Source organism: Chlorocebus sabaeus, chromosome 4 (assembly GCF_047675955.1).
Source record: "Chlorocebus sabaeus isolate Y175 chromosome 4, mChlSab1.0.hap1, whole genome shotgun sequence".
Taxonomy (NCBI): Eukaryota; Metazoa; Chordata; class Mammalia; order Primates; family Cercopithecidae; genus Chlorocebus; species Chlorocebus sabaeus.
In genome coordinates this window covers 92,592,415-92,653,362 of record NC_132907.1, presented here as the reverse complement: position 1 = coordinate 92,653,362, position 60,948 = coordinate 92,592,415, and the positions used below count along the sequence as shown (strand labels likewise).

Genomic DNA, 60,948 nt, shown 5'->3' with positions numbered 1-60,948 from the left:
CGCAGGCATGGGGAAGCTCAGGTGCCGTCTGGATGGGCGCACATGCAGTGTGCAGAGATGGTGCATTCCTGAGAGCTGGGGTCCAGGAGGAACCGGACAGCTGTACTGGGGTCTTCTGGAGTATTCTAAGAACTGCCCAGGAGAGCAGAGGTTGCCCTGGGATGAATCAAGGATCAGAGAGAGGCAGCCGCTCCACTAGAAAGGGCTCCTGAGGGATGGACACTCCTGCTATCTCCACTCACCTTCCTTGCCAACCACAGCAGGGTCTGGCTTCTCCACAGAAACCAAGAGAGAACCACAAGGCCTAACTGCCCGTAACAAGCTGAAGCATCGTGGTGCACAGACATTTCATGCCTCAGTTACATTAGGTGCTAGACATACCTGGGCATCCGCCTGAAAACCTAAGTAGATGCTGTGCTTGGCCCCAGGCCATGGAGTCATTTGTCACCAAATCCCAACCCTTCCCCTGAAGCCCTGCCAAGGTGAGTTTCTGGCGAAAGCAAGCATGAAAGACTGCATGGGGGTCCCTGAGACCACCCTCCAACTTGAAAGGGTACAGACTAAACCAGCCAAGGGAAAGGGCTGCTGGGGAAGCCAGGCGCTTCCAGAGCCCTCCCAGCGGAGTCACACAGGGTGCACCGGATTCCTCCAGCAAGGAGCTGGGACAGCTAGTGCTGTGGTGCGGACCAGGGAGGCTCTCCTGAACCTGGGGGTCAGTCAGGGAAGTTCTAGCCACCCACAGGGAAAGCAGGTGTTTGCCATCCATCACCTTGTTGGTCAACTACCCAGGCAAAGTAGTGCAACATGGCTCAAGTCTCTCTCATCAGTCAGAACACTGCAAAAGCTCAGTTCCCAGGAGCCAGCCAAGGGCCCTTCCTGGGAATGTGCAGGGTCTGATCAATCCAGGCCTGTTGAGTTAACCCCTTCCCACACAGGCAGATCAAATCTGCTCCATCACTGGGGCAACAAATACCATCACCCACATTCCTGGGCCCACGTGAGGGAAGGACAGTGATGGGACTGGACATGTGCTTCACAGGGCACTGTCCTGCCTCTGAGGTCTGATTTGTCTCAGTTCTTTTTAATGTGGGATCTCCAATAGAGCCTCAACTGTATTTGATTAAAACAAACTAACAAAAAAAAACCGGCCAGGTGTGGTGGCTCACACCTGTAATCCCAGCACTTTGGGAGGCCAAGGCAGATGAATCATGAGGTCAGGAGTTCGAGACTAGCCTGACCAACATGGTGAAACCCCGTCTCTACTAAAAATACAAAAATTAGCTGGGCATGGTGGCGCGCACTTGTAATTCCCAGCTACTCAGGAGGCTGAGGCAGGAGAATCGCTTGAACCTGGGAGGTGGAGGTTGCAGGGAGCCAAGATCGCGCCATTGCACTCCAGCCTGGGAGACAGAGTGAGACTCTGTCTTAAAGAAAAAAAAAAAACTTCAAAAGAATGTAAGAAATATTTCTTAAAGTACAGCTTTAAATATGCCCCTTAAAAATACATCAATGTTATATTAAGGCAAACCTACTTCAGAAGCACAGAGACTTGAAAAAAGTTAATTTCTTGTAATTTCAGGATGTTTTGGGAATGAGGAACAAGCACAGAAAATGGGCTAGGAGGACAGTGGATGACACCGATGGGCTGATCACGGTTCCAGGATGGTCTCGCCATGGAGGTGACAGGGTGAATGCTGCAGTGCAGGACTGGGGGCGCCACAGGAACGGGTGCTCCAGGTAGGGTGTCGTCCTGGAAGGATGAGAGTCCTGAGAACAGCTGGGTGGGAGCAGGGTCCGCCGGCTGCGGGGGTGGGGAGGGTGCCATGAGGGCCTGAGAGCAGTGAGGCAGGGGAGGAACCCTAATCCCTCATCTGCACGAGACGTCAGGCCTGCCAGAGCCCCATGGAGCTCGGAACAGAGCTGGGGAGGAGCATTTACCAGGCCTCCCGTCCCCTCCCTCTGCCCACTGGGATTGCTCCTGAAGGAAGAAGAACCCATCAAGTCCTTGTAAAAGTGCTGGGAGAGAACCCCTGACAGTGCCTGGTGCTCACTCCTGGGGAGCCACTGTCGCAGGTGAAGTTTCTGGGCTCAGGCCCATGGCACCTGGAAAATGTCGCATTTCAGTGAAATGATCTTCAAAGCCCAAGAGGAAATGTTCCAGGCACCCCTCAGAGACCCTGTGAGGCAGGAAGGACAGTGGGGCCACAAGGGTCCCCAGCTTCTCCAGCTCGACCTGTGCCTGGAAATTACTCCCTGAAATCGTGAGCAGAGCTGGATGCTGGGTCAGTTCTGTGATCTGTGGGACTCTACCCTTAATGGCTTCATTTATTTACAGGGATCGAACCTTATATTTATCTATTTAAAGAAAGAAATTGGTCATTTCTTAGATTCACCTGTGCTTGAAATACCTTTTTAAGAACATTTTCTAGCCATTAAAGAACATAAGTCAATTTTCTTTTTTCATTTCCCTGTTGCTATGTGACAAAGGTAATATTCTATACTTTTTGTATTAAAGGACTTCAAATTATTGATACTTTAGATGACTTCTAAAGTCCTTGCCATATTCTGAATGAAGAATGTGAGCCCCAGGTTAGAAACATCAACGTGATGTGGACTATTCTGAGCTCAACAGAACTGACTGAACTAGCAGTGTGTGTTTTTGCTGCTTCGTCCACTCACTCACTGTCTGAGACCCATTCATGTCTCTGGAGGTCCCTCACTCGCCTTGCGCTGGCTGACTCCCCTGACGGACTTGCTGGGACGTCCTCACCCATCTGCCGTGAACGAGCATTTGGATCTCTTCCCACTCCGGTTTGTGTGAACAGTGACACCAGGTGCATCTGAAATATGCGACATGCCCAGGTGCACGCGGGGTGTGTGCAGCTCCCTGACCCCTCTGCGGCGGGACAGCAATGAGGCCCAGGGCGTAGCGGGGAGGTCTGGGTGTGGGACCAGGCTGGGGTTGGAGAGAGGACACTGGATTCTGGACTTTATCTGAGGGCCGAGCAGCAGGCGTCATGGCAGATCGGGTCTGGTGTTGAACTGACCTGATTGTCGCAGAGAACTGATGTTCATGGTTTCTCTGAATAACATAGAAATGGATCCTTGTGGTCTTGAAACTTGAGAATGTGACATGTGTCTTATTTGAGTTCCTTTCTCAGGAAACTGACCATCAGGCCTCCCGGGTAGTGTGAAGGAACAGAGACTCAGCAGATCACGGCATCTGGTCAGTGAGACACCAAACCCTTCACCCATCATGAGTGCCTGATCAGCCACCTGCCTCCTCCTGACCAACTCCTCTTCCTCTCTCCCCCTAATTCCTGTTTTCCTTACACATAGTCACATTTCTTCCCTGCTATACAGTCAGTCAGGAAAATGCATTTGAGGCTGACCTCCCATCTCCTAGCCTGCAGCTCCTGATGCACGCCTTCTTCACTGGCAGTAACCATCGTCTCAGTGACTGGCTTTCTGTGTGCTGAGCAGTAGGATCTGGAACAAACCCCTGCATTTTGGAAACATGGAGAGCAGCCTCAGCAGGCCCCCGGCCCCGAGTGCAGTCATGACTACCAAGGACCCACACCAACCCCCAAAGGTGAGTGTGGACAAGAAGAAAAGGCTCCTGAGGACCCAACCAGGAGAATTCCTGCAATGTCACGGAGAATCACGGCCACCCGGCCCATGCCCCCATTGCAGGGCAGCTGCAAGATTCAGCTCATTTGTCTTCTTTCCTGGACATGTTCAAATCTCTTTCAACACAACCTTGTGATCCTGAGATTCCATCAAGATGTGCATTGTTTTACAATATTGCTTTAATTTACTCTGCCAGCTATCTGGGGAAATGCAACCTCATCAGCAGAAATTATTTCCTCCCTGCCGCTTTTGAAATCTGTTATTTCCTATAGCCAGGTACTGAGCCCTTCAATTGAGGTCTAAACCCTCCACCCTCTCCCTCCGGGGTCGCCAAGCTGGTGGTTTGTTCCACGCTCCCAGGCAGATTGTGTCAACTCAAAGTCCAACGTGCTTAAGAAATACTTTTTGTGTTTTTTTCTTAATTTTAGGTTTGTTTTTTTTTTAATGTTTTTGTTTCATGGAGGTGACACCCTCTGTCTTTGACTTGTGGGCGCCTTCCTCCTTCAGTCTGCATGTACTGAAGCCAGTGTCTGCTGTACAGCCTCTCAGCCGCAGCCCACGGTGAGGTGCAGGTGCTCAGCCTTCACCCCAGAGAGCACCTCCATTTGCCCCTCCACCCGTAGCCCCTCGAAACCACTGCCCTGCTTCCCAACACGGTAGCACTGTTTTCTCCAAAGTGTCATGTGGCGGCATCCTTCGGCCTGTGCCCACCAAAACTAGCTTTCTTCACCAGGCATGTGGCCTGGGAGACCTGGGGCATTTTGGGTGCATGTTTCCACTGCTGGTTGGTGCCCCCTGTGTGGAAGCATCCGTGTTGGTTCACGCCTTCTCCTGCCAATGGACAATTTGTTTTCTTCCAGTTATTGGCAATGAGCAATGAGGCCTAAACACTTGAGTGCAGGTTTGTGTGTGCACGTTTAAGTTTTCCCTTGCGGGAAATTTCAGGAGTGGGGTTGCTGGATGACGTGGTAAGGATGTGCTTAACTCAATAAAACTTCCGGACCACGTTCCAGCATGGCGGGATCCCTCCCATTCCCACTGCCGCTTATGAGGGTCCCGGTTCCTCTGCATCGTCACTAGAAGCTGGGTTGGCCCGTGGTTTTTGTCTGTTTTTAGCCATTTTAATAGATTTGCAGAGGTACTGTTGACTGGCATTTCTCCAGCATCTCTATGATGTTGAGCCTCTTTCTCGGGCAATATGCCCTCCTTATACCTTCCTTGATGAGGGCTCCATTAAAATATTTGCCTTCTCTTTAATACTGGGGTTTTTACTTTCTTATGGTTAAGTTTTGACGGTTCTTCGTATATTCTGCGTGCCAGTACATTGTGAGATGTGTGATTAACCAATATTTTTTTCTAGCCCATAGTTTGCATTTCATTCTTTTAAGATTTTTATATTGCTTTATAGAATTATAATTTTAAATTATGACTAAATTTAATTTGTCAATCTTCTATGAATCATGCCTTTGGTGTCATGTCTAAGAACTTTTCACCTAACCCCAGGCCATACAAATTTTCCCCTGTGTTTTTATCTAATGGTTTTATAGTGTTATGTTCTCCATTTAGGCCTGTGATAAATGTTGAGTAACATTTTGTGTCAGCCACGGCCATACCTTTTTCCGTCTCTGACAGTATCTTGGGTGTTTGCAGCTCTCAGTGCCCCGTGCAGTTCCCGTCTTCTTGGTCCGCTCTTTCTGTGAGTTTCAGGGCGTGTCTTAGTGCTGACGCTGTCCTGGTCCATCAGGGGGTCCCATGGGCTTGTCCGTGTGGGAAAGTCGGGACTGTGATGTTGACGGGATGCTGTGAGTCGGGGAGGTTCTGAGCTTGTCCGTGCGGGAAAGTCGGGACTGTGATGTTGACGGGATGCTGTGAGTCGGGGAGGTTCTGACGGGGTTTCCATGTAGGAGAGAGAGGTGTTTGGTTTTCTGGATGGGGCAGACTTGAGAGGGGACAAACTTGAGAAATGCCACCAAGGGGAAGCCCAGGCAGAGCAGGTCTTGGGGCCACCCAGTCGTGTGGGCACCAAACGTGGATGTGTCAGTGGCCATGCCAGGAGGTAAACCCTCACCCAAGGGCCTCTGGGTGTCCAAGGCCAAGTCTTGTTCAAGAGTTGTGTTCAGCTGAGCCAACAATGGCAGACATGCACAGGGGAAATCCCATGGTTCCTCTGTTTAAATCCCCTGCTAATCCCACCCGACTCAGAGAAGCAGCCAAGTCCTCACAGCAGCCTGCAACACCCACCTGACTCAGCCTCCTCTTGGCTCTGATTCTCCCTCCCCTCCTATCCCTTTCTGTCTCTTCTGCCACCAGAGAGGAGATCCTCCATGTTCATCCTGGTGGATTCAAACCCATGTTTGCCACACAGATAGTCACCGGAATGAATAGGTATAATCTATAAAGAGTCCTTTTGAAAAAGAAAAAGGCAGGCTGGACATGGTGGCTCACGCTTGTAATCCCAGCACTTTGGGAGGCTGAGGCAGGAGAATCACCTGAGGTCAGGAGTTTCAGACCAGCCTGGACAACATGGTGGAACCCCATCTCTAGTAAAAATACAAAAATTAGCTGGGTGTTGTGGCGTGTGCCTGTAATCCCAGCTACTCAGGAGGCTGAGGCAGGAGAATCACTTGAACCCAGAAGGTGGAGGTTGCAGTGAGCTGAGATCACGCCACTGCACTCCAGTCTGGGTGACAGAGTGAGACTCTGTCTCAAAAACATAATAATTGGAATAATAAAAGAAAAGTGCAAAAATTCAAACAACTTAACAGAAACTGGGCAAAAGAGCTGAACCGGCCCTCCACAGAAGAGGAGATGTGGAGGAACGGCTAATGAAAACACGAAGAAGGGGCTCAGCCCAACAGGGGGAGATATCATGTGACACCCACCAGACTGGCAGAAATCCCACAACCCAATCAATGCCAGTGTTGGGGAGAACAGAGAGTAGCAGGAACACCAGGCACGGCTAAGAATGGTTATGAAATATATTTTTGTTACGCTTGTATATGAAAGGGGGTGTGTTGTGGGTTATGAGGAAAATTACATTTCTTACCTGGGATGAAATTTTAAAACTTGAAAGCTACTGACCCGAAGAAACTTGTACGTGTGTAAAAAGAAATGCCCAAGAACGTTCCTAGCAAAACACAGTCCTAAGGGCCCCAACCTGGCCAAACACTCACCCACAGGGAAATGAAGACATTTCCCGTGCTCCCCTCAGACGACGGGAGATCACGCAGCAATGACAATGAATCATATCAGTGTGGGTGGGTCTCAGGGGGAGAATGGAGATGGGAGATCACGCAGCAATGAAAATGAACCACGTCAGTGTGGGTGGGTCTCAGGGAGAATGGAGATGGGAGATCATGCAGCAATGAAAATGAATCACGTCAGTGTGGGTGGGTCTCAGGGAGAGAATGGAGATGGGAGATCACGCAGCAATGAAAATGAACCACGTCAGTGTGGGTGGGCCTCAGGGAGAACGGAGATGGGAGATCACACAATGAAAATGAACCACATCAGTGTGGGTAGGTCTCAGGGGGAGAATGGAAGACAAAAACAGACATTGAGCAGATGCTTAGAGCCATGCAGTGCAGGAGCAGCCACACAGGAGAATTTCCTCACATCAAAGTTCAAAACTACAGCCGAGGCAACAGAGCAAGACCCTGCCTCAAAAAGAAAATAGTTCAAAAACTAAATGGCATATTTTTTGGGATGTACACATACGCGGTGAAAGAAACATACTGTGAAGAAAAGTACGGGAACAATAAAGATTAAAGCAGGAAGTGATTCCCTCTGTAGGAGAAGGGAAGGGACTGGGACTCAGGCAGGGCCTCCAGGGAATATCTGAAGTTATGTCTCTTCAGATTCTATTCCCTAAACTTGGTGGAGGTCCTCTGTGTCCAATGTGTCGATATTCTTTATATTTTACCCATATTGTACCAATGCTTTATTTCTATTCAATATTTAGAAGACAGTTATAAACAAGATGCATTAAATGGCAAGATGGCCGATGAACATCAGGAAGGAACATCCATGAGGTTCCATCCACAGAACCTCACCATGGATACGCTTGTGATCAAAGGCCTGGTCTCCCCTCACAACACAGAGCAGAGGCCGCACCATCATAGTGGAGCAGGAGCAGCTGGGACAGGGCCCTTCTGTGAACCTGCTGCATCGCCAGGCTGTGCAAACGGACTCAGCGGCCAGAACTCACAGAGTATCAGTATCAGCACCGAAACCTCACAGGAAAAATGGTAAGTTCTAAGTTTCTCCATTAATAGTAACTCTCAGATTAATGTCTGTCATCCATCGCTTCTCCAAGAAATAACTTTTTATAGCTTTGCATGAGTCTATTTTTCAATTTATATTTTATTTTACTAACTAATTGAAAAGATATATATTGTGTGTGGTGTCTGATTTTGTCTGTCAGGATAATCATAGTTTAATTTCTATTATTATGATTATAGCAAAATCACTTAGTTTTTTTTAAGCTTTTCAATTCCTGAGGGTATTAATCAGGGTCTTCCTGTCTCATGAGACAGAAAACAAATCCAAACTGTGTAAAAGAAAAAGGAATGTAATGATCACGAGGACTGAGAAGCTCCCAGGCTTAACTTGCTTGGGATTCAGCTACATGTACAGTTTCAAGTGGGGTACTGTAACTCTCTCTCTCTCTCTCTCTCTCTCTACTTCCCCAACATCAGCTGCATGTTTAGCCCCACGAACTTCAGACTTAAACAGCATCACTGGCTCCTGACCAGGATTCCAGCTCCACGAACCTCAAACTACAACACCAGCCTTCCTTCTCCTTAGGTCTCTAACTCCAAAACCTAAGACATCAGTGGCAGTACCTACTCTTCCTGGAGGCTCCAGCTCTGACAGCCTCAGACTTGAACTGCAGCACCAGCTCTTCCCCGGATCTCCAGCTCCACCACCCTCAGATTTAAACAGCAGCAGCACCAGCTCATCCGTGGGTCTCTAGCCACGACACTCAAACTATGACAACATCAGCTCATCCCCAGGTTGCCAACTGCATGACAATCCAACTAGAAACACACCAACTCCTCCCTGGGTCTCCAGCTCCACAAACCTCACACTACAAAAGCAACACCAGCTCCTCCTCAGGTCTCCAGCTTTACAACCTAAGACAGTGGCAGCTCCAGCTCCTCCTAAGGGCTCAAGCTCCAAGCCTCTCAGACTTGAACCTCAGCACTAGCTCTTCCCTGGATCTCCAGCTCGACGACCTTCAGATTTACACAACAGAAGAACCAGCTCCTCCCTCGGTGTCCGGCTACACGACCCTCAACTAGAACATCAGCTCTTCCCAAGGTCTCCAGCTCCAGGGCCCACAAACTAGAATAACAACGCTTCCCTCTGTATCTCCAGATCAACAAACCTCAATTAGGAATGCCAACACCGCTCCTCCGCGGGACTCCAGCTTCACAACCCAAAACTAGAAACACCAACACAAGCTCCTCCGCGGGTCTCCAACTCCACGACCCACAAACTAGAACAACGCTCCACCCGTATATCCAGCTCCAAAACCCTCAGCTAGAAACACCAACTCCGGCTCCTCCGTGGGACTCCAGCTGCATGACCCTCAATGAGAAACACAAACACTGTCTCCTCCGTGGGTCTCCAGCTCCACGACCCTGAACCAGAAACACCAACAACAGCTCCTCCACAGGTCTCCAGCTCCGCGAACCACGAACTAGAAAACAATGCTCCAGCTTGTATCTCTAGCTTCACAACCCTCAACAAGAAACACCATTGCTGGCTCCTCCACGGGTCTCCAGCTCCACGACCCACAAACTAGAAAACAATGCTCCACCCTAGATCTCCAGCTCCATAACCCTCAACGAGAAACACCAACAATGGCTCATCGCGGGTCTCCAGCTCCACAACCCTTAACTAGAAACAAGAACTCCGGCTCCTCCATGGGTCTCCAGCTCCAAAAACCACAAACTAGAAAACAATGCTGCACCCTGTATCTCCAGCTCCACAACCCTCAACGAGAAACACCAACAATGGCTCCTCCGTGGGTCTCCAGCTCCATGACCCACAAACTAGAAAACAACGCTCCACCCTGTATCTCCAGCTCCACAACCCTCAACGAGAAACACCACCACCGGCTCCTCCACGGGTCTCCAGCTCCACGACCCACAAACTAGAAAACAATGCTCCACCCTGTATCTCCACCTCCACAAGCCTCAACTAGAAACACCAACACCAGCTGCTCCGCAACTCTTCAGCTGCACGACCTTGAACTAGAAACACCAACAGAAGATCCTCTGCAGGTCTCCAGCACCACGACCCTCAACTAGAAACACCAACACTGGCTCCTCTGCGGGTCTGCAGCTCCATGACCATCAACTAGACACACCAACAGCGGCTCCTCCGAAGGTCTCCAGCACCACAATCTAACAAGAAACACCAACACTGGCTCCACTGCAGGTCTCCTCCTCTACGACCTTCAGCTACAAACACCAACACTGGCTCCTCCACGAGTCGCCAGGTCCACAACCTACAAACTAGAAAACAATGCTCCACCCTGTATCTCCAGCTCCACAACACTCAACGAGAAACACCAACAATGGCTCCTCTGCAGGTCCTAGTTCCACAACCCACAACTAGAAACACCAACACTGGCTCCTTGGCAGGTCTCCAACTCCACGACACTCAACTAGAAACATCAACGCCGACTCCTCCATGGGTTTCCAACTCCACGACCCTCAACTAGAAACAAAAACTCCAGCTCCTCCACGGGTCTCCAGCTCCGCAACCCACAAACAAGAAAACAACGCTCCACCCTGTATCTCTAGTTCCACAACCCTCAACAAGAAACACCACCACCGACTCCTCCACGGGTGTCCAGCTCCACAACCCACAAACTAGAAAACAATGCTCCACCCTGTATCTCCAGCTCCACAACCCTCAACAAGAAACACCACCACCGGCTCCTCTGCGGATCTCCAGCTCCGCGACCCACAAACTAGAAAACAATGCTCTACACCGTATCTCCACCTCCACAATCCTCAATGAGAAACACCAACAACGGCTCCTCCGAGGGTCTCCAGCTCCACGATCCTCAACTAGAAACACGAACACCGGCTCCTCTGCGGGTCTCTAGCTCCACGATCATCAACTAGAAACACCAACAATGGCTCCTCCACGTGTCTCCAACTCCACGACCCTCAACCAAAAACACCAACGAAAGCTCCTCCACGGGTCTTCAGCTCCACGACCCACAAACTAGAAAACAATGCTCCACCCTGTATCTCCAGCTCCACAAACATCAACTAGAAACACCAACTGCAGTTTCTCCGCGAGTCTCCAGCTCCAAAATCCTCAACTACAAACACCAAGACAGGCTCCTCCGCAGGTCTCCAGCTCCATGATCCTCAATTAGAAACAACAAAACCGGTGCCTCCGAGGGTCTCCAGCTCCACAAAGCACAAACTAGAAAACAATGCATCACTCTATATCTACAGTTCAACAACAGTCAACGAAAAACACCAACAATGGCTTCTCCATGGGTCTCCAATGCCCCAAACCTCAACTAGAAACATCAACACTGGCTCCTCCGCGGGACTCCAGCAACAAGACCCTCAACTACAAACACCAACACCAGCTCCTGACGGGTCTCCAGCTCCAAGACATTTAACTAGAAACACCAACAGCTTCTTCTCCACAAGTCTCCAGCACCATGACCCTCAGCAAGAAACAACAACACCGGATCCTCTGCGGGACTCCAGCTCCACGATCCTGAACTAGAAACATCAACAATGGCTCCTCCGCGTGTCTCCAACTCCAAACCCTCACCCAGAAACACCAACGACAGCTCCTCCACGGTTCTGCAGCTCCACGACCCACAACCTAAAAAACAACCATCCACCCTGTATGTACAGCTCCACGACCCTAAAACAAAGACACCAACAGCGGCTACTCCGCCATCGCCACCTCGATGACCCTCAACTAGAAACACCAACTATGGCTCCTCCATGGGTCTCCAGTTCCACGACTCTCAACTAGAAACACCAACTCCAGCTCCTCCACAGGTCTCCAGCTCCATGACCCACAAACTAGAAAACAACGCTCCACCCTGTATCTCCAGCTCCACAAACATCAACTAGAAACACCAACTGCAGTTCCTCCGCGAGTCTCCAGCTCCAAAACCCTCAATTACAAACACCAACATGGGCTCCTCCGCAGGTCTTCAGCTCCACGATCCTCAATTAGAAACAACAAAACCGGCTCCTCTGTGGGTCTCCAGCTCCGCAAACCACAAACTAGAAAACAACGCATCACCCTATATCTCCAGCTCCACAACAGTCACCGAGAAACACCAACAATGGCTCCTCCACGGGTCTCCAACTCCCCAAACCTCAACTAGAAACACCAACACCGGCTCCTACCCGGGTCTCCATCAACACGACCCTCAACTACAAACACCAACACTGGCTCCTGGCGGGTCTCCAGCTCCATGACATTCAACTAGAAACACCAACAGCTTCTCCTCCGCAGGCCTCCAGCACATGACCCTCAGCAAGAAACACTAACACCAGATCCTCCACGGGACTCCAGCTCCACGATCCTCAACTAGAAACTCCAACACTGGCTCCTCCACGGGTCTCCAGCTCCACGATCCTCAATGAGAAACACCAACAATGGCTCCTCCGTGTGTCTCCAACTCCAAACCCGTAACCAGAAACACCAACGACAGCTCCTCCATGGGTCTCCAGCTCCACGACCCTCAAACTAGAAAACAACGCTCCACCGTGTATCTCCAGCTCCACGACGCTCAAACAAAGACCCCCATAGCGGCTATTCCGCCATCGGTACCTCGATGACCCTCAACTAGAAACAACAACTCCGGCTCCTCCATGGGTCTCCAGCTCCACGACCCTCAACTAGAAACACCAACTCCAGCTCCTCTAAAGGTCTCCAGCTCCACGACCCACAAATCAGAAAACAACGCTCCACCCTGTATGTCTAGCTCCACAATCCTCAACGAGAAACACCACCACCGGCTCCTACACGGGTCTCCATCTCCACGACCCACAAACTAGGAAACAACGCTCCACCCTGTATCTCCAGCTCCACAATCCTCAAAGAGAAACACCACCACCGGCTCCTCTGCAGGTCTCCAGCTCGACCACCCACAAACTAGAAAACAACGCTCCACCCTGTATCTTCAGCTCCACAACCCTCAACGAGAAACACCAACAACGGCTCCTCTGCGGGTATCCAGCTCCACGATCATCAACTAGAAACACCAACAATGGCTCCTCCGCATGTCTCCAACTCCACGACTCTCAGTCAGAAACACCATCGACACCTCCTCCACGGGTCTCCAGGTCCATGACCCACAAACTAGAAAACAATGCTCCACCATGTATCTCCAGCTCCACGACCCTCAAAGAAAACACCAAGAGCGGCTGCTCTGCCGTCTCCACCTCGATGACCTTCAGTTAGAAACAACAACTCCAGCTCCTCCATGGGTCTCCAGCTTCACGACCCTCAACTAGAAACACCAACTCCAGCTCCTCCACGGGTCTCCAGCTCCAGGACCCACAAACTAGAAAACAACGCTCCACCCGGTATCTCCAGCTCCACAAACATCAACTAGAAACACCAACTGCAGTTCCTCCGCGACTCTCCAGCTCAAAAACCTTCAACTACAAACACCAACATGGGCTCTTCCACAGGTCTCCAGCTCCACGATCCTCAATTAGAAACAACAAAACCGGCTCCTCCGAGGGTCTCCAGCTCTGCAAACCACAAACTAGAAAACAACGCATGACCCTGTATCTCCAGCTCCATAACCCTCAACTAAAAACAACAACTCCAGCTCCTCCACAGGTCTCCAGCTCCATGACCACAAACTAGAAAACAATGCTCCACCCTGTATCTCCGGCTCCACAACCCTCTATGAGAAACACCAACGACGGCTCCTCCGCGGGCCTCCAGCTCCACGATCCTCAACTGGAAACACCAACAATGGCTCCTGCGTGTGTCTCCAAATCCAAGCCCTCAACCAGAAACACCAACGAGAGCTCCTCCAGGGGTCTCCAGCTGCACGACCCACAAACTAGAAAACAACGCTCCACCCTGTATCTCCTGCTCCACGACCCTCAAACAAAGACACCAGGAGCGGCCATTCCGACATCGTCACCTCGATGACCCTCAACTAGAAACACCAACTCCGGCTCCTCCATGGGTCTCCAGCTCCACGACCCTCAACTAGAAACACCAACTTCAGCTCCTCCACAGGTCTCCAGCTCCACGACCCACAAATCAGAAAACAACGCTCCACCCTGTATCTCTAGCTCCACAATCCTCAACGAGAAAGAGCACCATCGGCTCCTAAACGGGTCTCCATCTCCACGACTCACAAACTAGAAAATAACGCTCCACCCTGTATCTCCAGCTCCACAATCCTCAACGAGAAACACCACCACCGGCTCCTCTGTGAGTCTCCAGCTCGAACACCCACAAACTAGAAAACAACACTCCACCCTGTATCGTCAGCTCCACAACCCTCAACGAGAAACACCAACAACGGCTCCTCCGCGGGTATCCAGCTCCACGATAATCAACTAGAAACACCAACAATGGCTCCTCCGCATGTATCCATCTCCACGACCTTCAACCAGAAACACCATCTACAGCTCCTCCACAGGTCTCCAGGTCCGTGACCCACAAACTAGAAAACAACGCTCCACCCTGTATCTCCAGCTCCACGACCCTCAAAGAAAAACACCAACAGCGGTAGCTCAGCCGTCTCCACCTCAATGACCCTCTAGAAACACCAACTAGAGCTCCTCCACGGGTCTCCAGCTCCAGGGCCCTCAACTAGAAACACCAACTCCAGCTCCTCCACGGGTCTCCAGCTCCATGACCCACAAACTAGAAAACAGTGCTCCAACCTGTATCTCCAGCTCCACAAACATCAACTAGAAACACCAACTGCAGTTCCTCCGTGAGTCTCCAGCTCCAAAACCCTCAACTACAAACACCAACATGGGCTCCTCCGCAGGTCTCCAGCTCCACAATCCTCAATTACAAACAACAAAACCGGCTCCTCCGCGGGTCTCCAGCTCCGCAAACCACAAAGGAGAAAACAACGCATCACCCTATATCTCCAGCTCCACGACCCTCAACTAAAAACACAAACTCCAGCTCCTCCACAGGTCTCCAGCTCCACGACCCACAAACCAGAAAACAGCGCTCCACCCTGTATCTCTAGCTCCACCGCCCTCAATGAGAAACACCACCACCGGATCCTACACGGCTCTCCAGCTCCATGACCCACAAACTAGAAAACAATGCTCCACCCTGTATCTCCAGCTCCACAACCCTCAACGAGAACACCAACAATGGCTCCTCCTCGGGTCTCCAGCTCCACGACCCACAAACTAGAAAATAACGCTCCACCCTGTATCTCCTGCTCCACAACCCTCAACGAGAAACACCAACAATGGCTCCTCCGCGGGTCTCCAGCTCCACGATCCACAACTAGAAACGCCAACAATCGCTCCTCTGCGTGTCTCCAACTCTAAACCCTCAACCAGAAACACCAACGACAGCTCCTCCACGGGTCTCCAGCTCCATGACCCACAAACTAGAAAACAACGCTCCACCCTGTATCTCCAGCTCCACAAACATCAACTAGAAACACCAACTGCAGTTCCTCCGCGAGTCTCCAGCTCCAAAACCCTCAACTACAAACATCAACATGGGCTCCTCCGCAGGTCTCCAGCTCCACGATCCTCAATTAGAAACAACAAAACCGGCTCCTCTGTGGGTCTCCAGCTCCGCAAACCACAAACTAGAAAACAACGCATCACCCTATATCTCCAGCTCCACAACAGTCACCGAGAAACACCAACAATGGCTCCTCCACGGGTCTCCAACTCCCCAAACCTCAACTAGAAACACCAACACCGGCTCCTACCCGGGTCTCCATCAACACGACCCTCAACTACAAACACCAACACTGGCTCCTGGCGGGTCTCCAGCTCCATGACATTCAACTAGAAACACCAACAGCTTCTCCTCCGCAGGCCTCCAGCACATGACCCTCAGCAAGAAACACTAACACCAGATCCTCCACGGGACTCCAGCTCCACGATCCTCAACTAGAAACTCCAACACTGGCTCCTCCACGGGTCTCCAGCTCCACGATCCTCAATGAGAAACACCAACAATGGCTCCTCCGCATGTCTCCAACTCCAAACCCGTAACCAGAAACACCAACGACAGCTCCTCCATGGGTCTCCAGCTCCACGACCCTCAAACTAGAAAACAACGCTCCACCGTGTATCTCCAGCTCCATGACGCTCAAACAAAGACCCCCATAGTGGCTATTCCGCCATCGGCACCTCGATGACCCTCAACTAGAAACAACAACTCCGGCTCCTCCATGGGTCTCCAGCTCCACGACCCTCAACTAGAAACACCAACTCCAGCTCCTCTAAAGGTCTCCAGCTCCACGACCCACAAATCAAAAAACAACGCTCCACCCTGTATGTCTAGCTCCGCAATCCTCAATGAGAAACACCACCACCGGCTCCTACACGGCTCTCCAGCTCCATGACCCACAAACTAGGAAACAACGCTCCACCCTGTATCTCTAGCTCCACAATCCTCAAAGAGAAACACCACCACCGGCTCCTCTGCAGGTCTCCAGCTCGAACACCCACAAACTAGAAAACAACGCTCCACCCTGTATCTTCAGCTCCACAACCCTCAACGAGAAACACCAACAACGGCTCCTCTGCGGGTATCCAGCTCCACGATCATCAACTAGAAACACCAACAATGGCTCCTCCGCATGTCTCCAACTCCACGACTCTCAGTCAGAAACACCATCGACACCTCCTCCACGGGTCTCCAGGTCCAGGACCCACAAACTAGAAAACAATGCTCCACCATGTATCTCCAGCTCCACGACCCTCAAAGAAAAACACCAAGAGCGGCTGCTCTGCCGTCTCCACCTCGATGACCCTCAATTAGAAACAACAACTCCAGCTCCTCCATGGGTCTCCAGCTTCACGACCTTCAACTAGAAATACCAACTCCAGCCCCTCCACGGGTCTCCAGCTCCATGACCCACAAACTAGAAAACAATGCTCCACCCGGTATCTCCAGCTCCACAAACATCAACTAGAAACACCAACTGCAGTTCCTCCGCGAGTCTCCAGCTCCAAAACCCACAACTACAAACACCAACATGGGCTCTTCTGCAGGTCTCCAGCTCCACGATCCTCAATTAGAAACAACAAAACCGGCTCCTCCGCAGGTCTCCAGCTCTGCAAACCACAAACTAGAAAACAACGCATGACCCTATATCTCCAGCTCCATAACCCTCAACTAAAAACAACAACTCCAGCTCCTCCACAGGTCTCCAGCTCCATGACCCACAAACTAGAAAACAATGCTCCACCCTGTATCTCCGGCTCCACAACCCTCTATGAGAAACACCAACGACAGCTCCTCCGCGGGCCTCCAGCTCCACGATACTCAACTGGAAACACCAACAATGGCTCCTCCATGTGTCTCCAACTCCAAACCCTCAACCAGAAACACCAACGAGAGCTCCTCCACGGGTCTCCAGCACTACGACCCACAAACTAGAAAACAACGCTCCACCCTGTATCTCCAGCTCCACGACCCTCAAACAAAAACACCAGGAGCGGCCATTCTGCCATCGCCACCTCAATGACCTCAACTAGAAACATCAACTCCGGCTCCTTCATGGGTCTCCAGCTCCACGACCCGCAACTAGAAACACCAACTCCAGCTCCTCCACAGGTCTCTAGCTCCACGACCCACAAACCAGAAAACAATGCTCCACCCTGTATCTCCAGCTCCACACCCTCAATGAGAAACACCACCACCGGCTCCTCTGCAGGTCTCCAGCTCCACGACCCACAAACTAGAAAACAACGCTCCACCCTGTATCTCCAGCTCCAAAACCCTCAGCTAGAAACACCAACTCCAGCTCCTCCATGGGTCTCCAGCTCCACTACCCTCAATTAGAAACACCAACTCCAGCTCCTCCACGGGTCTCCAGCTCCATGACCCACAAACTAGAAAACAACGCTCCACCCTGTATCTCCAGCTCCACAAACATCAACTGGAAACACCAACTACAGTTCCTCCGCGAGTCTCCAGCTCCAAAACTCTCAACTACAAACACCAACAAGGGCTCCTCCGCAGGTCTCCAGCTCCATGATCCTCAATTAGAAGCAACAAAACCAGCTCCTCTGCGGGACTTCTGCTCCACAATTCACAAATTAGAAAACAACACATCACCCTATATCTCCAGCTCCACAACAGTCACCAAGAAACACCAACAATGGCTCCTCCACGGGTCTCCAACTCCCCAAACCTCTACTAGAAACACCAACACCGGCTCCTCCGCGGGTCTCCAGCAACACGACCCTCAACTACAAACACCAACACTGACTCCTGGCAGGTCTCCACCTCCAAGACATTCAACTAGAAACACGAACAGCTTCTCCTCCGCAGGTCTCCAGCACCATGACCCTCAGCAAGAAACACTAACACCGGATCCTCCACAGGACTCTAGATCCACGATCCTCAACTAGAAACACCAACACTGGCTCCTCCGCGGGTCTCCAGCACCACCACCCACACACTAGAAAACAATGCTCCGCCCTGTATCTCCAGCTCCACAATCCTCAACGAGAAACACCACCACCGGCTCCTCTGCGGGTCTCCAGCTCGAACACCCACAAACTAGAAAAAAACACACCACGCTGTATCGTCAGCTCCACAACCCTCAACGAGAAACACCAACAACGGCTCCTCCGCGGTTATCCAGCTCCACGATAATCAACTAGAAACACCAACAATGGCTCCTCCGCATGTATCCATCTCCACGACCTTCAACCAGAAACACCATCTACAGCTCCTCCACGGTTCTCCAGGTCCGTGACCCACAAACTAGAAAACAACACTCCACCCTGTATCTCCAGCTCCACGACCCTCAAAGAAAAACACCAACAGCGGCTGCTCCGCCGTCTCCACCTCGATGACCCTCAACTAGAAACACCAACTCCAGCTCCTCCACGGGTCTCCAGCTCCAGGACCCACAAACTAGAAAACAACGCTCCACCCGGTATCTCCCGCTCCACAAACATCAACTAGAAACACCAACTGCAGTTCCTCCGCGACCGTCCAGCTCGAAAACCTTCAACTACAGACACCAACATGGGCTCTTCCACAGGTCTCCACCTCCACGATCCTCAATTAGAAACAACAAAACCGGCTCCTCCGAGGGTCTCCAGCTCTGCAAACCACAAACTAGAAAACAACGCATGACCCTATATCTCCAGCTCCATAACCCTCAACTAAAAACAACAACTCCAGCTCCTCCACAGGTCTCCAGCTCCATGACCCACAAACTAGAAAACAATGCTCCACCCTGTATCTCCGGCTCCACAACCCTCTATGAGAAACACCACCGACGGCTCCTCCGCGGACCTCCAGCTCCACGATCCTCAACTGGAAACACCAACAATGGCTCCTCCGTGTGTCTCCAACTCCAAACCCTCAACCAGAAACACCAACGAGAGCTCCTCCACGGGTCTCCAGCTCCACGACCCACAAACTAGAAAACAACGCTCCACCCTGTATCTCCTGCTCCACGACCCTCAAACAAAGACACCAGGAGCGGCCATTCCGCCATCGTCACCTCGATGACCCTCAACTAGAAACACCAACTCCGGCTCCTCCATGGGTCTCCAGCTCCACGACCCTCAACTAGAAACACCAACTTCAGCTCCTCCACAGGTCTCCAGCTCCACGACCCACAAATCAGAAAACAACGCTCCACCCTGTATCTCTAGCTACACAGTCCTCAACGAGAAAGAGCACCATCGGCTCCTAAACGGGTCTCCATCTCCACGACCCACAAACTAGAAAATAACGCTCCACCCTGTATCTCCAGCTCCACAATCCTCAACGAGAAACACCACCACCGGCTCCTCTGTGAGTCTCCAGCTCGAACACCCACAAACTAGAAAACAACACTCCACCCTGTATCGTCAGCTCCACAACCCTCAACGAGAAACACCAACAACGGCTCCTCCGCGGGTATCCAGCTCCACGATAATCAACTAGAAACACCAACAATGGCTCCTCCGCATGTATCCATCTCCACGACCTTCAACCAGAAACACATCTACAGCTCCTCCACGGGTCTCCAGGTTCGTGACCCACCAACTAGAAAACAACGCCCCACCCTGTATCTCCAGCTCCACGACCCTCAAAGAAAAACACCAACAGCGGTAGCTCAGCCGTCTCCACCTCAATGACCCTCTAGAAACACCAACTAGAGCTCCTCCACGGGTCTCCAGCTCCACGGCCCTCAACTAGAAACACCAACTACAGCTCCTCCACGGGTCTCCAGCTCCATGACCCACAAACTAGAAAACAATGCTCCAACCTGTATCTCCAGCTCCACAAACATCAACTAGAAACACCAACTGTAGTTCCTCCGTGACTCTCCAGCTCCAAAACCCTCAACTACAAACACCAACATGGGCTCCTCCGCAGGTCTCCAGCTCCACAATCCTCAATTACAAACAACAAAACCGGCTCCTCTGCGGGTCTCCAGCTCCGCAAACCACAAAGTAGAAAACGACGCAGCACCCTATATCTCCAGCTCCACGACCCTCAACTAAAAACACAAACTCCAGCTCCTCCACAGGTCTCCAGCTCCACGACCCACAAACCAGAAAACAGCACTCCACCCTGTATCTCTAGCTCCACAGCCCTCAATGAGAAACACCACCACCGGATCCTACACGGCTCTCCAGCTCCATGACCCACAAACTAGAAAACAACGCTCCACCCTGTATCTCCAGCTCCACAAATATGAAGTAGAAACACCCACTGCAGTTCCTCCGCGAGTCTCCAGCTCCAAAACCCACAACTACAAACACCAACATGGGCTCTTCCACAGGTCTCCAGCTCCACGATCCTCAATTAGAAACAACAAAACCGGCTCCTCCGCGGGTCTCCAGCTCCGCAAACCACAAACTAGAAAACAACGCATGACCCTATATCTCCAGCTCCACGACCCTCAACTAAAAACAACAACTCCAGCTCCTCCACAGGTCTCCAGCTCCATGACCCACAAACTAGAAAACAATGCTCCACCCTGTATCTCCGGCTCCACAACCCTCTACGAGAAACACCAACAACGGCTCCTCCGCGGGTCTCCAGCTCCATGATCCTCAACTAGAAACACCAACAATGGCTCCTCCGTGTGTCTCCAACTCCAAACCCTCAACCAGAAACACCAATGACAGCTACTCCACGGGTCTCCAGCTCCACGACCCACAAACTAGAAAACAACGCTCCACCCTGTATCTCCAGCTCCACAACCCTCAGCTAGAAACACCAACTTTAGCTCCTCCATGGGTCTCCAGCTGCACTACCCTCAATTAGAAACACCAACTCCAGCTCCTCCATGAGTCTCCAGCTCCATGACCCACAAACTAGAAAACAACGCTCCACCCTGTATCTCCAGCTCTACAAACATCAACTAGAAACACCAACTGCAGTTCCTCCGTGAGTCTCCACCTGGAAAACCCTCAACTACAAACACCAACATGGGCTCCTCCGCAGGTCTCCAGCTCCACGATCCTCAATTAGAAACAACAAAACCGGCTCCTCCGCGGGACTCCAGCTCCGCAATCCACAAACTAGAAAACAACACATCACACTATATCTCCAGCTCCACAACAGTCACTGAGAAACACCAACAATGGCTCCTCCACGGGTCTCCAACTCCCCACACCTCAACTAGAAACACGAACACCGGCTCCTCCACGGGTCTCCAGCAACATGACCCTCAACTACAAACACCAACACTGGCTCCTGGCGGGTCTCCAGCTCCACGACATTCAACTAGAAACACCAACAGCTTCTCTTCCGCAGGTCTCTAGCACCATGACCATCAGCAAGAAACACTAACACCGCATCCTCCACGGGACTCCAGCTCCACAATCCTCAACTAGAGACACCAACACCGGCTCCTCCACGGGTCTGCAGCTCCACGATCCTCAACTAGAAACACCAACAGTGGCTCCTCCGTGTGTCTCCAACTCCAAACCCTCAACCAGAAACACCAACGACAGGTCCTCCACAGGTCTCCAGCTCCACGACCCACAAACTAGAAAACAACGCTCCACCCTGTATCTGTAGCTCCACAACCCTCAATGAGAAACGCCACCACCAGCTCCTACACGGGTCTCCAGCTCCAAGACCCACACACTAGAAAACAATGCTCCACCCTGTATCTCCAGCTCCACAATCCTCAACGAGAAACACCACCACCGGCTCCTCTGCAGGTCTCCAGCTCCACGACCCACAAACTAGAAAACAACGCTGCACCCTGTATCTCCAGCTCCACAACCCTCAACAAGAAACACCAACAATGGCTCCTCCGCGGGTCTCTAGCTCCACGATCCTCAACTAGAAACACTAACAATGGCTCCTCTGCTGTCTCCAACTCCAAACCCTCAACCAGAAACACCAACGACAGCTCCTCCACAGCTCTTCAGCTCCACGACCCACAAACTAGAAAACAACGCTCCACCCTGTATCTCCAGCTCCACGACCCTCAAACAAGGACGCCCACAGCGGCTATTCCGCCATCAACACCTCGATGACCCTCAACTAGAACACCAACTCCGGCTCCTCCATGGGTCTCCAGCTCCACGACCCTCAACTAGAAACACCAACTCCAGCTCCTCCACAGGTCTCCAGCTCCACGACCCACAAATCAGAAAACAACGCTCCACCCTGTATCTCTAGCTCCACAATCCTCAAGAAACAACACCACCGGCTCCTACATGGGTCTCCATCTCCATGACCCACCAACTACAAAACAATGCTCCACCCTGTATCTCCAGCTCCACAACCCTCAATGAGAAACACCACCACCGGCTCCTCTATGGGTCTCCAGCTCGACTACCCACAAACTAGAAAACAACGCTCCACCCTGTATCTCCAGCTCCACAACCCTCAACGAGAAACACCAACAACGGCTCCTCTGCGGGTATCTAGCTCCACGATAATCAACTAGAAACACCAACAATGGCTCCTCCGCATGTATCCAACTCCACGACCCTCAACCAGAAACACCATCGACAGCTCCTCCACGGGTCTCCAGGTCCGTGACCCACAAACTAGAAAACAACACTCCACCTGTATCTCCAGCTCCACGACCCTCACGGAAAAACACCAAGAGTGGCTATTCCGCCATCTCCACCTCGATGACCCTCAATTAGAAACACCAACTCCAGCTCCTCCATGGATCTCCAGCTCCACGACTCTCAGCTAGAAACACCAAGTCCATCTCCTCCACGGGTCTCCAGCTCCACAACCCACAAACCAGAAAACAACGCTCCACCCTATATCTCTAGCTCCACAACCCTCAATGCGAAACACCACCACCGGCTCCTCCACGGGTCTCCAGCTCCACGACCCACAAACTAGAAAACAATGTTCCACCCTGTATATCCAGCTCCACAACCCTCAACGAGAAACACCACCACTGGCTCCTCTGCGGGTCTCTAGCTCCACGACCCACAAACTAGAAAACAACGCTCCACCCTGTATGTCCAGCTCCACAACCCTCAATGAGAAACACCAACAACGGCTCCTCCCCAGGTCTCCAGCTCCACAGCCTAAGTCATGAGAGGCAGTACTGGCTCTTCCTGTAGATTCCAGATCGAAGACCCTCAGATTCGAATCGCAGGACCTTTTCCCCACTAGATCTCCAGCTGCACAATACTCAAACTGCAACAACATCAGCTCCTCCTAGGGTGTCCAGGTGCAAGACCCTCAAACTAGAACGGCTCCTCCCAGGGTCTTCAGCTCCACGGCCCTCAAACTATAAAGACAACAGCTCCTCCCTGCATCCCCAGCTCTACAACCATCAAACTAGAACACCAGTTCCTCTCCAGGTGTCCAGCTCCACGGCTCTCAAATGAAAACAACATCAGCTCCTCCCTAGTTCTCCAGCTGCACGACCCTCAAATTGGAACATGAGCTCCCCGCCGTGTCTCCAGCTGCATGGCCCTTAAACTGGAACATCAGCTTCTGGGCCCTCAAACTGGAACATCAGCTCCCACTGGGTCTCCAGCTGCATCGCCCTCAAAGTGGAACATCGGCGCCACCCTGAATCTCCAGTTGCATGGCCCTCAAACTGGAACATCAACTCCCCCACGGTTCTCCAGCTGCACAGCCCTCAAACGGAACATCAGCTCCCACCGGGTCTCCAGCTGCATTGCCCTCAAAGTGGAACATCGGCGCCACCCTGAATCTCCAGTTGCACGGCCCTCAAACTGGAATATAGACTCCCCTCTGGGTCTCCAGCTGCACGGCCCTCAAACTGGAACATCAGCTCCCCTCCTAGTCTCCAGCTGCACGGCCCTCAAACTGGAACATCAGCTCCCCTCCTGGTCTCCAGCTGCACGGTTCTCAAACTAGAACATCAGCTCTCTTGCCATGTGTCCAGCTGCATGGCCCTCAAACTGCAACATCAGCTCCCCGCTGAGTCTCCAGCTGCATGGTGCTCAAACTGGAACATCAGCTCTCTGCCCTGTGTCCACCTGCACGGCCCTCAAACTGGAACATCAGCTCCCCACTGGGTCTACAGCAGCACTGCCCTCAAACTGGAGCATTAGCTTACCCCTGTGTGTCCAGCTCCCCGGCCCTCCAATTGGAACATCAGCTTCCTGATGAGTCTCCAGATGCACAGCCCTGAAACTGGAACACCAGCTCCCCCCCGGGTCTCCAGCTGCATGGCTCTCAAACTGGAACATCAGCTCCCCCCAGATCTACAGCTGCACGGCCCTCAAACTGGAACATCAGCTCCCTGCTGGGTCTCCAGCTACACAGCCCTCAAACTGGAACGTCAGCTCAGTCCTGGACTCCAGCTGCACGGCCCTCAAACTGGAATAGGAGCTGCCCCACCGAGTTCAAACTGTTCCAGTTTGAGGTCCGTACAGCTGGAGACCCGGCAGGCAGCTGACGTTCCAGTTTGAGCGCCATGCAGCTGGAGACCCGGGGGTAGCTGATGTTGCAGTTTGAGGGCCGTGCAGCTGGACACATGGCAAGAGAGCTGCTGATGTTCTAGTTTGAGAACCGTGCAGCTGGAGACCAGGAGGGGAGCTGATGTTCCAGTTTGAGGGCCGCACAGCTGGAGACCAGGCGGGGAGCCAGTGTTCCAGCTGGAGACCCTACAGGGAGCTGATGTTCCAGTTTGAGGGCCGTGCAGCTGGAGACCAGGAGGGGAGCTGATGTTCCAGTTTGATGTTGCCCCCCAGGTCTCCAGGTGCAGGGCCCTCATACTGGAACATCAGTTCCCCGCCCAGGCTCCAGTTACACGGCCCTGAAACTAAAACATCATTTCTCCCCCGGGTCTCCAGCCGCACCGCCCTCAAACTGGAACATCTGCTCCCCGTCAGGTCTCGAGCTGCACGGCCCTCCAACTGGAATATCAGCTCCCCGCCAGGTCTCCAGCTGCATGGCCCTCAAACTGGAACATCGGCTCCCCACGGATCTACAGCAGCACGGCCTCAAAATGGAACATCAGCTCCCCGCCGGGTCTCCAGCTGCACGGCCCTCAAACTGGAACATGAGCTCCTCTCCAGTTGCAGAACACTAATACTAGAAAAATGCCAGCTCCTCCTGGGTTCTACAGCTGCGCAACCCTCAAACTAAAGAAACGCCAGCTCCTCTCTGGGTCTGCAGCTGCATGAACCTCAAACTAGATCACCTCTCCCCCTGGATCTCCAGCTCCACGACCCTCACAGAGGAACAGCCACACCAGCTCCTTCACTGTCTTCAGCTCCACAACCTAAGACATCAGTGGCAGCACCAGCTCCTCCGTGGACCTCCAGCTCAACGACTCTCAGGCAGACTTAAAGGCAGCGTCGGCTCCTCCCCAAGGCTCCAGCTCCACCACCCTCAGATTTGAATAGCGGTAGCACCAGCTCCTGTCCGGGTCTTCAGCCCCACAACCCTCCCTGAACAATCCCTTCTCACAAAATTCAGCAGTCAAGAAAACTGCAGCAGAAGTAAATGAATAAATGTTTTGTTTTCAAATCGATGTATCTTTTATGTTCATGAGTTAACTTTTCTACTTTCCATTAACCTTGTAATCTACTTATGTCCAATGTGAGACAAACACACCAGTTGAAATGACGTTTAAAAACTTAGAAATATTTTTAATATAATCAACACACAGCCGTAGACGCGATCTTATTTCTCTCTGCCTGTACAGAAGTCTTGTGAAAATTCAAACTATGAATTTACTTTGTTGAGATTCCCAGAATACACATTAATCCCAAATGTTACTCCCCTCCTTAAAATCTTTTAACATGTTCCCATCACCCGAGCATAAATGCCAGCTCCCATTCACAGCCCAAGGTGTCCAGGATGGCCCTGCCCTCTGCCCTGGTCTGTGGACTCCCCTCTTACGTGCCAGCACCCATCCACAGCCCACAGTGCCCGGCACGGCCCTGCCCTCTACCCTGGCCTATGGTCTTCACTCTGGTGCCCAGCCCGGCCCTTCACCCCTCTGTCCTGGCTTATGGTCTCCCCTCTTAAATGCCAGCACCCATCCAGAGCCCACAGTGCCCGGCACAGCCCTGCCCTCTACCCTGGCCTATGGTCTTCACTCTGGTGCCCAGCCCGGCCCTTCACCCCTCTGTCCTGGCTTATGGTCTCCCCTCTTAAATGCCAGCACCCATCCAGAGCCCACAGTGCCCGGCACGGCCCTGCCGTCTACTCTGGCCTAAGGTCTCTCCCCTCTGCCATTCCCTTCCTCCTGGACAGGCCTCTGCCAGTTCCCCAAACCACAGAGGCTCAGGCCTGACTCCGGACCTTTCCCCTGCTGTGCCCTCTGCCTGGGGTGCCTTTCCCCAGCTCCACATCCTCCTCTTAACTCACTCAGCTCCAGCCTGCTGGTCGCCCCTCAGGTGGATGAACACATGGTGTCCTCCCGCCCCACCGGCCTTGGCATAGGCTCTTCTCCGTGCCAGACACACTCCCCCTCTCACTATCGGGGTTTACTCTCTAAATACCATTCATCCTTGGAGTCTCCACTGAAATATCGCTCCCTGCCCACCCCCTCACTGGGACTTAACCTTGGTTAGGTTGCCAACCCATCTCCTGACTCCAGGAAGCCAGATGCCATCCTAGCACTTGGAACTCCCCCATTGCCACATTTTGCACACCCGTGATTACTGTGTTAGGTTGGTGCAGAAGTCATCACGGTTTTTGCCATTACTATTAACGAACTGCAGCACCAGCTCCTTCCCACTTTTTTTTTTTTTTGCCATTACTTTTAATGACTGCTGCCCCAACCTATTAGAATCATTTATATTTATTCATCCATCATCTGCCTTCCCCTCTAGAAAGGAAGCTCCATGAGAACAGAGGCCAAATCTACTCAAATCACTCCAGCTTCCCAGCACACTGCTTGTCAATAATCATTTACTGACTGACTGATAGAGAAATGCCGTCACCGTTGCTGGGATAAGGCACCTGACATGCCCCTTTGAAAGCCACTGTCATGGACAGTTAGCATTTGCTCTTCACTCCTGCACCCGTGGTGTGGCTGGGCTTAGGCTGATCTAGTCTGGGCTTGACTCCAGGCTGAGCGTGGGAACCATGTGTGCTCCACACGCCTCTCATCCTGCAGCCAGAGCCGCTGTTCCCTGGGGCACGCGCATCTCATGGGGAAAATCAAGAGCCTTAGAGGGCAGGCCTGGCAGTGCCCGCACATTCAAGGCTTCTGCTTGTGCCGTGTCTGTGCAAATCTCGTTGGCAGAAGCAAGTCACCCAGCCACAAGCAACACCTGTGGGATGGATAAGTCCGTTCACCCTCCCTCGGGCCCTGGCTAGGCTGCAGCTGTGAGCTGTGTCATACTCTTACAGGAGAGTGAAAAATTGAGGGCCAACATTAAATCACCCATGGCAAGAAATGTCGGCCTCTGTGTCCCCACATTGGAATCATTCTTCACCAGCGGGTTCGCCTGAGCTGACTTCCCTTTGCAATGGTGTCTGCAGGTTTAGGCCAATGCTGTTCCCTGTGGAGGAGAGAGAAGCCTCAGTGGGCCTCTGTCTGTTGGGAAGAACAAGATATTAGCTTGGCGCAAAACCACCACAAGCCCCAGGGGGCACGCCTTGTGTGACAGGAGAGGGGCAGAGAACTGTGGGAACTCAGGCAAGCTTGCGTCCCCAGCCTCTCCCCCGTGTTCTCAACCCCTCCCCTGTGTCCCCAGCACCCTCCCCTGTGTCCCCAGCCCTCTCCCCTGCTTGCCCCATCTCTGCTTTCTTTTTTTCATTTTCTTTCTTTTTTTTTCTGAGACAGGGTCTGGCTCTATCACCCAGGCTGGAGTGCAATGGCACGATCTCGGCTTACTGCAACCTTCACCTCCCGGGCTGAAGCAATTCTCCCTCCTCAGCCTCCCCAGTGGCTGGGACTACAGATGCCGCCACCACACCCAGCTAATTTTTTTTTTTCTTTTGGTAGAGACAGGATTTGCCATGTTACCCAGGCTGGTCTCAAATTCCTGAGCTCAAGTAATCCTCCCACCTGTCTCCCAAAGTGCCGGGATTACAGGCATGAGCCACTGAGTCCAGCCTGCTTTATTTTTCTTTACAGTACTTGGAACCTTCTAATGTACTAAGGACACGTGTATTTTATTTTTTGTCTTCCCTAGAACAGGAGCTTAACGTGGGCAGGTATTTTTGTTGATCTCATCTATCACCCTATCCCTAAGCACCTGGAACAGTGTCTGGCACATGAATGGTGTGTTCTAAATAAATATTTTAAATAGATAACTAAATGAAATATCCTACAAGAGAAAGCTAGTATTTGGAACTCACCCATCAACAGAACCTAAAAGCCAAAGACCTTTAGCCTGTCTCCGCCTCTGAACACACCCAACCCGGGAGGAGCCAGCAGAAGAAAAACAGGAACAAAGGTGGGGAAGGGAGCAGGTGGCGCCCACCAAGTAAGGACCCCTGAGGCTTAGGCCAAACCTGAGCTGGAGAAAGGACTAATCTAGGAACTGGGTGTGAGATTAAGTTTAGATTTGTCTGGCCTGGATTTTGTAACACCTAAACAAGGGTTATTCCATTATCATTTCTTTTTTTTTTTTTGAGATGGAGTCTCACTGTCCCCAAGGCTGGAGTGCAGTGGCGTGATCTCAGCTCACTGCAACCTCTGCCTCCCGGGTCCAACTGATTCTCATGCCTCAGCCTCCCGAGTGGCTGGATTACAGGTGCACACCACCATTCCCAGCTAATTTTGTATTTTTAGTAGAGATGGGGTTTCACCATGTTGGCCCCCTGGCTCACGCCTGTAATCCTATCACTTTGGGAGGCTGAAGTGCGCAGATCACAAGGTCAGGAGATTGAGACCATCCTGGCTAACACGGTGAAACCCCATCTCTACTAAAAATACAAAAAATTAGCTGGGCGTGGTGGCGGGCACCTGTAGTCCCAGCTACTCAGGGGGCTGAGGCAGGAGAATGGCTTGAACCCCGGACGTGGAGGTTGCAGTGAGCCAAGATCGCGCCACTGCACTCCAGCCTGGGCGACAAAGCGAGCCTCCGTCTCAAAAACAAACAAACAAAAACCTTCAAAAGAATGTAAGAATTATTATTTTTTAAAGTACAGCTTTAAAAATGCCCCTTACAAATACATCAGTGTTATATTAAGGCAAACCTACTTCAGAAGCACAAAGTTAATTTCTTATGATTCCAAGAAATATGTGAATGTTTAAAAAAAAAAAAAAAACCCAAACACCTGAAAAGGGATCGAACTCAAGATAGTTTGTAACATTTTATTGCAAAAAGAAGGGCAGAGAACAGTTTTCTTCTTCATACCTGTTACCACAGACCTCCCTGAGAGCAGTAATTTTTAGCAGCTCTCCTGTGCAAACAAGTCTCATCAAGGAATAAGTGTATGGGCCCCAAATACCTTCTCAGTGCAGTTTCACCTACAATACAAACACTCAGAAGCACAAATTTAACTGAAGTGAGAAACCAGGCCATTCTGTAGCTTCAGTTTTTCTACCAGTAATATATTAATTTCTTGAAATAGCCTAATAATTTACTTCTACTATCAAAACAGAAGCCCAATCTGGGAGAACAATTTTTATAGAAGTCACACTAATTTCAATCACATTAGTAGAGGAATTCATATTAGTATAAGCTGAGGCTGAGGCAGGACAATTGCTTGAGCCTAGGAGTTTGAGACCAGCCTGGGAAAGACAGTGAGACTCCATCTCTAATTATTTTTTCATATAAAGAAATTCAGAGAGGAGAAGAAAGCGGATATGTGTCTGTCCAAAGACAAATTTTGTGTGTCTGCACATACAACACAACTATGAACCTTCCTTCACGCAGCTCACAATCCAGTAGTGAGAGGTAACTACGAAAACATGAGACCCCACGATGAGGAAAAAGGTGCGCATCAGAGAAAAGAAAAATGCTGCGATGACCCAGTGGCAGGGGCAGCACACATCCACTTTCTTTGTTTTTTTGAGATAGGGTTTTGCTCTGTCTCCCAGGCTGGAGTGCAGTGGCTTGATCTCAGCTCAATGCAGCCTCAACCTCCCAGGCTCAAGTGATCTTCCCATCTCAGCCTCCCAGGAAGCTGGGACTACAGGCATGCACCACCACACTGGGTTCATTTTGTTGGCTTTTTGTAGAAACAGGGTCTCACGATGTGGCCAAGGCTGGCATCCTGAAGGGCGGGTGCGGCTTCATCCTACAGAGATGAAAGGCAGAAGCAGCTCAGAGCCCAGAGCAAAGGGGTTGGGGACAAGGGCATCCAGAACAGAGTGGCTCGGCTGAGACATCCAGTAGGATGCCACCAGGCAGGGGTGTGGTGGAAAAACACAGGGCCACAGGGTGACTGCTCACACGTGAGGAGCAAACCACCACAGAACACGACAGAAACACGGTGCACTGAATCAGGCTTCAAATCGCAGCCCTGCAACTTGAGAGCTACCACAGGCAACCAGAAAGGGAGCACGAACAGCACCGCCCACTGCCTGAGGCTGTGAGACGACCAGAAACCTGTGCTTACTAATGACCTGCCTTATTCCAGAGAGAACTCAGGAAACACAAAGACACAGTACAGCAAAATACAGTAAATGTTAACCATGTTGGCTGAGGAGAAAGTGAAGAGGTCTAAGACTCTGTCATAAAGTTTACCTCTACTCTAAACTCTCATTACTGGCGCGCCACCAACCGCACTTTAAATTTTCTAGCAGCTAAATTGAAGAGGAAACTGTAATCAGGTAAATGGCTTATAAGATGCAAACAGAACAGAACAGCCACCACAGCTGCTGAGCACAGTGCACCTCCAGCTCCAGGGAGGAACAGGGCGGCCATCTCCTGGGGCTGCCCCGCAGCAGGCATGTGAGCCCCAAAGCCAGCGTCCCTCAGGGTGGACAGTGACTACGGGCTTCATGGGGCCACATGCCCCCAGCACAAGCTGAGGAAATCTCCCAGGGCAATTCAAGGAATAGGGCCTCACAATGTTGCCCAGGCTGGTCTCAAACTCCTGTGCTCAAGCGATCCCCCTGCCTTGGCCTCCCAAAGTGTTGGGAGGTCAGGCGTGAGCCACTGCACCTGGCCCGGCAGGCACTTTAGAGAAGAGGGCTTTGCATCCTGAAGGGCAAGTGGGCTTCATCCTACAGAGATGAAAGGCAGAGGAAGCTCAGAGCCCAAGGTAAAGGGGGGTGCCTAAGAAAAGTGACTCCATTGGGAACACAGTGAGAGGTCCCCATGCACAGCTTGGGTTAAGCCAGACACTGATTTCAAAGTATCTCAGGAATGGTGGACTCAGCACCCATCAGGCAATTCTCTCTCTCAAGCAGGCTCCTGGTAGATATTTAGTAGCAGCTGAAATCAACATTATGTTCTGACAGATACTTGCTGATGATTAAAGAGCTATATATTGGCCGGGCGCCGGTGGCTCACGCCTGTAATCCCTGCACTTTGGGAGGCCGAGGCGGGCGGATCACGAGGTCAGGAGATCGAGACCATCCTGGCTAACACAGTGAAACCCTGTCTCTACTAAAATACAAAAAATTAGCCGGGCACGGTGGCGGGCACCTGTAGTCCCAGCTACTCGGGAGGCTGAGGCAGGAGAATGGCACGAACCCGGGAGCGGAGCTTGCAGTGAGCCGAGATGGTGCCACTGCACTCCAGCCTGGGCGACAGAGTGAAGACTCTGCCTCAAAAAAAAAAAAAAAAAAAAAAAAAAAAGAGCTATATATGCTTTGAGGACCAGCTGAAGTGGGGCAGGACTAATACCCTCTGGTGAAAATACGGGAACCCAAACACACAAGTCAGAGCAGGAGGTGTCTGCCCCCAACCCCCAAACAATAATGCTGACCCTGGATTTGGGTTAAGTGCCTAGCCCAGCATGTGAGTGTTCAGTAAGTGGAAACCATCACCATCATTAGGTGACGGAAAACCATCAAAGCTTTGTGCGGGCTTGTTGGCAAAGAACAGTGGTCGTGTATTAGCCACTACTAATAATCGCAGCTGACAGTCACTGAGCACTCGCTCCGTGCCAGGATCACGGGAAGCACCTCGCATGCATTTCCTCAATATTCCCTCCCAGTAACAGCGAGGACACAAAACTGGTAGAGCCAGGACTGGAATCCAGGCAGGCCCCAAAGCACTCCAGTGGAGCCTGCCAAGGTGGGCAGGCTTTCATGCTAATGAGGTCCAGTATTTGACCACCACTCCTAGGTGAGCAAGTTTAACAGAAAACCTACAACTAAACCTAAAAGCTAAAAACCTGAGCAAACGCATAGAAAGCAGGCTGTTAAAATGGATCATGAACCTTGCATCACTCACTGGAAAACCACTCAAAATAAATGTCTCTGCAACATGGCCTCTGGGGAGGGCACTCTGTGAGGCTTGTATCACCCTGGTGACAAACCACTTGAACCTGGGTGGTCATCTGACCACATTTCACAGATGATGCACAGAGCCATCTGCATCCACTGTGGTCAACATTTAGGACGTTTTAAGCTAAGATTTGCCAAATTGTAGCTTACTGGATTCCAGGTTCTCTTGACATCTTTTTCCAGTAGCCATGCCTTGCACTTCCCAAGTATAAAGGAACTAAGATGCAAATTTAAAAAAGGAGGATTTAAGAATAATGAAAAGAGAAAAATCAAGAAAGCACAATCACTAGAGCAGAGATAACAGAATTTCTGAATTCCCTGAAAACAATCTATATAAATGCATGTGAAATAATACACCAGCATCTGTGGCCCACACGTCACATATCAGGAACTGATGTCAGAATATAAGGTAAACATGTTACTGTGAAAACACAAATCCTCACAAATCATTAGGCAGTAAGGCTGAATGAAGCATCCCCCCACGCACAGCGCAGTGAGGCAGTGTCCAGCAGCCCTAGTGCTCCCCGCGCCCCAGTCCAGTCTCTGGCAACATCAGGTACTTCCCACGAATAACGAGGAGCCTTTCAACATTTTCACAACATCTCAAAACCGACCCCTTTTCGAGCTTAAATGGCACGGATCTGGAAAGGGAAACTATACACAGAATCAGAAAAGATGACTGCCCCCAAGGGATTACAGAAAAGGCGGCAGTCAGGTGTTCAATGAAGTAAAACGTGACCTTCCCAGGGGAGGGGGGATCCATTGAGCTGAAACTGGCAAGAAGGTAACTCCAGGGAGCTCACAACACCCAAGGACCCGGATTTCCCGCCGCCTGAACGCCCAGTATTCGCACACTGATAAGAACACCTCCTCATAATTCCCCTGCCAGCGCCTCTAGCACCCCCAATCCTTTCCCCAGGAATGCAGTCCCCGTTTCTGCGGCTCCTGTAACAGCCACGTTCCCACACAAGTGCTGCCTGAGCTCCCCAAGCCCTCCAACAATCACCCCGCAATGCCCTCGAAGGTCTATTCAGAGAAGTCACCGAGATGCAGTTACCGAGGAAATTCAAGGACCCCCAGCTTACCAAAAGGCTTCCGGCTGTACAGAGCTAAGCTTCCTATTCCCCTCCTAAACCTACAACCTAGTTTTCATTTCTCAAGAAGCCTTTCCCTGTGCTCATGCACGCAGTTGTTAGCCGGCCTGGTGAGACACTCCAATAACAGCGGCAGCCACAACACAAACCAGAAGCATCTCCACCATGAAGCAGTAATAATACTTTGTCCTAATGATCCCTTTGTCCTTGGAAAATGAACTTCAGAAAGAAAGTTATCCACTGTGAGCAGAGCAGGCTTCTGGATCCGGACCCAGGTCCCACTGGCCCACTCACCGTTGGAGAGAGCTTGCTGAAGCTCGGTGTCCGATATCACTCCACTCCTGTCTTTATCAACCCTACAACATCAAGAAGACCAAATAAGCTGGCGATCCAAAGTTCAGGAAAAGCAAAACAAACGTCTCCTGTCAACCCTGCACCGACTCTGGAAGGCTCGGAGCCTCCGGGAACCCCCGCCTCTCCCATCCCGCTGAGGAGGACACGGGAATCAAGGAAGTGCCCCCAGGAGCCCACGTCCAAGCGGGGTCTTCCCCTAAGAGGCCAATCATCTTTCTCTCAATCCTTCCCTTCCTTCCTCTCCTGGCCTGTCTGAATTCACATTTGCACCAGTTTCCCTTTTTCACAAACAAGAAAAGATTCCTTCAGATAACTAAGGCATTCCCTGGCCATGAGTCACTACAGTTTCAGTCATTCATTCCGTGGAAAAGCGACCCGGGACAGAAGGCGCCGCGTAAAGGTCACCTGCCCCGAGCAGACGCCAGGTCGCTGCTGCTTCCTCGGCTGCTGACACTTAACAGCGCCCAGGCAGTCCGTTTCCGCTTTCCCCGAACAAGCACCCCTGGAGACCCTCCACCCGGCGGCTCCTGAGGCGAGAAAAAGGGCCTAGCCCAGGAGCCGGTGGCCGCGACCTCGGGTCTGCAGCGGCTACTCTGCACCTCTGGAAGGGCCCAACGCACAGGACAGGGACCGGGCAGGAGGCGGGGGCGGCCGCAGGGGGCCCACAGGGGGCGGGGGAGACCGCAGGGGACCCGGCAGGGGACGGGCGCGGCCGCGTCCGTCGGTCGGGGCAGGGGTCGGGGGCGGCCGCGGGGGTCGGGGCGGTCGCCGCGGAGGCGGGAGGTGCCCGGGCGGTGCCAGGCCGCACCTCTGGAAGACATTCCACAGAAGCACTGGCCCGGCAGCGCCGCGCCCAAAGCAAGCCCCCGGAGTGGTAGGAGCAGGCGGCCAAGGGCCAAGGGCCAAGGCGCGCGGCCGGGCTGAGGCGCCTCCGGCGACCGGAGATCTCTCAAGGCGATTCCGCTTCCGCCTCTGCCAGGGGGCAGGGCCTGGCGTTACCGCCACTTCCGGGGGCGCAGGAAATGCGTGTGCGCGGGATGCTCCGGGGCGGCCACCTGGGCGCGGTGCGTGAAGGCGCTTGGGGAAAATGCCCCGCGCCGCGACCCAGGACGGGAAGTGATGGAGCAAGGACTTAGTTTGCCTTTTAGTTCTTTTATAGAAAGAAGTTTTGACGTGAATGGGATTCAGGCTAACAGTCCGAGACTCTGGGCGGGGCGCGGTAGCTCACGCCTGTGATCCCTGCGCTGTGGGAGGCCGAGGCCGGTGGATCACCTGAAGTCGGGGGTTCGAGACCAGCCTGGCCAATATTGAGAAACCTCGTATCTACTAAAAATACAAAATTAGCCGGGCGTGGTGGCGCACGCCTGTAATCCCAGCTGCGCGGGAGGCTGAGGCAGGAGAATTGCTTGAACCCGGGAGGCCGAAGTTGCAGTGAGCCGAGATCGGGCTATTGCACTCCAAGCCTGGGCAACAAGAGAGAAACTCCGTCTCAAAAAGAAAAAAGAAAAAAAAAAGGTAAAACACCATTCGGGTGGGAAGGGCAGTGTGCGGTGTTGCCTGTTCCGCCCCCAAAAGCTTCCCTCTTTTAGGTTTAGCCTGCGCCCCCGCGCTCTGCATCAGCGCCACCCCCGACGCAGGCGCCCAGTGCAGCTGGAAACACGGGGGCGCCTCCCTGCTGACCCCTTCCCGCCCCTGGTGGTGGTGCGGCCCTGCCTCCCGCGAGACAGCACTGCCTTCGTGCTGGACACAGTTCTGCGGTGGAACCTGGAGTGCCTGTAGCACCAATCCCCGGAATTGGGAAGTGCCCAGCTTTGGGCCACTGTGATCCCTGGGTTTTCCCGCGCGCGTACTCCGTGCCGCCTTCCACCCCAGTCCTGTGACCTGTGCCCCGGTTCAGGATACTACAGGCTGCTACAATTATTCTCATTATTTCATGGAGTTATTCCAGCTTTTCAGGTTCTTCAGTGCCCCATTCCATGAATGCTAACTTTTTTCATCCTCGTAGTTCCTAGGGTTGTCTCTGAATTTTCACCCAGTTGCCTACCAAGATGTTGTCTGTGTCTACTGCAGGGGACGGTGCGGGTCTGAATATCTTACACACAGCTCACCTTTTTGGTGCCTTTGATCCGTGTTAGGAATTATCCACATGTCTCTGGGCAATATTCTACTTTCTTTTTATATTGACCCAATTATTTTACTTCTTTGGTGTGTCCTTTCTCCTAACACATATGGGTTCACTTTGAAACCTTGAAGCCCACATTTACAAAACGTTTTCGGTATGAAACATGGTTCCACGACTCATGAGTGGAGTACCATAAACATCTCCATTTCCAGACCACCCACTGCCCAGTGGTTTTCTTGGTCTCAGTACTCATGAAAACGGTCTGAAGGTTTGTTCTGGGTTCCTAAGCAGTAGACACACACACAACACTGCCTGTCAGCTATTTCTCGGAAAGTAAATCAGCCTTCTGTTGCCATCCTATCATGCTTCAGGGGTGCCTGTGCCAGTTTTTAATTCTTTGTCCTGACACTTAAATGTCTGCTCAAACGTCCATATTAATACTTCCTCTTAGTTTACAAAAGGATTTACTTTCTTACTGGTTGGGAGGAAGTTGTCTGAGGTTGCCACCTGTTATTATTCCTTCATTTATTGGACCATGTCTGCCATTGGAGGTTTTCAAACTGTGGTCCCTGGACATGTTAGAAATGCAAATTCTCAGGCCGAATCAGGACTGAATCAGAAGATCTGGGGTAGGGTCCCCCCAGGACTGAATCGGAAGGTCTGGGGTGGGGTCCCCCACCAGGACTGAATCGGAAGGTCTGGGGTGGGGTCCCTGCAGGTAATCCTGTTACACAGGTTAGAGAACCAGGGCATTAGGGGTGGCAATTTGACAATTTTTTTTTTTTTTTTGAGACAGTCTTGCTCTTGTTGCCCAGGCTGGCTGGAGTGCAGTGGTGCACTCTCTGCTCACTGCAACCTCCACCTCCTGGTTCAAGCGACTCTCCTGCCTTAGCCTCCAGAGTGGCTGGGATTACAGGCACCCACCATCATGCCTGGCTAATTTTTTGTATTTTTAGAGATGGGGTTTCACTATGTTGGCCAGGCTGGGACAATTCTTAAACTGTCATTCTTTACTCACTTATTTGCAGAAATTCTTCTGTAAAGGACTTTTCCTAATCAACAAGGTTTTCCTGAATTGCAATTTGTAGAGAAAAGGCAGGAGAATCGCTGACCTTCCTTCAAGTGTGCATTCCCAGTGTTAGTGTTAGTGCCCTAGTCGCCTCCAAGAAGGACCAATTACATGTTTTAGTTTGGTTGGTTTTGGCTTTGAAACCATCACTAGGAATTCATGGTTTTCATGTAGTAGGGACCACAGTCTAGGTGCTTGATGTATCTACTGCTCCTGGGTAGAGCTAGGAAATGTGTCTATGAGAAAACAACAAATGAGCTCACGCTTATATTTCTATTTCAAATTTAGTATATGGTTTTACACCTTTTTCTCACAAAAATCTTGTTTCATTTTTTGAGATGAAGTTTCGTTCCTGTTGCCCAGGCTGGAGTGCAGTGGTGCGATCTCGGCTGACTCCCACCTCCACCTCCTGGTTCAAGTGATTCTCCTGCCTCAGCCTCCCGAATAGCTGGGATCACGCCATGCCCAGCTAATTTTTGAATTTTAGTAGAGATAGGGTTTCACCATGTTGGCCAGGCTGGTCTCGAACTCCTGGCCTCAGGTGATCTGCCTGCCTCGGCCTCCCAAAGTCCTGGGATTACAGGCGTGAGCTTACTGCATCTGGCCAGAAAAATCTTAGTTTTAGCATTAACATAATTAGTTATTAGCTTTAACTCCCACCCCACATAATTTCAAAGGATTAATACCAATAAGACGAGTGACAATGAGATGATTGATGGAAATTTAGGATTTCAGTGGCTCTCTTTGTCTTTAGACTGTGGCTCACTAAATGTGCACACTTGAAGTGCTGTGTTCTAGCGATGTTCTGACGACACATGAGGTAATAGGCTGCGTGACTGTCACCAGCCTGATGTGCGCTTGGGCTGCAGAAACCCGTGATGCTGCCGAGCCCAGCCAGCCCCAGGTCACTCCTCAGACTCCAGCTGGATTCTGACACCACAAGCACCCGGGTCTCCAGTACTTTATTATACTTAAAGTATAATAATAAAAAAAAAACATACAAAGAGTCAATAATAGTTAATACAATCTTGAGGAAGAGCAAAGTCAGAGGACTATCACTATTGGGTATTGAGCCTTAATTTAATGTTACAGTAAATAACACAAGGTGAGACTCTTGAAAGAAACATGGACCAATGGAACAAATAGAGGCTCCAGAAACTTACACAGATAAATTTGATTTATGCCAAAATTAGGAACTTCTGTTCTGCACTAGCATGGCTAAGATGAGAAAGGCAGAAATATCAAATCATGGCCTAACTGTGGAGCAGTGGGAGCTGGGGTGGGTCCTGCAGCTGGACACAGGGGACTCAGTGAGGCAGTGACCCAGTAATGCAGACCCTAGCACATGCCCAACAGAAATGTGTATGTAAATTCACCAAAAGACAAGCATCTGAATGTTCACAGCAGGTGTATTCATCACCTCAAACTGAAGGCAATCCAAATGCCCATTGACAACAGAATGAATGAGTAAACCGTGGTGTGTTCACAGGACAGAATCCAACAAGGCAGCAACAGTAAATGAGCTTCAGGTGCAGCCGCAACAGGGTAATGCTGGTGTGATGCTGGAAGGAAGGAGAGCACCAGTGCCTTCTCCTGGGCCCACGTGCATGGAATTCAGAACTGGGCAGTCCCAATTGGCATCTGGGTCAGGACAGTGGTCCCGGCAGGGGTCAGGTAACAGCTCCACAGAGGGGGTTGCCAGGGTCCTGTTTTTTATCTCAGTCCTGGATACATAGGCAGAAACCAGAAAGCGTCTGAGACAGATCTCCATCAGCTTTGAAATTTATTTTGCCAAAGTTAAGGACATTTCTGGAAAAGGGGAACACAAAACCACAGGAACAATCTGTGGTCCCTGCCTTTATCCAGAGACGATTTGAGGGCTCTGAACTGTAAAGGGGAAAAGTGGGAGGGTGTGGGAGGGGAAAGAGGGAGGGTGTGGCCCCGTTATGGAATCCACATGTTGCAAGAGAAAGAGAGTGGGCAGGGCGTTGCCCATGGTGTGTCCCTTTTGAGCTCATTACCTTGGCACTTTATGGAGAGCAGCTACCGGTAGAGATGCTTTTATCCATAGCCCTCTGCTTAGAGCAAAAGGAAAGGCCACTTCTTGCATGATTCAGCTTCCAGTTTAAATTTTTCCTTTTGGCAGAGTGCACTGGGGTCCCAAGATTTTATTATCCTTTCACATAGCTTTGTTCACAAAACTTACTGCGTTACATACTATTTGTCACAAGCCATGAAAGTTTTCTTAAAACACAACGATGTTATAAAAACAGTCCCGGCCGGGCGCGGTGGCTCATGCCTGTAATCCCAGCACTTTGGGAGGCTGAGGCAGGAGGATCACTTGAGGTCAGGAGTTCGAGACCAGCCTGGACCACATGGCAAAACTCTGTCTAAAATACAGAAATTAGCTGAATGTGGTGGTGCATGCCTGTAATCCCAGCTACTCGGGAGGTTGAGGCATGAGAATCGCTTGAACCCAGGAGGCGGAGGTTTTAGTGAGCCAAGATCACTAAATCCAGCCATCCAAACACCACACACCCATTAAGCCCGGCAGACGCAAATGGCGGATGTTGGTGATGCCAGTAGCCGGCTTCACGCTGGCCTAATCTCTGCACTCCAGCCTGGGTGACAGTGCGAGACTCTGTCTTAAAAAACAAAAAACAAACAAAAAACTCCCACTGAAATGCACTCACGACACCTAAATAAGCAGTTTAAAACCAACCATTATTTTAAAATCACTCTGCTTTTAAAGACATCTCAGTGGAAGTAAACCTGTTTCGATTGATGGCATTATTTGCTAAACTCTGGATGAATGTGTTCTCTCTGCTTGGCCAAGCTCCTGGGTGTCGAAGGGCAGGTAGGTTGATGAGATTGCGTTTGGCACACGTTATCTCACCCCCTCACAGCCCGATAGTGTTTGCTTACACGGAGGCCCTCCATTCCCCTGTGGAGCGGGGAAGATGGTCAGAGCGGGACCAGCTCCCTGGGAGAACGGCCTGCAGTGCCCATCCATAGCAACCTTTCTGGATTTTTTGTCAACTTCATCCTCATTCTCTGCAGAACACAAAAGTATCCAGAGTTCCATGGAAAGCAGCTGGGGACAGGCTTCCTCCTCTCTATCCCCACCACACTCTCTTGCAGGCTCACCATGAGATGGCTTTGCCATGGTGCAGAAGGAGGATGGAGGAGTCCTGTGCCCAGGTCGCCATGATCCTGAACCAGAACTGTGTAACGGGTGGGAAAAATATACCAGAAGAATGTTCCCCCTGGATTTCTGTTTTTCTGTTATAACTAGACATGCAAGGCAGAGAGCCCTTGACACAACCCTGTGTGCACATGGGTCCAGTCCTGACAAACTCGTGGCCCTGTCGCCAGCTGCTGGTGCTGGGTGGAGGGCTGTGAGCCTCCTCTTTTATCCTCCTATTTTATCCTGTACACACATGTGGGGTCACTGCTTTATCGTGAAGCAGAGTGACCCCTTGTTCCCATTACTCTGAAGGAGCAAAAATGTGTCTCTGGAAACCCTCAGAAGGTTTTCTCTGGAGTCATCCATGCTCATGGGGTACAACTGATGAAGCCTCAGGAGTGAAACCTGAGTGACCTGAACGGGGGCAAGAGGATGAAAACACCCCACCTGTGTTTCTCCTCTGCTCTTACACCTCACAACAGCAACAACACAGACAGATGACTCTGTGAGCAAATGTGCGGCACTTCCCCAACAAAGAGGCAATAGATTCTGCAGTGGACACCAGCTGGGCTTTTCCCCGTCCCACGAATCCCTGGCCAGCCCTCATTCTTGCATAGACACGCCATTTCAGTGTACATTTATTTGAAAGCAAGGCCATTGTTAGTAATTTTCCCAAATAAAGAAATGCAGAGTTAATTTGATATTTGAAATTCCTCAGAAATTGAGATCTGCACCCCAAGAAGAGCAACCTCCTCTCTTTCCCTCCTGCGTTTTCATCTGTCTCCCTGTGTTTCTTGGTGCCTCTGCCCCTCTGCTCTCATTGGCAGGCATCTAGCCTGGGCCTGATGTGTGGCTGCGATGACAGTAACTGGTTGTGCGACCAGATCCTGACATTTGATCCGTCACCATCCAGCAAGGGTGGATGAAGCCCGCCTGGGACTTGCTGTGCAGAGGAGACAGGAGTCAGGAGCCGGCTCCCAGGCTGACGGTGGCCTTGCAGGTGATATGGGAAAAGTCGCTGAATCCAGCCATCCAAACACCACACACCCATTAAGCCCGGCAGATGCAAATGGTGGATGTTGGTGATGCCAGTAGCCGGCTTCACGCTGGCCTAATGCCTGGGAGTGGGACTGGCTGAGACACTGTGGACCTGAATCTTCCTCGGATGTGTTCATTGCAGAACGAAGGCTGGAAGAAAGCCGTTCTGGTGACTTGGCCAGCCTCACCAGCCTGTCCCCGCCTCGAGTGCACACCTGCCCTCACTCTGCACTGTCTCTGGGACACTGTCCCCCCCTCGAGTGCACACCTGCCCTCACTCTGCACTGTCTCTGGGACGCTGTCCCCCCCCTCGAGTGCACACCTGCCCTCACTCTGCACTGTCTCTGGGACGCTGTCCCCCCCCTCGAGTGCACACCTGCCCTCACTCTGCACTGTCTCTGGGACGCTGTCCCCCCCCTCGAGTGCACACCTGCCGTCACTCTGCACTGTCTCTGGGACGCTGTCCCCCCCTCGAGTGCACACCTGCCCTCACTCTGCACTGTCCCCGGGGCGGGGTTACATTTGGAGCTAGCCAGGTCTCTACCTGGTCTCTGATGGTCTGACCTCTGGGAGGACACTTCTGTCTGCCTGACACACTTGTGAAGTGGGGATAGTCATGACCCCCCACTTGTCCTGGCTGCAGTAAGTTTCCTGAGACTGGACAGGAGCCCCATCCATGCCCGGGAAGATTCCAGGCTCCCTTCAAGACTCCTGTGACCGCTCCAAGTTCAGGTCCTCAAAGTCATCCTGACTCCAACCCCTGGCTCTGCCCCCTGGCTTGGTTCTGCTGCACGAAGACCCCAACCCCAAGCCTGGTCCCACAGTTTTCCCCAAGTTCAGAATTCGGTGACCCCACTGACGGCGGGGCCAGGGAGCAGGGCAATCACGTGCAGGAGACCTTCAGGGAAAGGGAAGACACGGCTCCCGACTCAACTTGCTGCTGTTTTAGGGCTGAGCTGCTACCAAATGCAGCTTCCAACTGAAGTGCCTCAGCCCCTGATTCCCTGCAGAAGGTGGTGGAGTCACCACATCCTGCTCTTAGCACCTCTGCTCCCCCCGCCTGCCCGAGGGGTGTCCTTGCGGGGACCGGTCTTCAGGGAAGCGTGGCTGGGCTCCCTGCTCCCTGTGACTGCCTGCCCACTGGGCAGTGACTCTCCCAAAGGAGGAGGGTCTGAGGGTCCCCAAGATCTCCTGGCAAATACTGGGGTCAACAGAGCTGGCACGTATCCCTCTCAGCTGATTTCCTCCTATTTTTTTAATGGAAACAAACAAAAAAAAGACATAATTTCTAGACAAAAAGGCTTTTTCCACATAAAATTATGAATGTTGCAAGGTTTCACTTCTTGTCATTCTAGGAGCGGGTACAGAGAACTTGCAATACCTCCCCCCGTAAAGCCAGCCAGGGCTGCCTGTGCTTGTCCTGCCTGTCTCCATGATAGGGAAACTCCTGGGATGTCACAGGGCCGCAAAGAGGGTTCCCAGGGCGCCAGCTGGTGCCCACCTGCCAAGAGGGAACTGCAGAGCCTCGGCCTCTGGGCCACCAGCTTCCCTCTCCCAACCACTGCGCACTCCAGCACAGACGCGGCCCTGCGGTCCTCTGCTCTTGCCGCACGGGTCTTATTTTGGGTCACGTGTCTCCAGGCCCTCAATTTGTATTTATCCCCCGTTCCTAGAGTTTCTGCAGGATGCTGAAACCAGCCCCCTGGTTTTGGGGTGGCTGTGAATCAGTGTCTTCTGTTCTCTGGAGGCCCCTCTGTGCTCCCCAGGAAGCAGGAGGTAGAAGCCCCCACTTTAATTCTCGCAGGGCAGCCTCACTTTTACCTACGTTTATTTGTCTGTGTGTGTGCTGTCCTCTGTGAGCATGGCTGGGCTCAGGAAGTCTAGTTCCACTCCCTGAGCATGAGTGGTCCTGGCTGGCAGAGGGGGCGGAGGCAAGGTCCAAATTCTGCTGTCCCTGAGGTTCTGGGACTCGGGCTGCTGGAGGCGGTGCCAGGCTGGATGGAGGCGTCGAGGTGCCTGGGCACACATAGTACCCTCAGGGAGGGGACCAGCCTGGGGGGCCACACGGTGGTATTATGGCCTGCTTGCACCCCATTGGCTGGCGCCTAGTCATATGTCATTCACTGCAAGGAATGCTGGGCTAGTCACATGTCACTCACTGCAAGGAATGTTGGGAGTGCAGCCATCCTGTGGGCTGGTGAGCAGCCAGGCATCTTGGCCACTCTCCTGTGGCGGGTTAGGTGTGGACAAAAAGTATTTGGTGAAAAGAGTTTGAAACCAGCAATGAGACCCTCCCCAGCTCTGCCCTTTCTACCTCCCACATAAGATGCTTTTCTTTTAGTAAAAGGGAGGGGCCTGGGCCAACCTGGCCTGCTGCTGCTCCCACAGCTCCAGGACTCCTCCACAGGCAAGGTGGGGCAGCCACCAGCTCTTCCCAGCAAACTGTGGGCCCAAGGGCTGGGGGTCAGGCTGGACTGAGGCAGCTCCTATGCCTGCTCTGTGACCCAGAGACTATAGCCCTGGGGGCTGTGGGAGGCCACTCGACTGGGTTCAGCAGTGACATGAGTGACACACAGACCCTTTGCTTTGAGCCAGTGGGAGGTGGGTGTTACTGCAGCACCGTCCCCGCCTTGGTGATGCCACCAGCATGTGTGGTGCTCACCTGCACTGCAGGACCACTCCCTCTGTAGAACCACCTGCCTCCTTGCCCCACACCCAGGCCCTCGGGGGCACCTCTTGGCTCTTGTGCCTGTGCGGATCCTGATGCCTATTTGAATAAATTATTAGAAAAATTATTAGGTGAGGCCAGGCGCAGTGGCTCATGCCTGTAATCCTAATACTTTGGGAGGCTGAGACAGGCGGATCATGAGGTCAAGAGATCAAGACCATCCTGACTAACGCAGTGAAACCCCATCTCTACTAAAAATACAAAAAAATTAGCCAGGCGAGGTGGCAGGTGCCTGCAGTCCCAGCTACTCGGGAGGCTGAGGCAGGAGAATGGTGCGAACGTGGGAGGTGGAGCTTGCAGTGAGCTGAGATCGCGCCACTGCACTCCAGTCTGGGCGACAGAGCGAGACTCCATCTCAAATATATATATATATATATATATATATATATATATATATGTATGGTGAGAGGAGCCAGACACGAAAGCAACCATGTGTCCTGTGATGGCGTTCATATGAAATGCTTGGAATAAGCTGCTCTACGGAGGCAGAAAGCAGATTGGGGGCAGCCAGAGCCTGCAGGGAGAGGGAGCTGGGAGTGCATCCAGGGCTCCTTTTCAGGGTTATAGAAATGTTTTGTAATTAGATCCTAGTAATGCCAATATACTGACAACTACACCTCTTTCAGATGCTGCAGGTGGGGAGAGGTCCCTGTCACTCCTGTCGAGAGGGCACAACCCTCTGTGCTTAGGCTGGGGGCATCATGGCTGCAGACAGTCCTGCCCCGGCAGAGGCCGTTTCTTCCCAGACTCCCTGTGGCCCTGAGTCACCGGGGATCAGAAAGAGCATGAGAATGTGGATTCGCGGGGCCCAGGTGGGCCTTTTTCAGAAGCCCCCAGGGGTAAGGCTGAAGCTGGTAGCTCAGAAACTGGAGCTGGCTGTCAGCATGGAAACACTGCTCAGTGACAGGGGCTGTATGGCCTGGGGTAGTCCAAGCAAACCATCCAAGAGTGGAGGAAAACTCTTCTGAAGCCTTCCGGCCTCCAGTGAAATTCCTTGGATGGGAAACCCTGGGGAGGGAAGGTCCCCATTCCCCCATCCCAAAGGGGCCCCTTTGGGCCACTTGCCCCAACAAGTGAGTTTCCCTGGGGACGTCCTCGGACCCGCCCTAGGTACTCAGATATTTACAGGATGTTCTGATATTCAGTGATTTTCAGAGTAGTGGTGTTAAAGTTACACATACATATGCAAAAATAAGAAGATAAAGGAATTCCTATTCCTCCACCTAGAGAACACTACCCATTTTACCTTTTTTGGTGTTTCCAAATACAATTTTCAAAGGAGATCATGCTGTTCCTGCTATTTACTTACTTTTAAATCTCTCGATGTCTTAGAGCACCTTCCTGTTTAAAGGAGGGCCTGACGCTGCATTCACGGGCAGTTTTACAATGGGATGCCGCAAATGCACTTCAAGGCATGAAACCGAGCTCCACCGCACCCCGCAGGCAGGTGGATCTGATTTTCCCCTCCTGCAGAGTCTGCTGAGACCGAGCTCGCCCGCAGCCCGCAGGCAGGTGGATCTGATTTTCCCCTCCTGCAGAGTCTGCTGAAACCGAGCTCGGCCGCACCCCGCAGGCAGGTGGATCTGATCTTCCTCTGATGCAGAGTCTGCTGAAACCGAGCTCGGCCGCACCCCGCAGGCAGGTGGATCTGATCTTCCTCTGATGCAGAGTCTGCTGAAACCGAGCTCGGCCGCACCCCGCAGGCAGGTGGATCTGATCTTCCTCTGATGCAGAGTCTGCTGAAACCGAGCTCGGCCGCACCCCGCAGGCAGGTGGATCTGATTTTCCCCTCCTGCAGAGTTTGCTGAGACCCAGCTCCACCGCACCCCGCAGGCAGGTGGATCTGATACTCCTCAGCTGCGGAGTCTGCTGGGGGCTAAGGGTGAGAACCGCGGGAACGAACTAACGCGCTGGCGTGTCGGGAAACCCGGCCCACAGCGCCACCGTGTGGTCTCCGCGTCCCCAGCCGGGACGGTGTCCGGAGCCACGGCCTCCGCGCTGCTGACCCTGAGCCTGTTCCCTCCGCGCTGCTGACCCTGAGCCTGTTCCCTTGCTGCAGTCCCCAGGAGCTGACGCTATTCGGGTTTGTTTTTAAACACTCCAGCTGCACAAGCATCTTCTCAGGACGTCCCGCGTGCTGCCCACCCTCTCTTGTGGACGGTCCCCCGGCTCCGGCCGAGTCCCTCCTGGGAGGGCTTCCCCAAGGCCTCCCTCCGTCCAGGGCAGTGGCGGGGCCCGCAGGAGGCCTCAGAGATCTGTCAGGGCAGGACGCACCGCTGTCCTGGCCAGTGCAGGGACAGAAGGGAGGACGCCTTGGAGGGAGGTAGGGACCAGTCGTGAGCATCCATCCCTGAGGAAAGCTGGCGAAGGGGCAGACATCCATCCTGCCAGCAGGAAGCCGCGCCCAGCACAGTAATGCTCAGCCTCAGTGATCCCAGCGGGAGAGACCGAGACAGACAGATTCTTCTCACACCCACCAGGCCGCCAGGTCCAGCCAGCACCGGGGCATGCGGACCCAGGGCCGTCTACACCTGGGCTTTCCTTCCCAGCTTCCCCGCTCTCAAATTCAGTTGAAAGTGGGTTTGTAAGAAATGTTTACAAGCAAAAGCCACCCTCCAACCTTCTGTCATAGGAGTTTTAATGGTGTGAGGTTTCTAGCCCAGGGGCGCCTCTCTCTAGCCCCTCTCTACAGCAGAAGCAGCCTTGCACTTTCCAAGGTAATGGCACCACCACCCTGCTTGGCGCCCGCCAGCATCTCCCTGTCACTTGAAAGGCAGTGTCCAAACCCCGGGCCCTGTGGGTCTATACTGGCAGCTTGCTTGCTGTGGCCTCTTCAAACAGCCTCCTATTCCCCCAAATCCCAGACTCAGCCCCTCGGACGCCTCCAGGTATGAAGGCTCCGGCAGGCTCCTGGAGGAGCAGATAGAACTTGGGTGATCAGCCACTGGGCGTGGTGGCTCATGCCTGTAATCTCAGCACTGTTGGAATCCGAGGTGAATAGATCACTTGAGGTGAGGAGTTTGAGACCAGCCTGGCCGACATAGCGAAACCTGTCTCTACCAAAACTACAAAAAAAAAAAAAAAAAAAAGGCTGGGCGTGGTGACCTGCACCTGTCATCTCAGCTACTTAGGAGGCTGAGGCATGAGAATCACTTGAACCCAGGAGGCAGAGGTTGCAGTGAACTGAGATTGTACCACTGCACTCCAGCCTGGGTGACAGACTGAGACTGTCTCAAAAATAAAAGGCAATCAGGAAGTTCTTGTTTCTGCTTTTTGTTTTTCCCCCTGTGGAACCCTTTGCTCTGCAAAACAGAGAAGCGTTTCTGTGGTGGGATGCTCTGCTGCTCCCCCCTCCACCGCCCAGAACTGCCGATCCCACCCTCATGTCTGCATTCTTGAGGTGGTCCTGAGACATGGCTTTGAAAAACATTGCTTGGGCCAGGCGTGGTGGCTAATGCTGGTAATCTCAGCACTTTGGGAGGCCGAGGTGGGAGGATTACCTGAGGTCAGGAGTTCAAGACCAGCCTGGTCAGCATGGTGGAACCCCGTCTCTACTAAAAATACAAAAATTAGCTGGGCATTGTGGTGCATGCCTGTAATCCCAGCTACTTGGGAGGCTGAGGTAGGAGAATCGCTTGAACCCAGGAGGCAAAAGTTGCAGTGAGCCAGGATTGCATCACTGTACTCCAGCCTGGGCAACAGAGAGAGAGACTCCATTTAAAAAAAAAAAAAAAAAAGAAAAAGATTAAAAAGCTTAGATTTTTCCATATACCTCTTGGCCACTTGTATGTCTTCTGTTGAGAAATGATCTTTTGTCCACTTTCTATGGGATTATTTATTTATATATTTTTTCCTGTTTGATTGTCTTGTCTAGTCTGGATATTGGCCCCAAAAAGCAAGCGAAAAACTGCTCAACATCATGAATCATTGGGGAAATGCAGATCAAAACCACAGTGAGATATCATCTACCCCAGTTCAGATGGCTTTAATTAAAAAATACAACCTAAGTAGACAGTTGGGTAACATATTTAAAGTATAGTACTGAAAAAATCCAGCCTGTCCACCTGGAATTCTATACCAATGAAAATTATTTTTAGATAATGATGGTGAAATAAAGATGTTTTCAGATATACCAAAAAAAAAAAAAAAAACAACAACAACCATAACAAATGCTGGCGAGGATGTGGAGAAAGGGTACCCATGCACACTGTAGGTAGGAATGTAAATGAGTACAGCTGCTATGGACAACAGGATTGAGTCTTTAAAAAATTAAAAATAGAGTTACCCTATGATCCAGCAATCCCCAGTGATGGGTATTCATCCAAAGGAAAGGGAATCCTATGTGAAAGGGAATCTGCACCCCCCTGTTTACTGCAGCACTGTTCACAACGGCAAATACATGGAATCAACCTGGGTGTCTATCAATGGACGAATGGATACAGAACACGTGGTATCTGTACGCGATGGAATACTCCGCAGCCATGCACGAGAATGAAATCGTGTTTGCAACAACATGGATGGAATTGAAGGCTATCATGTTAAGCGAAGTAAGCCAGGGTAGAAAGTCACATATACCACGTTCTCACTCATTTGTGGGCACTGAAAGAGTGGCTCTCACAGAGGCAGAGAGTTGGCTGGTGGTTCCCAGAGGCTGGGCCGGGTGTGTGGGTGAGAGGCAGACATAAAGTGAGGCTGGTTACGGGGCACAAACATGCAGTCGGGGGAAGGAGTAAGTTCCAGTGTTCCATAGCACAGTTCACAGATCAAAGGCAACAATCATTGACTGTATATTTCTTCTTTTTCTTTCTTTCTTTTCTTTCTTTCTTTTTTTTTTTTTTTTTTTTTTGACAGAGTCTCACTCTTGTCCCCCAGGCTGGAGTGCAGTGGTGTGATCTCGGCTCATTGCAACCTCCGCCTCCTGGGTTCAAGCAATTCTCCTGTCAGCCTCCTGAGTAGCTGGGATTACAGATGTCACCATGCCCAGCTAATTTTTGTGTTTTCAGTAGAGACAGGGTTTTGCCATGTTGGCCAGGTTGGTCTCGAACTCCTGACCTCAGGTGATCCACCTGCCTTGGCCTCCTAAAGCACTGGGATTACAGGCGTGAGCCACTGCACCTGGTCCACGTATATTTCAAAATAGCTAAAAGAACTGGAATCTTCCCAACACCAAGAAATAGATATTTGAAGTGATGGATATACTATACATCCTGATTTGATCACTACGAGCTGTGTGCACAATCAAAATATCACAACTGCCCCATAAATATGTACAATTATATATCAATAAATGTTTTCAAAAAAATTTAGATTTGATTACAAAGACATTAAAACCTGTGATACTTCAGAAAACACCATAACAAAACAAGCAAAATCCGACAAAAACCAGAAGCACGCTGTGACAATTTTGACATCTGATGTCCTCAGTATCTAGAGGTCTTACGGGAAGAGGGAAGGCACAATGGAATGAAGTTAGATGTGGAAATAGAATCACAACCACCCAGGAAGATGCAATTTGAGTTTTAACGATGAATTTAGCAATCTGCTTAACAATAGTAATAGTCAGTGTTGGCAAATATTCAGAGGAATACGCATTTCCAGATACTACGAGCAAAAGTAGCAATTAGTATAATTTTGTTCTGGAGAGGAGTCTGGTAATATGCACCAAAAGTCTTACAATTTGGCAGACCTGGTAATCCTACCTTTAGGATGATAAACTGGCAAGTGGTCCAAGTCCGCTCTGTGGCCTGTTGCCGCACGGCCAAGAGCTCAGGGTGGTCCGTGGTTACGTTGAAAGGGCTGTGAAAACAATTAGCGGATAAGGAAGAGTGTGTGGTGGAGACCACCTTCCCCGTCCCCGCCCCCAGCACGATTCTGACTCTAGCTCTCCGCAGAGCACGTCTGCAGACCCCTGATCTACGTGGAGGAGTGAACAAGTAAACAACGAAACGGCACAGGTGTTCATTTTGCAACATTTAGAAAATGTTGGTGAAACTAAAATAAAGAAATAAAGGGCCTAAATGTCCATCTTTCCAACCTCATGGAAGTATTTCAATCGATTCTGGCAAATGCAAATCCTGTCATGTTCGGCAGCCCCTACAGGCAGGCGGTGCTGCCGAAGAACTTCCGGTAACGTGAGAAAACACTCACGAGAGGGTCGTGCTGAGTGACAGCGTTGAGTTATACAGAACAAGAACAGATAAATTCTCAGGGGGAATGGGGTCCCTTGCCATGGAGGGTCTTGGAACAACCCATAGAGGCCTGTCCCTCTCCCTACTCCCACCCCAGTTCCGTGCTTCTCCAGAGGGCCAGGCTGGCCATGCTGTCACTAACCCACTCCAGGGACCACATGAGTGTAACGTGGATGTTGGAGAAAGCCAGAGCTTGGAAGTCCATGATCTGGCCGTGTGGCCATGGGATCCGGACAGCCTCGCTGGACGCTGTGAGGTGGGGTGAGGGCCGGGTGCAGGGAGGATGCTGTGGGTCCCCCAGGTGCCCTGTGCAGGACAGTAGCCAGGTGCTCCCAGGGGCCACCCTATGTCACACCCAGTGTGGGGCGCCCTGAGGGCAAAGGGTCCAGGGGAGGACATCAAGAGAGCCCTCCGTGTTGGAGGCTGGACTGGCCCTCCTTCACCACAACCAGGTTTTAGGTTGGGGCAGGAGGGAGGGACTTAGGAATGAACACAGTCAGAGTAGCCCCTGCTCCTGCTTCCCTTGGGCCCCCACCAGCTTGGTGACTTGCTGGGGGGACACGAGGAAGATGGGGCGTGTCTGAGGCTTGGGTGGTGGGGAAGAGCCGGATTGCGCTGGTGTCTCTCCGTGAGGGGAGGGACCCAGGCTAAGGCCTCACAAGGAACTTATGGTGGATGCTTTTCCAAAACAGGCCGTTGGCGTTTGGGTGACAGCCAGGCAGAGCTAGCCCGCGGGGGAAGCCACCAACAGCGCCGGTTTCCTGATGAAAACTTCACGTTTGTGCTTTGAGACGCTAGCTGGGGAGACTGGGAGGCGGGTCCTCTCCGAGTGCCAGGTCAGCCAATGGCCTATGACCTCAGGTGTGGAGTGGGGTCCTCTGTCCAGGGGCCTGAGCTTCTCATGCCTCTGGGCCCTCCGTGGTCCAGCGTCCTCAGGTTCTCTTTTATTTTGGGAGGGGGAAACTTGTGGGGGCCACACTGCGCGCCTGACTCCCCAGGGGGCTAGACCTGGCTGCTGCCTCCCCCTCCCCGGGAAGTGGCTGTCCAGTGCACCAGGGAACACAGGTCCCTTTCATCTGTCTTCCTCCATCAGGCTCCGGAAAATCTTTCCCCAGAGAAGACGCCGGACAGCAGGGGCTGCCTCCCGTGCCTTTGGTGACCTCCATCCAAGCTGCATCCTCTGGATGGGGGTGTCTGCACCTGGGGGGTGTGTGAGAGAGAGTGAGTGAGGGGGTGTGCCTGTGCCTGTGTGTGTGCATCTGTGTTCCTGCGGGCTGTGCCTCCATGTGCCCATGTGTGCAGCCATGCATGCGTGTTCACACGTGTGGAGTGTGTGCGTGTGTCCGTGCCTGGGTGTTGCAGGTGGTGAGGCTGGCAGAGCGCCCTGACCCCGCCGGCCCCAGGCCTTGTCCCTCTGCTCCGTGTCCCAATCTTCCTTCAACCGCCCGCTGCGCCGCTGCCTTTGGCGGCCTGGAGTCCCCACATCTCTGGGTACTAGGGCGCCGGGCAGGGCGGGCACTGACGGGCAGAGTCTATTGGGTCAGGATGACTGAAAACAGGCCCTGTCTTCAGTTTAGGCTCAGGCGGAACCCCCCGGGGGCCTCTGGGGGGTGCGGTCGGTGCCGGGGTCCCGGGCAGCTGCCTGAACACGCGCGGCGGCTCCTGCCCCGCAGCCTCCGCCCCGCGCCCGCGTCCTCGGGCCGGCAGCGCCCCCTGGTGCCCCCTCCGGTCTGTGCAGGGCCGGGCGGGCTGCGCTGAGCACCTGCGGGCGCCTCCGTGGGTGACAGAAGACAGACGGGGTGACCAGGTCTTTTACAGACCAATGGGCCATCAACAGCTGGACGCGTAGCAGGGGGCATCCGGGTGGCCTAAGAGAATTCAGCAAGGCCGACTGCAGGCCGAGGGTTACCGGGAACTCATCTGGAAGGAGTGGATGTGGCTGCCCCAGGACCACTCTGTTCCAGGTGCTGGGCCCTGGCCATGGAGCCATTGGACTTACCTGTTTCTTTAGCTGCAGCGAGCGGGGTCCCGGTGCTGAACAGAAGCCCTGTGCTGCGGTCCCTGTGCTCCCTGGCAGCTGTGGGAGGAACTCTGACCTTTGGGGCCCCTGGGCACCTACCCTGTTGGTTCCTGCTGTAGGCTGCCGAGGGCTGGGTGCTGTGCTGCGTAAAAGGCCATATGGACAGTGCTTCTGTGTCCCCTGAGTCAGGCACTGCACCCTTATGCTCCCCTCAGGGGCCACACCACCTGCAGTGGTCCCTGGAGAGCAGAGGGAATGTCCCCCTGGGCCAGATGGGGGCAACTGGTGGGCGTCCTGCCCACTGACTGGTGGGGGGGCCTGGCGCTGCAGGAATGGGGGACCAGGGGCTTTCCCTCCAGGAGTGGTAACAGATCAAAGAACATCTACCCCAAACCAGACCGGACTCAGCACACACCTTACCCAGGGCTCCATAGACACCAGGGTGGGGAGTAGAGAGAGAAAGAGACCGACAGACGGACAGAGACAGACAGAGGGAGAGATTCAGAGCAAGGCAGGGCGGGGCGGGGACAGGAGGAGAGACCCCAACCCTTCTCACCTCACAGACCTCTCTGGCCAACTAGGCCCCACCCCCACCATCCACCCTCCAACCCACCCCCACCCGCCCCCAGGGCTGAGCAGAGACCTCTGGGACATGGTCACCCACACACAGAGGCTGTCTCAGAAGGCAGGGCCCATCCCTGCCCCAGCTTCCGGCTGGCAGGGCTGTGTCAATGACTTCCTGGTCAAGCGACCCCAGGAAATGGCATTCTGTGGAGTCAGGTGGCTCCTCAGGGCCTTTTCCCGACTTTTCAGGTACAGTCATGACAGGTGGCATCAGGCAGTGTCCCACATCCTCCCTACAAGCTCAGGGGGAGGCCACCTTTACTCACAGGGCCAAAATGTGGGTACAGGCTCCCCTCTGGACTGGAAGTGCTGAGGGCACGCCCAGGCCCTGGCCCTCTCAGCCACATCAGAGCAGCACACAGGGCCGGGTGAGGGTGGCCACCCCTCCGCCACACCAGGCATGGCTCGGAGCCAGGCTGGAGGGAGGGGGTCAGCTCTGCAATGCATCAAGTAGTTTCCACTCTTGGCTGTGAAGAGCAGCGTTTCCTGACAGAAGTTTCTAGCACTTGTGTGCTGGTGAGGATGCGGTCGCCTACTTGCTGGGCACACACTGTGCCAGGCCCCTAAAGATGTACAGCCCCTCAAACCTGTGAGTGCCGCCTTAGATGGCAACATGATGACAGGTCTGGAGCGGAGGGAGTCCCCGGGGCACCCACTGGCACCCTGTGCTGGGCCAGGTAGTGCCCCCACCCACCCCAGATTCACATCCCTCCCCACACCTCAGAATGAGGCCCTATCTGGAAATAGGCATTGCAGACGTGATTCATTAAGACGTGGTCATCCTGGAATACGGTGGCCCTGATCTACTATAACCTGTGTCCTATGAGAAGAGGAGACACAGGGAGGAGGGTGCCATGAGGGGAGAGGCCCAGTGGGGCCAGGAGCCCACCGAGGGCCACCAGGGGCTGCCAGCCACACCAGATGTTGGAGGGCAGCCGGCCTGACTCTCAGCCTCCAGGAGGCACCAGCCCTGTTCACGGCTACGGATTCCAGACCTTGGCCTCCAGAACTGTGAGACAACAAGCATGTACTGTTGTAAGCAGCAGGTGTGGGTGGTTTGCTGTGGCTGCCCAGGAAACTCACACAGGTCCTCACTGCAAAGACAATGTCCTCGCAAGAGGGAGGCAGGAGAAGGCGGCCGGTAACTGAGGATGGAAGTGGAGAGAAACTGGAAGACGCTGTGCGGTGATTCTGCAGGTAGAATCAGCTGCTTCTGTGGAAACTCCTTTGAAGAAGGCTTTTCGGAGCCACCTGTCTTTAGGGACACACCGTAGTGTGACTCACTTCCTGTGCAGCAGCTAAGGTGGCCCTCAATCCTTCACATTCCCACTGCATGTCTGGGTTTACAGACCCGTCAGCTCTGGCCCGGCCTGCAGGTGTGGGCCGTTCCGGCCCTGCCCGATGCCCGCAGCTCCTCCATCCCCTCTGGTCCAGCCTGGGGCTGCCCCCGTCCTTCCTAAACATGCAGCCCTCCTGTGCCGTGGCCCAGAACCGAAGCCGCTTGCCCAGGAGGCGCTGTGGGCAGAAGGTAGGGGCCCACGGTACTCTTAGGGGCCTCCCAAAGCGCGTCCATTTCTTTTAAAATAAGAAAAACATAAACTTCTAGGTCAAAACAATGTTTTACTCTAAAACAACGTTTCATCTTTATACTATGGGCATCATTGTGCACCGCGCTCCCTGTCTGTGGTGTTGGGAGAACCGTGAGTCGCGGTGCGGCCCTGCCCAGAATGTGCCTCCCACCTGCGGTCCCCGCCTCACTGTCCTGTCCTGGCGAGGGCTTCTCAACTCCCAAACCTCAGCTGAGTCTCTCTTCGGTGCCTTGTGGCTGCCATAACAACTAGGATTGATTGTCTCCCAACCCTGAAGGCCAGACGTCCAAAACGAGGATGCCACGGGGCTGGTTCCTTCTGGAGACACTTCTGTGCGGACTCAATGTCATCCTCAGATTTGCAGGTTGAAGCCCCCAGCCCCCAAAGTGATGGTCTTAGGAGGCAGGGCCTATGGGGAGTCACGAGCGTGGAGTCCCCAAGATGGTATTTGTGTCCTTATAAGAGGAGGTCGACACTAGGGCGCTCCCTCTTTCTCTCCCCCCTCCCCTCTGTCTCTGGCTCTCCTTCTCTGTCTCTGGCTCTGTCTGCCATGTGAGGACAGAGTGGGAAGGTGCCTACCCCAAGCCAGGAAGAAGGCCCTCACCAGGAACTGAGTGGGCTGGGACCTTAATCTTGGAGCGTGCAGGCCCCCGGACTGTGAGAAGCCAGCCTCTGTTGTCTGAGCCTCGGGTATGTGTTTGTTGATGGCTGGAGCTGATGGAGACGCCTGCGTGCCTCTCCCAGCCTCTGGTGGTGCCAGCGGTTCGTGGTGCTCTGTGGCCGTGGCTGTGACTCTGCCTCCGCCTTCTTGGCCCCCTTCTCCACGTATCTCTTCACGTCGTCTTCACTCTGTCTCTGTTTGCCCCTCTGGTAAGGACACAGCTGTGTCTGGGTCCCAGGGCTGATGGGGGGGCCCACGTAACAGACGGTACTCTCTCGCTGTCATGCTGAGGTCACGGTGCGGGCAGGACCATGACCCTCCACAAGCTCCAGGGAGTCCCTTCCCTGCCTCTCCCAGGCCCTGGTCCTGCCAGCTGTCCTTGGCGGGTGGACACCTGCCTCAGGTTGGGCCCTGGATCAGTTGCTGTTTGGAAAAATAAGTGAAGCTGGAATCTCACCTCCTGAGCAAACCTGGTCCAGCCCCCGGCGTGGGGCACATGTGCTAAGTCCCCTTAAAACCTCGTATTTCTTATTTTTATTTTCATTTTATTTCACAATTTTTTTTTTTTTAAATGAGACTGAGTCTCACTGTCTTGCCCAGATTGGAGTGCAGTGGCATCATCTCAGCTCATTGCAACCTCCGCTTCCTGGGTTCAAACAATTCTCCTGTCTCAGCCTCCCAAGTAGCTGGGACTACAGGTGCCCACCACCACGCCCGGCTAACATTTGTATTTTTAGTAGAGATAGGGTTTCACCATATTGGTCAGGCTGGTCTTGAACTCCTGACCCAGGGTGATCCACCGACCTTGGCCTCCCAAAGTACTGGGATTACAGGTGTGAGCCACCGCACCTGGCCAAAACCTCGTATTTCTAATTCCCCTGACTTGGGGTGTGAGTTCACCCCTCCTAGGTGACAGCGTACCTGCTCCACTTTGCAAAGTATCAGGATTGAAGTGTGTCCTTTCTGCTTCGTAATTACCCATGGACTCTGTTGTCCCACACCATGTTTGTGCAGCGAACACGCCTGTTAATGCCCATGTACTTCTGTTCACGCACAAAGGCTTAAATGGTTAAACATCTAAAACAAATCTGCTCAGCGAATGGAAATCAAACCTATTTCCTTTTAATTTCAGAGTTGTCCAGGGGAAGCTGACTTGAAAGACGTTGAAATTGGATAGGTGATTAATTCACGTGCACCTACACGAGAAAGCAAAGAATGCGCAAATTATTTGTAACATTTTGTAAGCACTGAAATTAATGTTGTGTGAATTTGTCATTTCTACCAAAAGTTACAGATTTTCTATATTATAATTTAATCTTTTTAATGTAAAAAGAATAGAAATTTTGCCCTTTCTGGCCTCTCGGGAAGCAGGAACTAGTGTATCTAATTATCTGAACACATAAGAACATAAAGGAATAGCAAGTAGTGGAATTATAAATCGGCTGGAACAACTCCATGTTTTCTGATTAAACTCTCTTTCTGGGGCCCTTAGCAATCATGTTGCCCCTATGTTCATAGTAATTGCATGTGTCAAAGCTGAGGCTTTGTGTAAATGGGACCGAACGAGTTACAATTTTAATTTAGAAGGAGATAACTGTGTCCACGGCTAGCAGGCCAGTCGGCAGGTTGGGAGTCTGGTGGAGTGTGAGGGCAGAGGCCCCAGGGCGCCAGGTTGATGGCTGCAGAGATCTAATCAGGCCACATCACAACAGCGGAATTGTTAAAAAAGAGAAACGCAATTTACCAACACAAAACCAGCCACCTGCTCTCTTGCCTGCGTTATCCATGTAAAGGAGGGCGTCTAATTTTTTTCATAGCTCAAGGGCAATGAATTTTAACAATGGATACTGCCTTGATCATCAAAACGGTTACAGGCTTAAAACGAGATCTTTTGGATAGCCTGGAATCTTAGAAACAAAGCAAAATTCTGTTTTAACTTCTCAAATGCTCACAAAATGCAGGGGAGTAGCCACTCCTTTACAATTTTTTTGAGGAATCTCAGGTCCATGGATGTTTGTCTCTGAGATTGCTTTTTAGGGAAGGGCATACTTGATTCTCCCAAGCAGGGTGTGCTAGGCGTCATTCAAAGAAAAAAATCCAACAGTCAGGAGCACCTCTGCTTCTGAACCCAGAAGGGTTCTCTCTCTAAGGCTGGAAGGATTCATAGCAAAGTCTCTATGGGGAAGCACCGGCTTAGTCACAGGTGGACCCAGTGATGCTGAGGCTGAGCCTCCGCCCACTCCTGCACCCTGTGGTCCGGGGCTCACCGCCACACGTGTGGCCTTCCCGTGGGCTCTGAGCGCAGCCCTCTCCCGGGGCAGAGCGGGTGGCCGTGAGCCCATGGGTGCGCTGGTGCCAGCTGCTCTATTCCGAGCTCCACTCCCGTCTCTTCCAGCTCAGCTTTCCTGCTGGCCTCTCATTTTTGGCACATAAAAAGCCAGCGTTAAAGAAACACTCCTACTTAGACAAGGGAGGCCGAGCTGGGGGCAGGATTTGCAGGACTTTAGACTTCATGGCTGTCTTGATCTACTCAGCCTTCCCTAACAGGATGCCATAGGCTGGGGGCACCAAGAACAGATGTGGGTTTCTCATAGGAGGCTGGGGGTCTGAGGTCAGGGTGCCGGCAGGGTTGGGGTCCAAGGAGGGCCCCTTCTTGTTCACAGACGGCCCGGCAGGCAGAGAGGAGGCTCCGGTGTCTCTTCTCATACGAGCCCTAATCCCATCACAAGAGCTGCGCCTTCATGGCCTCATCTAACCCTCATTATCTCCCAAATACCACCGAGGCCATCCTGCTGGGGCCAGGGCTTCAGCGTGTGAATTCTGGGGTGGGGGCACATCAGTCCCCAGCAGCCACGTGACATGCTTGAGGGAAAGCAGCAGGCCCCCCTTCCCCCAGCTGACCTCCGACCCCGCCTGGCCCAGCGTACTCCTCTGGCAGGGGCTGCCCGGCTGCCTTGCGCCTGTGACCCAAGACCCCAGAGTGAGTCTCTGTGGGTGCTGCCCTGATTCCACTGGACATGCGCCATCATCCCTGCCTTAGGGATGAGGAGGCAGACGGGTGGCATTCACTCGAACTGCCCCACTGACCGGGAGCTGGGGCTGGCTGGAGGCTGTCTGCCCCCTGGGCTCCTGGCACTCTCCTAACCACCTCATGGGCCTGAGGGTGGCAGCTTCTGCCCCGGCGAGGTCACCCACCAGATGGCGGGTTCCCTGCCAGTCTGCAAGGGTGTCTGTGGGAAAAGGCCTCCAATCAGGAAGAATGATCCGCACATTTATGAACAAAAATCTTCCAACTTTGGAGACATTCTGCCATTCTGTGCAAACTCTCTGTGCCTGTGGCTTATTTGTGGCAGGCCAGGGATGGGCTCGTGGCTCCCTCCTGCACAGCAGGACATGGCAGAAGGACAGGCGAGAATGCCTCCTCACTGAGGGACGGAGGCCAAAGAGGCCTACTGAGTGTCCTGATGTCAGGAGCAGGTTCCCCTACCCGGTCACAACCCCAAGTCTCAGCCCCCACTCTTCCTGCTCAGCTCCCACTCTTCCCGCTCAGCTCCCACTCTTCCCGCGGGCCTCCAGTGGGGCCTCAGGTGAGGCTGGGCTGATTCTTGTGTTGTGAGTGTGGGTGTGTACATGTGTCTATTATCACTGGTATCAAGGAATATGGTGGGAAGGGTTATTATCAACAAAAGTTGAAACAAACGGCAAATAACAGATTCAAATGGTAGACAGGTTTTGTTTGTTCGGCTGGGGTTATTACATTTAACTTTTAAGCTGCGAGGCACACAGCAAGATGAAGAAGGATGTGCTGGCCAGAAGCGCAGGTGGCTCCAAGCTAGAGATTCCCTGTCCCCTGGCACCAGCCTCCTGTCACTACCAAAATACTCCTGGCCACCCCATCCTTTTGCCACGAGCCACGTAGAGTCCTTACACACCTGTTTTGCCCCTGAAAGTGAGACAGAGACCAAAACGGTTAGATTGTAAAATGACCAAGACCCACATAGCCTAGAGGACACTAGGCTGCCGGACTGAAACACAATTCTTCAGGGGTGCCAAGGTGGAGCGGCTGTCCCCACCCACTCAGCACGGCGACAGCCGTGACCTTGAGAGGGGCTCCGGGCGTCTCCTTTTGGCTGCTGTGCCGCTGGGGAGGGACCCCAGGGATGCCAGCCTTGTGGAGCGGCAGGTGTGGGCCTTGGCACGAAGGTCCCCTGGAAGCTCAGCTGCTCCTGGCGGCCCCGAGCTCAGGCCTCCACGGGACTCTGTCTGCGTTTCTCAGTCTCCACACAAGGGCCTTCTCCACAGTAAACCTGCTTTGTTTGTGGCACTTTGTTTTCGGGGACGGGGGTCGGGGGTGACTGTCAGAGCCTCAGCATTGCAGCTTTCCTTTTCTGAAACATGTGTAACCAGAGGACTCTTCCCTCGTGGACATGCTGGCCCTCAGGTCCCCTGTTTCTCCCACCTACGTCGTTTTACTTCCGGCCTCCGCTCTTGGCGTCCGTTGCAGGCTGAACAGCTTTGAGAAGCCCCTAAGGTCCTAACTTGTGGGGTCTGAGCCAGGAGGGATTGAGGAGCTTGTTTATCCCCTGCTGGGAGCTTTCTCCTGCAGCAGGCCCGAGAGTGGGTGCCAGGCACCCCGGGGGTGGGGGACGCCTTGGACCAGGCTGCTCCTGCACACCTTTCCACGGTCCCCTGGGTCTGGGTCCATGAGCTACGGCCACAGCCTCCTGTGGCGCCTGCTGTGATCCAGGCCAGCCCAGATCCTGGCAGAATAAACGGCAGCGGCAATGCGTGTCCAGTAAGGCTTGTCGCAAGCTGATTCCCTATAAACTCAGGTGACCTTCTCATGCCCACAGGGACCTTCTGGCCCTGGAAATGACACACTTTCACACCACAGTCCCTGCCCCAGACAGCCCGCCACCACCCGCTTATGACCCTTCCAAAGGCGTCCCTCCCCGGCAGGGTTAGGACGCCCTCCTGGGTTGTGTCAGTGAAGTTCATGTCGGCCTAAAACATGTGGCCTTCCCGTGGTGCTGCTCATCCTGCTGCTGGACCGGACATCTTTGAGGAGGGAGAATCAGAAACTGACCTCTGCCTGCCCAGCTGCTCCTCCGCACCGGGCACCACTCAGCACGTGGGCGGGAGTGGACGCCGCTCCATCTTTCCTTAGGACACTTTTACTTTCTGGACCTAGTCCTGCCTGTGGGATGCAAAACAGCAGACCCAGTCCTTCTCCACGAGACAGCGTTCCAGATACCGGGAAGCATACACTCCGTCCCAGTGCTAGTCGGCGGCGTGACAGTGCACGGGTGTGGCCGAGAACACAGCAACGTGTCCCACACTCCCGCAGGCTGGGGACACACAGACGAAGTGTGTCCCTGTGTCTGTGTCTGCATGTCTGTGTGCGTCCTTGTGTCTGTGTGCATCCCTGTGTCTGTGTGTGTCTTTGTGTCTGCAGGTTTGTGAGGTTCCCCGTGTCTGTGTGTGTTCCTGTGTCTGCGCATGTCTCTGTATCTGCATGTGTCCGCGTGTTTGTGTGTATCAGCAAGTCTGTGTGTGTCCCTGTGTCTGTGTGTGTCTGTGTATCTGTGTGCGTCCGTCTGTGTGTGTCCCTGTGTCTGCGTGTGTCTCTGTGTCCGTGTTTGTCCATGTTTCTG

General features: G+C 52.6%; 1 protein-coding gene across 1 annotated transcript; it reads right to left on the bottom strand.

The window, feature by feature from the left end:
- Positions 1-1,554: 1,554 nt before the first annotated feature.
- On the bottom strand, positions 1,555-40,468 carry LOC140711554 (uncharacterized). The gene is made up of 8 exons (XM_073014902.1): positions 40,407-40,468; positions 40,156-40,203; positions 38,841-38,983; positions 34,877-35,016; positions 34,474-34,595; positions 34,009-34,070; positions 5,244-5,514; positions 1,555-1,750 (listed from the first exon to the last, which is right to left on the bottom strand). The coding sequence occupies exons 1-8, from the start codon at positions 40,466-40,468 to the stop codon at positions 1,576-1,578; spliced, it is 1,023 nt and encodes a 340-aa protein (XP_072871003.1). The 3' UTR covers positions 1,555-1,575.
- Between the last annotated feature and the right edge of the window lie 20,480 nt (positions 40,469-60,948).

Bases quoted from the DNA above. Each gene is read 5' to 3' on its own strand.
- LOC140711554 (XM_073014902.1), bottom strand. From the start codon at position 40,468: ATGGCGACCTGGGCACAGGACTCCTCCATCCTCCTTCTGCACCATGGC. The intron at 5,515-34,008 runs GTGAGTGGGCCA...AAACCCCGTCAG, and splicing joins TCAGCAAGCTCTCTCCAACG to AACCTCCCCGACTCACAGCA. The intron at 1,751-5,243 runs GTATGGCCGTGG...TCATCCTTCCAG, and splicing joins ACTGTCAGAGACGGAAAAAG to GACGACACCCTACCTGGAGC.